The following is a 72,089-nucleotide window of genomic DNA, read 5'->3' as shown; positions in this document are numbered from 1 at the left end:
TATAACCTTTAGTAAGGATACTCTATTGGGTTCGGAGTCACGCATTCTTAACTTTCAATGGGAAACATTTTATAAAATAATATATTTACAACATTGACTTGATAGATCAGAGAGTAAATATCTGTTAATACATTGTGTAAGGTATCTACCGTAATAAAAAATATTATGGTTATATAATTACAGTATCTCATTTTGTCGTTGACAATATAGGCCTGTTACTAATACGTGACATCATTGATGGTGTACATTGTGTAATAATATGGCACAAATAAAGTACAAAGCTCCACTAAATACAGTAAACAGAAACCATTTACATATAAACCATAGAAACAAATAATTTTAAATATTAAAACAATAAAGAATTCCCATTTTATGTAAGTATTCACTGCTTGCAGAGAAACATTGACGTTTTCCCTAATATACTCAAAAAACACGCCACGGTGCGTTTAAGATACGAAACCAGCATTCACTTTCAAAGCAAGGAAATTCGAGAGAATTACTGTGTGATTGAGAGTATAAGAAAGATTTCAGTGATTTTATAGTAACAACTAAAATAAAATAAATGTAAATACAATGACAAAATATACAAAAATAAATCTCAACTAAACATGGGAAGTAAAATTTAAGTATGAAGGTAGTAAATAAGGAAAATATGAAAGTAAACTGTTTATAAAGGTACTTTAAGATTTTATAAATAAAAGCCACTGTACAAACAACGTTCACAACAAAATAAGCTAGCTTTTTTTTTTTTTTAAAAAAAGCTGAAAACCCATTGGTTGGCATTTATAAAGTATATTAACATGTTAAGTGAAAAAAAACATGTTTATAGCTTAGGCTTATTTATTTTAGAATTTCGAGGGCTATCTGCGCTAACCGTCCCTAAGCTGGCAGTGTAAGACCAAAAGGAAAGAAGCTAGTCATCACCATTCACCGACAACTCTTGGCCTTCTTCTTTGCCAACAGCAAATTCTTTGTGGTATGATCAGTTCTTGAAATGAAGTCGTCCAGAGGTCTTTCAGTAATTGTTTCAATACTGAGGGTCTATTGAAGATGTAAAACTGCCAAATGTTTGAGATTTTCTTGACCCATCGTTGTTCACAGATATATATATATATATTTAGTGTTCGTAGGCAAGTGAGCATCGCTCGGACTACATGTTGTTGCTGGAAATGTGTAGAATAATTTCAACAGAATCATTACTTAGGATATCTACCTTATTTCAAAAACTGTTTCTCGTCACTCAGCCATTTCAGCTTCTGCTTTATTGAACATTTACAAGAATCAAATATACCTTTGTATATGTGATGCAAATAGGTTTTGGGGTCACTAAATGAGTGCAAAGAGCTTTCTTTCTCAAATCATGTTGGTTGTTTACACATTATAGGACGTCTAAAATAGTTTAAACACAGAATTTCTACCTTTCCTACTGTTGTTTCCCAAAAGTGATCATATGACAAGTTAATGTGCATGTTGATTAGTGCCTCTTCCAACTTGGTAATTTTCTCCATAACGCTGGAAATGTTAGTGGAAAATAGGTTGAGAAAAGATGCAGTCGATATGAGAATCTACAGCACTTTGAGCAAAGTTCATTACAAGAGTTATTAACTTCGTCAAGAAAATTGCTGAGTAGTTACAGAGAGGTTGGTTGATTGTTCAGTGTTTATTGGCGCAAAGTAACTAGGCTATCTGCCTCAAACAAACTATAAAAATAAAAATAAAAGTAAAATTATTAAGATACGTAATATGCAAAAGTAATCATGTTGTAACAAAATAAAGTCCAATTTTCGAATTAAAAACCTTAATAGAGGTAAAAAGACCAATGGTTCTTAAACAATTAAAAAACAATTGAGGTGGACAGTGTCACCATCGCCAACGACACTGTTTAACGTCAAGGGTGAACACATGGTTAAAATATGTCTAAAATGGTGCCGTCACTCACGGTCGTAACTTCGGCACGACAGTAAGATGTGAGCTATTATGACTTGAGTGTCACACAGACCACACATTGGTGCATCAGGCCCAGATAAAAGATAATGATGAGTTAAAAACTGTGTCCAATTCGTAGCCTAGCCAGGACAACTTCCTCCTTCCAATCCTTACGGAAGCAAGATGGCCAAAAAGCAACATAAGGTTTGACCTGGAAAACCTTGTTATAACGTAACTCACTCCAAGGCAACTGCCAACTGGTGCAGAGATGAGTCTTGAATACAGTACAATCGTCCCTGTATAGGACAGGCATGGCCTTGATAGCAGCAGAGCAGATAGGCTTAGCTACAGTGTCACGAACTCATTCCAACGAATACCAACTTGGCAATGTGTCGAAAAAACTGAATAGAAATATATGATAAAAAGAAACTGGCCAGTTGGTTTGCAATATCGTTGAGAACAGATGAGAACAAAGGTGAAGCGATTCCAAGACCAGTAGAGAGCTAAGCAAATTGGTATAAATAGTACAGTTCCTGTACTGTATAGCTTATATGAGATCTAGGGCAAGAGAAATGTCATATAGTTCAGTAGTGAACACAAAAACTGTAGAGAAGATCCTGTGTGCAACCATCGAATCACAACAAACCATGAAAGAGCCCATAGAGTCACCTGATTTTAAACCTAGAAGGATAGTGTGAAAGAAATGCTCAGCAAAAAGAAGACAGCACTTCTAATCGGGAATATCCGCCTTCTTCAGATGGTTCGAAGAAAGATAATATTTGTGGATGGTAATAAACCATGGTTGGAATGGACTGATCAATGGAGACAGCAACGTCATCTAAGGACAGATCTAATTCAGCCAACTGCATCTGGATATGAAGGTCAAAAGTGACAGTGGCAAACCATCTGTTCTGAGAAAGCATGATCCACTAAGGAAACACAACCCCAAGTGGGATGCTGTGATAAGGAACAAAATCTTGCAGCATACAGTAAATACGTTTGCAAATGGCGGAGGTGTAAAGGAGGTTCATGAGACTAGGTGTACACATTTTGGACTGGAGAAGTACAAAAAGCACCTATGCAGAGCCTAAGTTCTTTAAAATCTTTAAAGCAGAGACCAATAGTCCAGTTTTGATCGAATGAGAGCACGATAGATTTTTAGTATAGAACATCGATCCATTTCCCAAGAAGTTAAAGAAAGGACAGGGAGGATGTTCAATGTCCTTGTACACTTGACACGTAGCAGCTTGATGTGTGGAATAAAGGTCAGCTAACTGTGAAGGACATACCCCAAGAACTTTGCCTCAGGGACCAGAGGAAGCACAACTTTTCTAAAACAGATATCAGGATGGTGGGGAGAATCCCATTGGCAGTAGAAGTGTATGCAAACGGTTTTAGAGTGAGAAAAGGTAAAACCATTTGCTGCAGTCCATTTCAGTAAATGATTGAGGGCAATCTGTAGCTGCTGCTCAATAAACCTCATGCTGGATGACTAACCCAGGATGTGGAAATTATTGACATAGAGATCATTTGCAACTGAAGGGGGAGTTACCCATTGATGGCATTAATCTTTACAATGAAAAGTGCGACACTCAAGACATAGCCCTGAGGGATTCCAACTTCCTGTAGGAAATAACGGGAAAATGTTGAACCCACACGAACTTGGAATCACTAGCCCATTAAAAATGTTTAATAAAAATGGGCAAATGGTCACGCAACCCGTATGAGTGTAGGTCTTGCAGGATGTAATACATCTATGTAGTATCATAAACCTTCCCAAGATAAAAATATAGAAATAAGATGTTGTCAAATGAGAAAGGCTTTTTAGATTGACGTTTCAAGTTGAACCAAGTGTTCTATGGTGGAATGTTGTCACTATGTGGGCGAGAAAAGGTTGTTCGATCCGAGGAAACAAAATGAGCATTAAACATCCTTTCTAAGGCCTTACAGAAACAGATGTCAATGCAATTGAACAGTAGTTTGAAGGAATCTTGGTATCCTTCCGAGGTTTAGAAAAAGGAAGGACAATAGCATTGTGTCAAGCATAAGGAATAGTATTCTTCTGCCAGATCCAGTTTAAAACAACCAGAAGAATAAAAAGAGAGGAAGGAGAGAGATGATGCAACATCTCGTAGTGAATATCATTAGGTCTGACTGATATACTGATGTACTGCCAGACAAATGGCTTACACACGATGGTAGGATGATGTTTTGAGATAGCAGTGAAAGAGGACCAATTGACTTGGTCCAGCTTCCACAATACTACACGGGTCGGGTAGCATCGACTACGGCCAGTCTCTCTCAGAATAATAAGAAAATAATCACTGCCTCTTGGGTCACTATCAACTTCCCAAGAGAAGTAAGAGAAGAGTGAAGGGGAAAAGAAAAAAGAGAGATCAATAGCAGAAAAAATGACTAGGTGCATGAAAATAAGCATATGAACCATTACTGAAGAGAGAAAGGTTATGATCCGAGAGCGTACACGCTGCAGGACGACTTCTCCAATCAATATCAACATCATTGCAGAGGAAATTATGTCCATTAAAGTCCCCCACAATTGAAAAGAGAAATTGTTACTGTTCAATGAGAACATCAAGGTTTGATTGAACATAGGTCTCTCCAAGAGACAGGTAGAGGGAACAAAAAGTGATGGTACCACCTAAGGAAACATGGATGGCTATGGCCTCCAAGGGTGTACTGAGTGACAAAGACAGGGTATGCACATGCTGATCGACCAGCAGTGCCACCTCTCCTTGCACTTCTCCATCACACAACCTGTCATTTCTGTACAAAGAAAACTGCCAAAGGATGACTGCATTGATAGATTTCAGACATGTTTTCTGTAAGGAAAACACACAGGATGGTAAGAATCAATCACCACTTTAAGGTCATCCAAATTAAAATGCAAACATCGACAGTTCCACTATATTAAAGTAACAATTTTTACCTATGTGAAGGAGAATTTGGCGGAGAGTCCTTTTGTTTTTGACCACGTCGTTTATCTTTATTAGAAGGTGTATTGGCCTCCATTAATCCTATCCTTGGTCAAATGGACAGGTCTCTGTCGGTAGATTAAAATTCTAGTGACTGATGATATGAATAAATAATTGTTCAACATTTTGGGGCAGAAGAAGATGAACCCGAGGATACTCCAGAAACTAGAGCAAAAGAAAGTGGATCTGAGGAGCCACTGGAAAAAGTGGTCAGGATAGAGATGGGTGTTGAAGTTGACTCGTCAACTCTCTTAACACTGGATGGAAACATTTCTTCATGTGGTTTAAAAATGACTCTGTTGGAGAGACGGAGAAATCTGTCTGCACTTCCACTGTTGCAGTGGAATGAAATGCACACCTCTGATGGTGGAGTTGTGGATAGTAACTTTCGAGCTTCAGGGTAGAAAATGTTGTGAACCATTTTCAAATGCTGTGCTTTTTTCTCCACCCATCTAAAACAAAATCGAAAGAAAGAGGGATTAGAGTTTCAAAATTTAACACAGAGGATCAATTTTGCACTCGTAGGCATCATGGTTTTTGCCAATGCAATGAGCACACGTCAAGGAACCATGACATGATTTCTTCGAGCTGACATTGAAACCATCTGAGAGGTTTGGAATATATGACCGTACCTTGCCACTCAGATAACCTGCCTTGATGGTAGCAGGTATATAAACATCAAAATTAGGGCATTGATCGGCATCATAAGTCCATTTTTGCTAATGGAGATACGCCTCACTGTAGAAACTCAATGGATGGAGAAACTAGCAAGGATTTCTGACTTAGGGGTGATCTTCAAATCCCTCTCAACAATAACTCCTCGTGACAAATTCAAAGTAGCATGGGGAGTAACCTAAATGGGTATATCCCCAATGCCCTTCGAATGCAAGCTGAATTTATTCTGTTTTGGAGTAGATTTTTCCATTACGTTGTCCCCAGAACGTAGATTGTTGACTAACTTAGGAGAGCCAGCAAACACTTCGTATCTCTTCTAAATAAGACATGGAGACATTTACCCTAAAAATTTGTCTGCTAAATAATGTAATATCAGAAATTGAGGTAGAGGTGTTAAAGAAGTTGAAGATTGCTCTTAAGAATATTTAAGACATGGTCGTTTACCTATGGCCTGTTTTTGTTATTTTATTTTTATTTTGAGTTAGGGTATCCATCATAAAGAAAGAATATTTTGGTGCTCACTGATCCCATCCACCATGGAGAACATGCCAAACTAAGACATTACAATAACACCAGGGTTTCGTGAGCACTGTATCCAAACACAAGTATCAGCCACAATGCCCATAACACCTGTTGAGAACGTTCAACACTGGTACTCGGTTGACTCTAGCGCAAGTGGACCAACTGATTGGCTTGGGGTGGGCCAACCCAAGGCCTCCCGTCTACAGGAATTCAAGTCCAAAGTGTTCTGTTAGGGTTATACTCCTCAATCACCAGGATTCTTTCCTTTCCTTCACGGGTCGTCACGCTCAGCAAACACATGGGTGGATGTTTAAATCCCAGAGGAAGTAAACTGAAAGAACAGAACTATATCTGGAAGATCCCCTCACCTCGTATAGGAAAACACATTGAGAGGAGTTACAGACAGACGATTTGATATTGCTGATACTCAGAGTCAAACTTGTCTGACAATTAGAAAACCACTGAATTTTGCCATACATTTTGGAAATTCCCTTGATGGCATTAATGAGATCCTTCATCATTGAAAATCAATCACTATATTCTGAAATATATTGTAAAGTACTCCAAGCAGTGATAATAAGGAAACTGACAGCACAATATACAAATCCTGCTCCAGGTTCTTGTTCTTTTTTCGGTCCTGCAGCAAAGTAAATTTGCAAAATACGATACTGACCCCGTCATAACACTGCTCGTGACAATCAGAAAGATGCACTTCAAATCCGATCAGCACATCTTCCTCAATTTTGAAAACAAAAGCAGCAACGGTTGTGCCAGTTTGGTAAAAACCCATAAACACTTTGTGAGTTTCCCAGCCTCCATAAGAAAAGAATCTTAAAGAAAAATTAGTTGTTATTTTCTATTTTTACCCCTCACATTGACGTAATACTTCATGGCCTTAATGTTTTCTAATATTATTTTATTTCTTTTATTTATTTAACATCATCATATCACAGTCATCTGTGTTCTGTACGATTAAGCTGTTGTCTTAATTTCTTCCTTCAGAACTGAATCACTGTGCTTGTGCTCATGCTGTTCTAGTTCTAGATAAGTTAGACAATAAGTGCTCGTGTTAATTTTACAGCACATTTCTCGCTGATTGACATGTTTTCTTATAATCGGCAGATATTAACACAGAAATTTGATGTTGCAAAGACATACATTATTAGAGCTTCGTTGTGAAAGGTTAATTTTTCGTGTAATGTAAAACCCATAGTATGTGTCTGCAGTCTTGGAATACAAATATAATAAAAGTTGTTCAGCTTATGCAGAAAATATTACCATTATTTATCTGAACAAAAAAACTTATTCTGGTTCGTTATTGCATTTCAACTATATAAACTTAATTACCACTTTCGAATGTTCTTTTTATTATTCTGCATATTGAAATAAAAGACTTTTCTGTTGTGTTTCTTTGGTTTGCAAAGAAGATTTGACTTTTGATTTTGTCTGTTTGGCTTTTTCGCCTTTTCTTTTCGTCTCTGTGTTGTGATTAACATTTTATCCAATTTTTATTGAGCATTGGGAAATTTAGAATCAATTAACGGATGGATGGATAACACTATGCAACAAAATTTTTACTTTTTCTTGTTCCTGGGCAGAAAGTGTTATTTCCCAATTGCTTATACGTAAGGTAATTGTAAAAGACCTATTTTTTTCATCAAACTTTGCATTTGTGAACTGGGTGATGAAATTTTCAAATTTACCCATTTTCCAGAACATTCCAGGTAGATTCAGTGTTGAGTAGTTGATAGAAAATTTTCTAGAACTCACAAGAATTTTCTAGAATGTTCTAGAACTTACGAGAATGTTCAAGAATCTTTTAGAATTTTCTAGAACTTTTCATAGTAATATATATACAGGGGCTCACCACTCACCACTTTAGTTTAGTTCTAACTCCCTAAGAGAACATATAGACCTATCTGATGTTATCAGAGATGGCATCAAGAAGCTGCAAGCATTCTTCAGACGCATTCTGCTATGTATGTGACCAATTTATCAAGACAAGAGCTAAAAAGTACCATGTAACAGCATCTGCTAAAATGTGTGAAGCCTACAAGGCATATTTTGGCATGCCTGTCGGGGATAAAGACAAATTCTGAGCACCTCATTTTACCTGCAAGCACTGCAAGAAAACTCTAGAAGGTAAGATAGACAGTGTTTGCTTGCTTTAATAGTAGGATTTTATATTATACAAATTTTAGACCTTTTAAAATTTAAATATCATTTTTTTAAGTTTCCAGTAGCATAAAAAATATCACATAAAATATTTTACATGAACCTCTTACACATTAGTTGTAGATGAAATAAATTTATTCTTCATAATAACAATTTTATTTTGATCTTTTGCAGGATGGTACAAAGGGGAAAGGAGAGACATGAAGTTCGCTATTTCAAGAATTTGGCGTGAACCCACTGACCACTCAAGCAATTGCTACCTCTGCATGGTGGACCCTTCCAAACGTCGGGCTGGCAATAATGCATCTGCTATCATGTATCCATCATCCATCGTCTCAGTGCCACACTGCCATGAGTTCCCTGTACCCACTCCGCCAGAGAGAAAGCAGCAAATCAGAAGAGGAGGTAGATGTTGAAGATCAGATTACAATTTCAGAGGGGCAGCTGGTGTGAGAAACCCATGCTACCCCAACCAAAGAGACCTCAATGACTTGATCAGAGATCTTGGTCTAACAAAGTCGGATGCCGAGACTATATTTGGGGGCTAATACGTGAAAGTGATTTACATTACAGTCGCAAATCTCGAAAACTACTCATTTCTAAACATTTTTATATAACTTTAGAATAAATACATGTAAATCTTGATTCATATGCTGTTTTATTCAGATATTATTTAAGTGAAAATGTGCAAATTTGCTTCTTTTTACGTAGAAAATAGGTTAATTTTTAAATTTCATTATCCAGGTCACAAAAGCAAAGTTTGAAGGGAATAATGGTTATTTTATGTACTTTTACAACATAAGCAATTAAGAAATAACACATACTATCCAGGATCAAAATTTGTGTTACATGGTGTAATCAAATAGTGCATCTATAGCTTGCAACGAAATTTTGGGATCAATTAAGTAACGTTTCTGTCGTAAGGTATTAAGTTAGTTGTATCTAACTTGTTGCTGGTATCAAATCAATTCTTATTGATTTACTTTCAGAGAAAAAACATGTATGAAAGGATGATCTTGACTGTGAAACGACACAGCTCGTCTGCTGTTACAATACCCTGCAATACATTAAAAAATCATATTGCTTGGATAGATAATGTAGTCATAAAAACACTATAGTCTTAATGCATATATCTTATGAAAAGTATAAGCGATTATAATCGCGATTCACCTTATGAGAAAAAGCGTTTATATAATAACAATATCGGAAGTGATTAATTAGAATTTTAATAGACAGTATGTACTGATCATCTCAATCGTTAACATTTGAACAAACAATACCAAACTTAGTATTGTACGAACTTATTTATTTAACATGATATTTTTTAATAGATTACAAGAAATATATCAAATGGACCACAGTTCAGCGTAGGTGTGTATTTCTTTTCTTTTTACCAGTAAAAACCAGTTTTAAGCTTTTGGTATCGAAATTACATGCTAATAGATACTATTTACAGTTGTGAAAAGTGCTCATTGCGTTGTCTAGAAAGTGTACATTTTCTCTGCTATCTCAGAATGAAACTTCTCTTAAAGACACTTAACCTGATATTCATTGGAAACAGAAATGAAGTTCCTTACACGCCAGATCGCCATTTGTGTACTTTGTAGTTTCTTTCTGTTTTATCTTTAGTTTGATTTGTAGTTTTTATCGAATGGACGGTGTCTGTTACACTAATAATATAGTGGATCCTTCTTTTCCTGTAAATTCACAAGCAATTCACATATGGTATTCGTACATAATAAGATTTTATAGAAGGTCTTTTCATTTTTTTTAGCTATTTCTAGGAAATCAAAATTAGGGTTTAGTTAATAATCTGGTATTCGAACAATAAGAATCCTATTTCTCTTTTGAATGTTGGTATCAATTCTGTAAGAAAAGTGAGAGCATAAAGTCACGAAACAATAGAATATTGTAGTCACAATATTGTTTAAGTTTCTTCTTTCATTTACGTGGTCAAGCTTTTGACACTCGGACATTACTGATAAACTTAATAATTAGCAGAGAGAGAAAACAACGTCATCATTAAATACAAAACTTTTAATATATTTAAATATAGTTATCATAAACATTAGTTACTATTATCACGTAGTCACATTTTGTTCTTAGATAAGTTTCTTTTTTTTTTCTAGCAAAATTCACAACAAGCCAATCACACTCCATTATTTTCTATCCAACACAGAAGTGTACTGTGCGATTGAAAGAGTACATATTTTAGTAACGAGATATCATTGTACGCTTCAGATTTTTTTATGATTTTTGATAGATAAAATTGGGCATAGAGTTCATTATCAAGTCACTTTATATTATAAACCTAAAAATTAAAATATTTTAACGTTGATCTAACAACTTTGCAGATGTTACAAATGGGCATATGTGACAATAATTATGTAACATCTAATGTGATAATAAATACTGAAGGATATAGTAAAATTCAGAAGTACAAGATGTATAGTCAGCTAGAGCTCTGAGCTGTGGGGTAGATTAGTGAGATGTCTGTTTACAATACTAACCAGTAAATTGAACTTGTAACTAAATAAGATGAATAAATGGCTAGTGAGATTTGTGTTTATACACTATCTCTTAATATGAGCATGTTACTAAATAAAATTGTAGTGCATTGACGTCATCGAGAATTTTGGGTAACAGTTGACTTTGTTTGTTTGTTTTGGAATTTCGCACAAAGCTACACGAGGGCTATCTGTGCTAGCCGTCCCTAATTTAGCAGTGTAAGACTAGAGGGAAGGCAGCTAGTCATCACCATCCACCGCCAACAGTTGACAACAAGCATTCAAGAAAACAATATTAAAATGTATTTAAAGGTTGATAAAAAATTTTAACATTTAGAAACGTCTAAAATTAATCGTCTATAAGGAAAAACAATAATACAATAACATTTATTTTTAAAAATAACATTAATAACCATATGCATAATAAAACAAGGAACATCTTTTACTCTAACTTGTTGTTCATATTATATACTGAAAGTCACTATTTAAATTACAGTCAAACTAAAATACGAAAAAAACCTTTAAAACAAACGTTTCAATATAATCCAAAACTCTTTGAAAATCACATAACAAGTGAATCTTTGAATATAAAATAGACCTTCCACAAAATTAAAGCACACAATAAAATAGCCCAGCTTATGTACCTAAAAATAATCAAATGTACGTATCTACATGCCTACCTACACACAGGGGATCTTTTAAATTAAATCTTTACTTAAAATAGAATAATATAATCCTGAATGTACAAATCATTTGAAATAGAATCAGATCTGATGAGAAACATATTAGGTGTGAAGTAAAGGTGCGCCCAAAAAAAACTGACTTTAAGGATTGTTTGTTTATTTGTTTTGGAATTTCGCGTAAAGCTGCTCAAGGACTATCTGCGCTAGCCGTCCCTAATTTAGCAGTTTTAGACTAGAGGGAAGGCAGCTAGTCATCACCACCCACCGTCAACTCTTAGGCTACTCTTTTATCAGAGAATAGTGGGATTGATCGTTACATTATAACGCCTCCACAGCTGAAAGGGCCAGAATGTTTGGTGCGACGAGGATTTGAACCCGCGATTCTCAGATTACGATTCGAACGTCTTAACCACCTGGCCGTGCCGGGCCTGACTTTAAGGAATGAATCCAAACCTGGTAACATTTATAGTAATGATAATAATTTGACAGTAAATATTCGATAGTTAGTCAGTTTGGACGTGTTTTTGTTCAAATTTAGGACACGATGGTGGGAAAAACAAAACACGTGGTCTAACTAATGTATGAATATTTACTGTGAAGTTTTGATTAATGCTATGGGTGTAGCTGCCAGGTTTGGGTTCATTCCTTTAAGTCGCACACTGTGACATTAGCTTTAGGATTGCAACGCTATTATTTTGAACAGACCCATACTTTATAGAACCAACTAGGTTCTTTAAAATACATGGTGGTAGTTTTCTTCTGTAAAACAATGGTAATAACTTCCTTTATAGTAACGTCATGGAATCTGGATTAATAACTCCTTGTCATTACCTGTATGTATTTGATACAGCCATATCAAGCATCATTATTTACGCAAATTGCTTAAGCTAATATCACGTGACAATAAATTCTCTTTAATTAGGTGAATTTCATAAAATAGTAAGTTTTAGCTTGAGAGCTGACAATGAATAATGAATAATAATTGTTGACTATATGATTATTTTGAAAACGTATCTAAAAACTGCTGATATAGTTTGTTCGGCCTAACCAATACTTCCATATTTGCATGTAACTTCAACGTATAGCTTTATTTCTCTAAATCAGTTGTCTTTAATCCGAATGACAAAATCTAAAAATGGTCCACTTTTACTCTTAGGTGAAACTGTATTGAAAATATTAGACCTGTTCTCACACGGCTATCACTCCTGTTCATAAAACACAGTGTCTCCTGCAGGTTGTTTTGTCTCTAGACAAACTACTGTGTGTCTTGATGCACACTCAGTACTTTTAGCCATAAGGCAAGAAACGAAACCCACGTTGGAACTGATACTAAAAAAATATACATATATATATCTAACAAGAAAGCAATACTTTTTAATAAGATATGTATATATTCATGTACACGAAATACATATTAAAAACGAAATACTAAATATAAAAGTATAAACATGTACGTGTATAAAAACTAAGTAAAAGAATCATTAATATATATGATATATCAATTTGAAATATATCCATATATAGAGAAATGAATAATAGATTGGACTTGATATTTGTTTTTAGCACCTTAAACAGCTTTTGTGCTGAATAGTTAACAAAAATAAATTATTAGCATCCGTTTTTCGAATCTTAGGGAAATACAATACAACTAAAGTCTACCATATACATAAACAAACTTTTTATTTACAGTTATATGTACAATACATTTATTTAGCAGGTTGTTTTTACTGACTATTGGGGTCAAAAGTTTTGTTTGTAGTTAAGCACAAACGTACCTAATAGATTATCTGTACACTGCCTGCCACGAGTATCGAAACCCAGTTCATAACGGTTTAAGTCGGCAGACAAACCATTTGTTAGTGGAGAACTGGAGTCCAAATGATTGACTTCTGACATATTGCCATAATTTAGATAAAATATTAAAAATTTTAAGACAATTCTGACCATTGTACTTTATAACGAACAAGTTGTTCTAACTGCCCCAAGTTTTAATGTCACTGTGTGTTGCGAATGGGCGAGAGTTTCTGAGAAATTTTTTGGTATTTAACAATTAAAATTTAGGATGCAGTACTATGAGCTACAATGTGTAGATGTATTATTCTTTGCCAACATAGCACCACTACATTACATCGTGTTTAATGTATTATGTATGATTTTGTTACTTATATAATTATACTAATTCTATAAACTCTTTTAGCAGTTTGTACTTATTTTATTTGTCGTGGATCTGTGTTATTACTTTTTAAATGTATTTGTAGACGTTAGATGTCAGGCTGGGATACACAAGACCTTATTCACAGCTGCAAACAGTGTATATAATAGTTCGGTATAATCGCTCATAAGATGGTGCTCAGAAAGAGAGGTATGAGATATAGATATATCTTATAGACAGTAAATTATTTAAATAAATGAGACACGCTAGGTTTTCTTATAACAATATATTAGGAACCTACTAAAGCAGATTTAATTAACAGTGAATTGCAATGCGATTGTGTGTGAAATATACAAACTGTACAATAATTTATGTTTAAGTCGTCTGTCTCGCGTCTGGTCTGTGACGTTTTACTGAAAAATGTTTTATTGCGTACTTTTTTCCTTTTGTTAGATCGAACTTTCGAAGCTTCAGGAGCAATATGGAGCTGAATATTTCAACCTCCGAACATAAATATATGTCTTTATAGCTTGGAACATTAAACACTGAGAGCTTCCCAAAACAATCGTGTGTTGAACGAATACAAAAATCAAAATTTGAGTTCAAAATCTGAGTTAGTGTTGGTGTGTTTCCTGGAGGTATACACTCTTCATCTTAATTTTCCTGAATTATGATAAATTTGTTTGTTTATTTAGAATTAAGCACAAAGCTATACAGCGGGCTATCTGTGCTCTGCTCCTCACGGATATCGAAACCCGGTTTTCGCGGTGCAAGTCTTCAGACATACTACTGGGGCGAATTATACTAGCATTAATTCTGAATTATGAAATATGCTTATTGGGCATTTTGTCTGTATATTATATTTATGGTTTTAGTTGTTATTTCAGTAAATACTCACTTGATTTTTCAGGGTATTAATAATATTTATTTTAAGGTTTTTCTTATATTCCATATCCGACCTTTTCAGCATAACTACAAGAAAACGCAAGTACTAGATTTTTAATAGTTGAGCGAAAAGTTAAAATTTTTCACATTCAGATATCTTAGGAAACGATAATTTAAGAAGTCATTCCATTTTCATTCATAATAACGTTTAGTATTGTCTGCAACACTTTCTTCTGCAAAGGTTCTGCAAAGCGGCACAGCGGTATGTCTGCAAACTCACACCGTCAAAACCGAGTTTCAATACCTCCGATGGGCAGAGCACAAATAGTCCTTTGTGTAGTTTTGTGGTTAATTCCAAACAAACAAATTAATCTAGTTTTCTATTTCAATTGACTTTAGCAAAAATAAATATGCAAACATTTTAAAACTTATAGTTTTTACATGTCTTATACTGTAATTAAGTTTCATTATTTTGATTAAAGGTATATCATTTTATGAAATATATTCTTTGTTGATGAACAATTGAAGTTCTCTATTCAAGAATGTGCATGACTAGCGTAAAGTATGGTGCATGAAATTTTGTTTTTATAGTTGTATCATTTTAATTATCATATAGGTCAGCTTGTTATGAATTTTATCGTTGATAAAGGTCGTAATTTAAAACAATATATGGAAGATTATGAAGCTAACATCCTTGGTTATTTTGGCAATGATAGATATAGTTATTATGAAATAAGTAGTAAAATAAAAACATTCTTTCTGTGATTTCTTGGAGTGAGTTATGCTGAATGTCTTGTAGACTGTAACTGCGGAATTATCTATTATCTTCTTAAGGAAGCTTAGAAATATCGAGCTGTCGTGTCTTCTGGTAGGTAGAGCTAATTGCCACGCTGAATAGGAAACTGATCAGAGATTACGTTAATAGTATCTTAAAGTTGTTTTTTTTTTTTTTTACATTTATGTACTTGTTTTGGAAAAGAATGATATACAAAACAGAACTTTCATAGGCATTCAACCTATTAATTCTACATGGAAACCTGATATTCTTAAATGATGTAACTTACTTCATACCGAAATGACTTTTAATCAGAAATGGTTACATATACATATATAATTGTATATATACATGTATACACACACACATATATATACACAGGGTGTCTCAGAAGTTTTGATCCATAGGGAAAACAGAGATTATATTCTTAAAGTTAAACAAACACATTTCTAATGTCAGTTGTACCTATTTCAGGAAATAAAATACGTTGATGGAATACACAACAATAATTGCTATATGTATGACTGTTAATGACATGAAATTTGAATAATAAATCAATTAATAATAAATTGGGTCGAGGTTTCTGAGACACCCTGTATATGTGTATAGATAGTTTTATTACGTTCGAAGCATTTGTTTTATTGTACAGTATTAGCCAAAATGTTTGTATTTTCTGTAACAAATAAGATTATTTGTTGCAATAAAAAGATGCAATAAAAATACATTTAGTGTTGTTAAACTGATAAATGCATGTTATATTAAACATTTACCAATGTGATTTGAATATTAAAACAGGTTCTATGAACGTCATGAATGATTTATCATAAGAGTAAATAATTTTCAGACGCCTATCAAAAGATGTTTCATTCAGCGTTTGATCTATCACAACAAAACTTACCATAATCTTACCATGAGCTTTAACAAGTCGGAAACAGGACTCATCTGAAACGATGATTTGTCGCCAGTGTCTCAGCTGTAAGTTCGCATGTTGTCTTGTTCAAGTAACATGGTGACGGCAGTGAATTCTGGTTAATATCGGTTTGCAAGTAACCTTTCTTGCAAAATAACCTTGTTTAGTCAGTTTGCTATTCACTCTTCTTACGAATTCTCTGAAATAAACGTGTTTGTGTCATTCCTGTCGTAAGGTGTTGCAAGACGTTGAAGTGTTAACCTGATGAAAACAAGATGATCTTGTGTTGTAGTTTTTCGGTATCTATCAGTAAACATTCCTGGAACAATGTTTAGTGCAATCCGAAGACATTTCATGACTCTGGATGCAGTACACTTGGGGTACCTGCTGTTATGGCAATGTTGCAGTACACTTGGGGTACCTGCTGTTATGGCAATGTTGCAGTACACTTGGGGTACCTGCTGTTATGGCAATGTCAGTTTGCTTAATACCACTTCTGGAAAGTCGATCAATTTGATGCCCTGTAACTTTTGGCATGACTCTACAAAAAGTACAAAGAAATTTTCTTAACAAAACTTTGGTCTGTTTGGAAAAATATGTTACCGAAAGCACATCATTTTACACAGAACAGGCATGTCAATGTGTTTCGACTAACAAAATTTCAAAAGAACTTATACAGACCAGAATAACAACTCGTACGTGTTTGTTTAATCATACGCTACCTTCTCGGGCATTTACTCAACAACTACTCTACGTACGTGGACAATAACATCAATATAGAACAGTATGGAAACATTTGGGCAAGACTGTATTCCACCATTTATGTGCACATGTAATATACACAACATTCATCAACATATCGCTTAGTATTACGCGAAAGAACAAATGCAGTAGTTACATAAAAGAGCGGTCATTAAGAAGTTCAAAACACTGAGATTGATTCACTGTGTTGGTTTAAATTAAAGTATATTCTGTTATATTTATCTGGAGTATAAAAGTAATTTTTTCTTTAAGTTTTATCAAAGCTTGTAAATCCATCCAATATGCACTACATGTTTAATGATTAAAGTAAATTAATATACTCGACCTTTGTTTACCTTTTTTCATTGCTCCTCAGTGTATGTCTGCGGACTCACATCGCTACAAACTGGGTTTCGATACCCATGGTAGACAGAACAAGGATAGCCCATTGTGTAACTTTGTGCTTAATTCCAAACAAACAAACAAACAAACAAATCCTCTCCGGAAGAAGTGAACTTTTAATGGTGTGAGGGTAGCCAAAGTACGAAATCGTTTAGGAGGACAACCGAACTAATTAACTTAAGCATGGTGGGTGACAATATTAACTCAGAATTGATTTGCTCATCGTGGACCTGGATCGTTGATAAAATATTCAGTTCTAGACCGGATATCAGAATTAGTATTGTTTGAAAGTTTGTGGAACCATTGTATATAAACTATCATTTGCAATAGCTGTTAGTAATAACCATTATTGTAAATTGTATTGTGTTTTTGTGTTTATATATATTAAAATATATTTGTGTTAAAAAAAAGAAATTGTGTTTATCAATCATGTTGGTAAATAACATAAAGTTAATACTTATTAACATGTAGTTAACTACTAAGCTCAAATTCAAATTTCCGGAAATTTAAGACAGTAATACGTAATGTGCATGACGTAAAAATAATAGTACGTAACACTATACAAAAGGTATTTAAGTTTTTCAACAAAAACACCAACGTTTAACCCTGAATTTTAATAGTAAGGATAATATTTTGCTTTGCAGCAAAATTACATAAGTTAGTTCGTGGTAAGCCATAATTGGTTTAATATTCGTGATAAAGGTGTTGTCCCCCCCCCCTTCAAGTGGCACTGTGGTCTTTCTGCGGATGTAGAACACAAGAAACCGGTTTTCTGTCTCCGTGGAAGGCAGCGCAGACATAGCCCAACGTGCAGTTTTGTGCTTCACTACAAACAAATTCAAACAAAAAAGATAAATATAAGGCAAGTTTTAAAACCTCCAGTTATCTCATAAAATAACACGAAAACATAATATTTATAGGTAATTTCTTTTTGATGTATAATACAATTTGCAAGAATACAGATGTATTTCGTGAAAGCAAAAGCTTTCATAATTAATAATAAAGTTATCTTCTCGGAAATTTAAGGAGTTACGTTTGATATGGTATTAACAGAGGCAGTCCATCTGAAATAAGGTATATGTGAAGGTGGTAACTTTTGGTATAAACTAAGTCAGTGTTTGGTAAACTGTTATTGTTGTTGTTTTCTTTCACATCAAAATTCAATCCACCTGAATATTTAAAAAGATAATGGTTCTTTGATAACCCATTACTAAATTAATGATTTGGTGAATATATCGCAAAGCTGTTGTTAAAATACCTTTCAATTTTTAATAATAAAATGATTTTATTAGTTATTAATTACGGTAAATGACAAGTTGGTCAATTTATTTTCGTTGAACATTAATGCTCAACGTTTTCATAAAATGCTAGACTTCTTTTATATATGCCACAATTGAGGTAATCTATTTGGCAAAATAGTGGTACATGCGAGGGCAACTGTAACCTCCAATGCGTTATACCTTGGATTATACTTGGATAGTGATGATTTTATAAGCCAGAAGATGGATTGGCTTTCGAATATTCGTTAACACAAACCAGCAAATCTATTAAGAACTCGACTAGCTGGAATACCCCTTTCCTGGATGGAAGTTAAGGAAATTCGTGATTAATAAAAGGTTATCTTAGAACACGAAAAGTAGCTTCCCTTATATTTAACTGTAAAAAATGCCCACAAAACATAAAGTGAGAAACCACAAGTTTCCATGGATTTTAACAAACATTCATGCTGAATTTGGTGAAACTCTATCAACAAAGGGTGAAATGGTGATAAAAAAAAGTTCATAAAACACGATAACTCTTTGAATGCAAAGAAATAGCCATCTTTCTCTCAAAACAATGAGGCGTATGAGACAGCATGGAGCTATCTATAAGATACTTTAAACTATTTATTATTACCTGATTGAGTATAAAATGGCTAATTATCTATTTCTTAATGTCACATGTTATTATAAAATCAGCACGAGTCAGTAGACCCGGCATGGCCAGATGGTTAAGGCACTCGAGTCGTAATTTGAGGGTTGCGGATTCGAATCTCCGTCGCACCAAACATGTTCGCCCTATCAGCCGTGCGGGCGTTATATATGTGACGGTCAATCCCACTATTCGTTGGTAAAAGAGTAGCTCAAGATTGGCAGTGGACGATAATGACTAGCTACCTTCGCTCTAGTCTTACACTGCTAAATTAGGGACGGCTAGCGCAGATAGCCCTCGTGTAGCTTTGCATGAAATTCAAAAACAAACAAACAACGAGTCTATAATAAGCCTCAGCGGGGTTACAGTTTAAACCGTGCTATTATCACAAACCTTGTTAGTCAGAGTGGCGTGAAGGAAAACAAATTAATTTGTAAACACTTACTGCTCTTCGTGTTAGCGGTAGCTGAAGGGTTGACTGAAAGAGAATTTATAAATCAAAGCTTGGAATATTCAACAAAGGTGCTTATTAAATTTTGTTGAGAAAATAGATCACTAAAACAAACAAAGTAGAAGACGAACAAGGTGAAAAGAAGTAACATCTAAAACAATGGTGCAACATATGAATCTATTTAGTTAGCGAGATAGACAACTTTCAGCTCCTGAAACTACAGAACAGACTTCTCCCCATAACAAATTTTGTGTCCGTTAAACACTTTAAAGATTCTTTCAATCTGGCAAACAAGAGTTAATTAATTGTGAAAAGTATTACTTTGGTCAGCATATAAAGCAAGAAGGAGTGAAAGGTAGTATTGTGGAATGAGGAAGCAAAGTTTGGAGCAAATCAGATTAATGATTTCTACAGAATTAATGAGACAACGTGCAAGGAAGAAATATTATAGTATTTATCAAAGACATACAGCACGTTCTGATATTTCACCTACTGGTGAAAGGCTCACCTTCAAGAAAAATGACCCTAAACATTCATCTAAATCATACAGAATTATGGAAGGCACGGAATCTCAGACTATTTTTTTCATGATAAAATGAATGATTTAAGATAATGTAAAACGATTATGGCAATACTTTAACATATCTAGAAATTTAATAACACCATAGTATCTTGACAAATTAATCTACAATGTCTAAACAGTTTATCACTACTTCATCTATTCAGTAATGTATTTAAAACGTTCATATTACTTGTGTATTAATATTATGAGTACTTTAGCCAAAGTGGATAATTTATAATTGTAATATGCAGTAACGTTATTGATTATGTAAACAGGAACTTCAAAATTATTGTTTTATTGACTACAATATAGTTTATTAATAAATATCACGATCTATTTTATTCAGGTTGTTCATCCACTTGAATGTTATCTACGTCAGGCATCATAATTATGGTTTCCTACTTTGCCGTGTAAGACATCATAGATCGTTATAAGCATACGTGTAATACCTAGTCTTAAAGCGTAGTTTTATTTTCTTTGGAAGAAAGAGGAATTAGAAGATATCTGATTGAATCTTTTAAGATTCTAAGGGAAATTAATAGTGTTGATACATTACTTTTTCAAATAATTAGTAGCGGGAATAGAAGGACTATTTTCCTAAAAGGATGGTTGGTCTCTGAAATGTATTGCCTTCGGATATTGTGAAGGCAGTAAATTTAAGTGAGGTAAGAGAAAGCTTGATAAGTATATGAATGATATGGGCTAATTTAAGATTTTCTTCAATAATTTTAGTTTAGTTTAGAGGATTAGACAGCCCAGATGAATCAATAGGTCACTTGTATGCTATACTGTAAGTAACTGTTTATCTCACACCACATTGTAGCATGTGGATTCATTACGTTAGAAAAACATCTATTATTTTTTAATTGTGGGAACACATCGCTCAAATGCACATGTATATTTATAAAGGACTTAGTATTGTTTGATTGTTTGTTTTTGAATTTCGCGCAAAGCTACTCGAGAGCTATCTACGCTAGCCGTTCCCAATTTAGCAGTGTAAGACTAGAGGGAAGGCAGCTAGTCATCACCACCCACCGCCAACTCTTGGGCTACTCTTTTACCAACGAATAGCGGGATTGACGGTCACAATATAAGGCCCCCACGGCTGAAAAGGCAAGCATGTTTGGTGTGACGGGGATTTGAACCCGCGACCATCAGATTACGAGTCGAACGCTATAACCACCTGGCCATGCCAGACCTTGTAGTAAGGAAAGAGAAGTTATAAGAACTAGAATGATTGAGCGAGAAGTGATATCTGTGGTAGAGATAGAGGTAGTGAAGCTCAGCGAGGCAGTAGAGACAGAGCTAGTTGTACAGTTAGTAACACAACTTCAGTTTCCTGGGATTTTGAAGAAAATAAAGTGGATCAAAATTATGGCCGTGAGGAAGAAGAGAACTCCAACATCTTTCTATTGATAAAAATTAGGATAAATTAGAATTAATAAAAAAATATAATAATAACGACTACGTTATTATTAGGTAGTGTTGTCTAACCAAGCTGGTAGAATCGTATTAGATCAAGAAATATTACACTATTGATTGTTTTGGACAAATACAGTAAATTCTCCCAGAAACGTAAAGCTTATCTTTACGTATTTTAGTCTTTTCGCTCTGACGCTCCTCTGTGGCACAGAGCTATGTCTGCGGGAGTTATACCACTAGAAACCGGGTTTTCATAATCGTGGTGAGCACAGCACAGATATTCCATTATGTAGCTTCGTTGCTGACTACAAACAAACTTTAAGCTCTTCACACAAAGTGAACCACTGAAAGATAAAACAAACTTTTACTTCAGACAAAATCAACCACTGAACGATAAAACAAGATCTTACTTTAAACAAAATGTGTTTCTAAAAGCTCAACATCTAAAGTATATTTTTGTTCTAAAAATTTGAAGTTGACAGAAACGTGTGAGACTTTGTTAATATGTTAATATTATCAGAATGTTTAATTCAAGGTTCTCCAGACAAACTCATGATTACAATAATTTACTTTTATTTAGAATATAAATAACTGTTACAAATGAGCATTGTGAAACACTGTTCATAACATGCTGTTCTTCCTTAGTTTCATTCATGTCAGACAGCTCAACCTAAATACTTACTGCTATTTTTTACTTCAGTTCAGCTTTTAAACATATTAAGAATAGTTGTGCATATCTGTATCTTAGCCTTAATATTTCTCAACCACAATAGTAATCCTCTACTTAATAAGTAATGTGCCTTCAAACTGTTTTTGATAATGAATGACACCACGGGCAGGACATTATAGTTTAGACAAAATCTGTTAGTTGTGTTGATTTTCACTCAAACGTATTTGGGAATTATCTTTGCTGGCAGTCGTAACTTTGAAGTATAAGCAAGAAAAGCTGGATAACATCACTCACTCTCAAGTTTTGGGCTACTCTTTACCAACCAATAGTAGGATTGATCGTCACATTATCATGTCCCAACAGCTGGAAAGGTCAACATTTTTGGTGAAGAACTTCGATCCCCAAATCAGCAGGCTGCGAAAAGAGCATCCTGATCATCAGTGTATAGAGAAAATATAGTTTGTTTTTCCATGCCCTGGTGAATACATAAATGTAGTCGTGTTACAAATCAATGTTCGATCTCTCTGAGAATCTTTTCAATCTGATCATTTTAAATATCCCCAAAAGGTACCAACATAAATTGTGGTGTAACGTAATTTTTCAGTTACATGCATATAGAAATCTACAGCTTGTTTAACACTCTACTTTCAATATCGGTAAAGCCCGACATGGCCAGGTGGTTAAGTCACTCGAGTCGTAATCTGAGGGTCGCAGGTTCGAATCCCCATCCCACCAACATGCTCGCCCTTTCAGTTTTGAGGGCGTTATAATGTGACGGTCATTCTCACTGTTCGTTGGTAAAAGAGTAGTCCAAGAGTTGGCGATGGATGGTAATAACTAGCTGCCTTCCCTCTAATCTTACACTGCAAAATTAGGGACTGCTAGCGCAGATAGCCCTCGTGTATCTTTGCGCGAAATTCAAGCCAATATCGGTAAGGATGTGAAAAGTTCCAGCTTTCCCACTTTTTTGTTTATTACCATTATTTAGCATAAGTAAGTGATATAAACACTTTTTGATGGCAGTATATGTACATATATGTATCATCACTTCCATCGTGTACTGTGGCTTTTTTATTAATATGAACGGTCGTATGTTTGGTGGCATACTGAATTATATTTAAAGTGAGTCGTTCGTTTAAAATTATTTACAAATCTCAGAGAAACTGGACATTTTAATAAGGAAAACTAACTCATCGTATGTAAGAAAACAATATTTTTGCTTTTAAGTAAACTGTTTGCTGATAGGTAGTGTTGTCTAAAATAAAATATTTCCTAGGGGGCTGTCACCTAGAGATCTAAATTATTAAAGTGAACGATGCAACTTTTAAAGTATCTATAGAAAGTGGTAGCACATTAAAAGTTTTCAAAAGCTTGATATTTTTACATGTTATCGATCATTCAAAAGCGTATACTAATATAAAGAAATCATAATAGGTTGGTTGACTGTATTAATCGCAAAAGTACTCAATGCGGGTATAGAAACCGTATTTTTAACGGTATAAATTCTCAAAAACAAATCAGTTTGATTAGTCACAGACGAAGTAACAATCGCCATACTGCTAACACTGTTATGAGTACTGACGTCAGTCATCTACTTCGTACTAAAAACTTTGTGTTTGTAACTAAATTAATTAGGTTAAGTTACAAATACATTATATTTTAAAAGATAAAAAATGTTGATTCTATCGTCACATAAAAGCTCTGAAAGAAGAGGTTTAATGTTTTAAATGATTTATGTTAATAAGTATATTATTCACTTGCTGTGTTTATGTAAAGTTTGTTTCTTTTCTCTTCAAACTTTTTATAAAAAATAGCTCTTAGAATTCGGGAAGTTCGAAGTTTCTTTCAGTCTTCGAAGTTAAAAGTTATTCAGGCTAATGAAAACTAATATATTGAATAATAATTTAAACTCTAAGCACACCAAAGTTGTAAGGTAGATGTGACAGAATGTTTTTAAAATATAAAACAAATAATAGCATTATAACATTCAGAATACAGAAAGGGGTTTTAAAGTTTTTTATATATTATTTGCTTGTGTCTGCAATGGGTATAATTTTTATACCCTTAAGAGCTCCCCCTCTCTCCCTAAGTGGCACAACGTTACGAAACCCGTGATATGGTGCCACGTTGACCTGCAACACGTTATACCTCGGATGTTGTAAACAAAGTGCAGTGTTTTGTAACTGTTGAGAATCCACAAATACAACTGTCAGTGGCTAACGCCATTGTTAAGTAGGATCTTCACCCGTAAAAGAGACACAAGTCACATGAACTCAAGTTTCATCCATGACATATCCATTCAATCATCGCATATCTCAAGCAACTGATGAATAAAATGGATATTCATGCTAATGATGCTAAGATATACCAGTTAAGCCAATAGACGCAACACCTGCATTTTTGATTGATTTGGTCGTTGAAATGAGAATTGTGAATATATTACTCTAGTATAGTAAATGGTTTAATGAAAGCATGCATGGAGGAATAACATGATTTGAATATGATAGCCATAGAATGGTTTCTTTTGTAATGGAAATTTTAAATCATCTGTGTTTTGTACCTGAGTTTCTGATTTACACATTCAAAATTATTTTAATATGGCGTTCTCAACTCTTTGTGGAGCTCACTAAAAACTGTAGCAGAATTACAATAAGTGATGCGTCTTCTACAGGATATATGGATCATATAATACTTCCTATTCTATATCTAATGTTTACGTAATTGTATGAACTTTCATGTTTCTGTATATATTTCTTGAATTGTAAAGACTGAATTTTTGTAGCTATTCCAAAACATGCAATGTATTTGTTCTATGTTCGCTTAATGGTTGACGGTAGTTATCGCAAACCTCAGTTTTGTCATCAAAATTCTTGGAATTGATGCACTGCAGAGCTTATTGGTAATTATTACCTGTGTAATAAGAGAGCTGATATCCCACAGCAGTTTTATCCAGTACCAAACACAGGGACCCAAGAAACATAGACTGCATGAGTGTAATGTGAGAAAGGAAATCACAATACTTTTATATATGCAAGTGGTATTTCGTATTTTCCTGAGGACAATGTATAGTGCTACCATCCTAGGTTTAGCAGATGAGCATACACCACAGTTTACACATTGCTGTCGTGGGAGAGCAATAAAATAATGTTTTACTGTTCAAATAATGCCAACCAATGGTAGGTCAAATATCCTGTTTCTTAAATATTCATGAGCCGCAACTTAAACGACCCATAGTTCATTTTATTTATGATTTAGTTTTTAAACGAATTCGTTCTCACATTTATGTATGTATATGCAGTAGTATGTAAGTGTTAGGACTAAGTAAAAAAAATTCAGGCTACTTTCAAATAACAGTGGCAGGTCAACCACAAATGAAACATCAACATTTATTAATATTCATATTTAGTACAACAGAACCTTAGCAGGAGTGCTTGAGCTCAGCAAACAATTCATATTTTGTGTGTCAGGCATTGTTGTAACATGTTTGATGAAAATGCCCTTTGGTCTTTTGCTCAAATGTCTCTAATACACTTTCATAAAGTTTCTTTGGAAGTAAGTTTTGATTTGTGAAGTTCCTGTTCTATCAAATCCCAGATCTGCTAAATTGGGTTAAAATCAGGGCTCTGTAGGGACCAGTGCATTATTTGATTTTCTTCAGGTGCTTCCTTCTTGATTAAGTAATTTCGGCATAAGTTGGGTGAGAATTTTGGGTCATTATCTTCTTGGTAGTAGAAAACTTCGCCAATAATATGCAAACCATTGGGTATACCACGACGGATCAGTATCTGATGGTACTTGTGCTCATCCATTATTCCATCTATTTTACAAATATCTCCTGTCGTCTCAACAGAAAAAAACATCCCCAAACTGTACTACGTCCCTATACTTCGAGGTCGGTGCTATGCTTTGAGATAAGTATCTATCATCTTTATCCCGCAGATGCACAACTTGCAATTTGAACCAGATATTTCAAACTCGGATTCATCCGTCTATAACACCCTTTTACAGTCAACGCAGTCCAGTTTTGTGCTTTTTAAAAAAATTCTGTCTTTTGACAAAATTTGGAGATCAAAGTATAGGTTTGAAACTGCTACACCAGGGCTATCTGCGCTTGCTGTCCCTAATTTAGCAGTGTTAATACTAGAGGAAAGGCAGCTAGTCAGTCATCATCATCCACTGCTATCTCTTGGCCTACTGTTTTACCAAATAATAACGCCTCCACGGTTAAAAGGGCGAGCATGTTTGGTGCGACGGGAATTCAAACCTGCGGTCCTCAGATTACGAGTAGATCGCCTTAACCACTTTGGCATGCCGGACTTATCTGTCTCGGTATCACGATCAGGAGTGTATTTGATAGTATTTGGTGAGTATTTCAATCCTGCAACATTTTGTCAAAGAGTCCAACTAGCATCACCTGAAGCTTCCATGCAAATTCTCTGCTTTACTGAGAATTGTCCAAGCTGTTTGGGCCATGACATAACAATAAAACTTAATATATAGTGTTAAACACTGTTTTTATCAAGGTGTATTTGCAGAGTGCTACCAAATTGATTTCTTCTAGCATATACCAATAACAACATGCTAGCTTCTTTTTATATAGCTAAAATAGTGCATGGGGTACAAAGACAGTTATTTCAGACCCTAAATGTAATGAACAAGTTCATTCAAACAGAGCCCTTATGACATGCCCTTGGTACAAGTATATTGCAATTCTAAAGAATGGCAAGCATTTTCACTCTGTTTCATTCAGTTATCAACAGGTAATGGCACGGAAAAATCAGCCTCTGTTGGCTAATATAGACGAGCTTCCAATTTATTATGTTGCACATTACGATTTCAAATATCCTAAGATCGAGTTAAATTTGCATTTAGAAGTTAATTAAATGTCAAGATGTATCAAATTTGTGATATTTGCCAAGAAGATTGGTACTCACAATTTTATTTCTTAATAGTAATGTATTTTAACATACAAACAATAACACAATTTAAAATAATTGTTATTACAAATAGTTATTGCAAATAATGATTTATATATTTTACAAACTTACAAACAATATTGAGTCTTCAATCTGGTGTTGAACTGAATATTTTATACACAGCTCACGATGAGCGAATTAATTTTGAGTTAAAATAGGTACATTTCACTTAGTAAAGAGCTAGCTAACAGTTCGCTGATCACATGTTAATATTTTCACCACTGAAGTTATATATCTTCGTAAAAATAATAACGTTCGATGTTAATCAGCTGAAGTTAAACGGTTTGTAGTGTTCAAATCTATAAATATTCTTGGTCAAATATCTGTAGCATCTCAATTAATAAGCGGTAATCATAATTATAGCTTTCGAGGATTATAGGATACCAATTGTAGTAAATCGACAATATATACTGTCTCTTGGTGTGTGAGGCTGGTTTACAAGCTTAAGAAGAGAGTTTCTAGACATTTTATCTGAGACAAAAATGCTAATATTTACATACATATATACATTGTTCATTCTTACACTCGAGAATCTTGTACAAATTTAATGAATAGGCGGGAATTTTGCAATACACATTTAACAGTTCTATTTCAAGTTATATACTTAACTGAAACAGACGTTGACATTAAAATTAATATATGATAGTAAATCCGTCACACTCCATAAAATGGAAAGAATGAGAAAATACGTTTTGTCCAAACACTTTTACACAGCACTGTATACTGGTTGAGTGATGACACAACAAAATGTCATATATAATCCTTGACTTATGGCAAGACAAAATGTTATAAATATTGATTGAATGATGACAAGAAAACATATCATATATACAAGAGCACTAGACAATAGTTCTGTCTGGAAGTTTGAATGATACCTTTAATTTAAACTGTTTATAGAAGATTATATGTATATTCACAATTAGAAAAAATAATGATCCCTCTTACTCATGAAGATACTCTACCAGCACAAGACCCTCTACAATGCCTATAACTACTTACGAAAAATTAGCATATCATTGATGAATACCATTCATAAGTTTGCAAAAAATATCAAAATTATCTCTTCAATGAAACCTACAGCTTTACGTGAGTGCTTGGGTTTCGATGATCCACTGAGAAACTTCGAAAAATAGAATAAATCTGTAACATAGACATACATACACTAATTACGAATGTTGAATTTGTGAAGGTAAGTTTACAAAATAAGTCCTTTCTATGTGATGATAGGAGAACGTTAGCATTGGTTTATTAACTCTTCCCCACTGAAACAAAAAGGTATCGTGTGATAAATAGCAGTAAAGTATTTGGTTTGAAACATACTGTCAATAAACATCAACAGGTGATTAGTCAAATACTGTTACTGTTAAAATGAAGTACCTGCAAAGACAGTTAGAGAGCAAGTTTGTAATTAGGAATAAATCGATGAAAGAATGGATATCTCTGTCCAAAACAGCAGTTTTCACTGGTAATGAAATTATCCAAGGAAATTGCTCCAATTAATATAAAATATTTTGAAGCTGAAAGTGTAGATATCATTGAGATATTTGAAAATAGCTGTTACATAATACTCAAAACATGTAGTGAAATATGAATAGAGTCTCATACGTAAGAATTGATAAATGAAAACTTACAGAACTTATGTGACAGTTTGTTGATATTTTTGATGATCTATATCTTTGATTATCAGGGGTTAATGTTAGAAGTAACGTAATAGTATCAACGCTGTTTCTTGGCAGATGTTCATCGTTAAAATAATTATCTTTTAAAGTGACAGTTCTAGGAACTACTCTGGACCACCCTAGAAACCACCAATTTAGAACTAGACATATACTGGCTAGAGGAATGCATTATTTTTCAATCGGTACGTGGCCTTTTACAATCGTAATATTTAAAAATATGAAAGACGTATTTATATATTTTAATAAGTTCAGAAGTAAGTTTAGCACTATTACTAAACTTACTTATTTTATTCTAACTTACATATGCCTGTTCCCGAATACTCTTCCTGAAGTAGCTTCTTTCAACTAATATGGATAATGAGAGATTGACTGAAATTATTGTCACCTCAAGTGATAATTTATGTACACTTATGGATGATATTAATAACACTATGTAACACAAATTTTATTCCTTGATAGTATGTGTTATTTCTTAATTGCTTACGTTGTAAAGGTACAGAAAATGGCCATTATTCCCTTCAAACTTCGCTTTTGTGACCTGGATAATGAAATTTAGAAATTAACCTATTTTCTGTGTAAAAATGGGAAAATTTGCACATTTTCATTTACAAAAGGTGTGAATAAGACAACATATGAATGAAGATTTACATGTATTTATACTAAAGTTACACAAAAAGTAACAAAAATGTTTAGAAGTGAGTAGTTTTTCGAGATTTGCGATTGTAATGTAAATCACTTTCACGTATCAGCCCCAAAATATAGTCTCCCATCATGTTTTTGTTATACGCTCCAAGGTTACAAAAGGAAAGATTGAAAAGAAAGATAAGTCTTTGCCATTTACTTTAGGCATAAGCAATTGGGAAATAACACTTTCTGCCCAGGAAAGAGAAAAAGTAAAAATTTTGTTAAATAGTGCAATATCCCAAAAAAAATGTTTGATGTTAATAGATGATGTACTAATTTTCGGCAAACAATTGTATACAACCTAAGATAATATGAGAAACAAGCTAAAATTTACTCAACAAAAAAAAACAATAAAAAAGGCTGTTATTAGCAGAGCAATATTTATGACCCAAACAGTACTATAAGTAACCCCTATAAGTACTGTTTTAACTAAATAAAACTACCATTATATAAAGGAAAAGAGGACATGCTGATGTTTATAACTTAATAGCTTTGTGTTTTATTATAGGAGATTAAGGATGTTGGTTTTGCCAAATTAAGGTTCAAAAGCTACTTCGCTCTAATTGTTTGATTGTTCCTGTAGAAGGTCACATAAAAATAAGATATAAATATATCCATTAGTTTGAAAACTTCTATGCATAATGAAAACATGAAAATGTTTACAAAGACAATTCCAAAAATCTGGGAACAAAGTGCCAGCAGGAACAATAAAACACGTACAAATACAACAAGAAGCTTAAGAAGGACAACACGGTAGAAATGGAGGTGAAAACCACTCTCCTTCCTACGTTCCTGAAGACTCACTTTATTTGCGCATGTAAATTAGATGGTTTATGTGACGTGTCATGTGACTGCTTGATCACTATAAAATATAAATGCAGAACATCATCAGTAGTCTGCAGTACAATAAAGTAAGCAAGACTTTTTATTTATTTATTTCGGGAACATTATGATAAAGAACAGTTTATTTCAATGTTTGTTCACAGATATTTGCTGTTTAGTATTTAGAAACTGTGATAATTGAAACGGAATCACATGTCATTAGGTAAACACCTACTTTTCTATTTCTTCAACCTAACTTAGAAAGCCATTATTAAAATTATTTTAAAAATAAAGACGGCTGAAAACCTTTTTATTTTGGATACAAAAGAAGAAAAACAAGGTTCTTTGGTTCTTATACAACAAACTTTGAGCAACCAGTTAATGGAATCCTGTGTTACGATAGAATAGATCAAGAAAGAAGCCACAAGAGCCATCTAAGTTTGTTTCTTCTTCTTGTTGTTCCGACAATAAACAAGAGGGAGGGAGGGAGGGAGGTTAAGATATGAAGGAATATTTTCGTGAGTAACTTTGATTATATTAAATAGGGGAGCAACATTCACCTGAATAATTTCGCTGATCCTGATGGACAAGGAGAATTTTATGCAGATATTATAACAGTTCACTATGCTTACTTCGAAGGAATTGGTTTAAAAAGCTAGTACAATAAATTTCTATCGTCACCTAATAAAGTAAAATAATACGTTGAGCATATTTGTTGGACAAACTTTATCTGTTTCTGATGCCTGTGACATCAAGTTAAGTGTCTTCAGAACGTCGTCAGTCAACATATGTACGATCAGTATCAATGTCATTGCAACATACGCGAATATAAACACCCACACATACATTTATAAGTACGTATCCCTTCATACTTACCTATGAAGCCATCCTTTGTGGATAATAGTTTGCATCAAAAGTCACGTTAATGGGGGACTCACAACACCTACGCCCCCATTATTGATGTTATTGAGTTTATTATCTTTGATGAAAGCTAACTTTAACTATAATCATATGTAGAGCCACATTACTACCTATATCGAAAACGTTATTATATTTCTGCCCTCCAGTGGGACAGTGGTAAGTGTTCGGATCTACAATACCAAAATCATAAGCTTAATTTCCCCCTGTGGACACAGCAGATAGCTCGATCTAGTTTTACTATGAAAAAACACACGTACGCACATTAATGTTTCTATAACAAAACAGACACATAGTGGGGAAGAGCACACAAACACGTCTTATGTATCTTAGAGAGTGCATTAACTTCACAACTACAGTAACTCATAAACTCAGGTGAAGTTGGTACGACAACAACCACTGTCACACTGACATGAAGAGCCGTTCACTTAGTTACACACACTTCCTACTTTAACCCGTAACCTTACGAAGTTATGCCGTAAGAGAGTTCTGTGGCTAACAACCTGTCAGTTAATTAACAACATGATACAGTGTGGGAAGACGTAAATTAGTGGGTGTTGAATGTGTGAAATTGTGTGAAAATTAGGATTTTTATGTTATTTATTACAGCATTTATTCCCACATTTTCTTAAGTTCGTAATCCGGACAAATGAGGGAGAGAATAGAAAGCATAACTTGTTTAGTTTGTTTTTATGGTATTTCGCGCAAAGCTACACGAAGGCTATCTGTGCTAGCAGTCTCTAATATTTCAGTGTAAGACTAGAGGGAAGGCAATTAGTCATTACCACCCACCGCCAACTCTTGAACTACTCTTTTACCAACGAATGTCTGGCTGTCTTTCTTTAGTTTATCACTGCTAAATCATGTACGGTTAGCACAAATGGCTCTCGAGTCACTTTGGGCAATATTAAAAACGTGCAAAAACAAACTCAAAATAGACAAAAAATGAGGCAGCTACGCATACACCAAATAAACATTTACCCAAGTGAATATAACTGAAGTCTGCCTCGAGGAGAGATTCAGTCTGAAACATTCACAAAACGAAGTAAAAAACAATCAGCGTATAACCAGTCACAAAAAAAAACAAGAGCAGGAAATGGAAAAATACAACTGTATTAAAATTTAAACGAAAGGAATACTTGTTTTCACTGTAAAGACAGCTTCTCTTAGGTATAGGAGCACATGGTTTTTCAATGTAACTATTGCTCTTCTTTCAGCATACGTAATCAAGAGCTGTTGTGTCTGACATTTATTAGTAGATGAGAGTAAAACCTAAGCGGCTTTAAAAAAATACAACATACAGGGAATTCTCCTTTAAAAGTTTATCTCTACAAAGGTTCGTTAAAGCCTATAAAAAAACTATTGCGTAAGAGCCATTAACTGACATAAGACATTTCTGTGGCTAACGACCGTCAATTAATTTATAACGTAATATGATGTGGGAGGACATTAAGAGGTGGGTGTTGAAAGCGAGTAAGGGAAAGCACCCCTATCGTCACTACTTTAGCTGCAAATTCTTCGTACAAAATCACTCTGCTATAACACAATGTATACCATGTTTTAGATATATACAAAATGAGTTATTAAAGGTTATACAAAATCTTTGGTAAGGTCATAATGATTACTGTATTACTGTGTTATGTTATAAATAAATTGTGTGAAAATTAGGATTTTGCGTTATTTATTATAGCATATACTCTCCACATTTTAAATTTTTTTATTTGAATTCATAACCCGGGCAGACATGCCCAAATGAAAATCAATATTACTGCACCACTCGAAAGGATCTCATGGTACAGAATATGATATGGAATATAAAATGTAACCTAGGTTGTGGAGATGACTGACTTAGTAGAACCCACATTGCGGTGGGGGTGCACCATACCTGTAGGCAGTAAAGGGTGATATAGATGTGGGACGGTGTAAGCTCAAACACCGACATCTCGCTCTTCTAATTTTTATTTAGATTTCTTTCATTATTTTTATTATTTATTTATTCTTTATCTGAGACTGGCGAATAGATCAGGTTAAAACTGATAGAGGGTAGTCAACTCAAATACAAATTAAAATGAGATAAGACATGATACAATTCTATAAAATAACACTATGTAAAATAAATTTTGTTCTTGGATAGTATGTACTATTTCTTAATTGCTTATGTTGTAAAAGTACAGAAAATTGTCATTATTCCTTTCAAACTTTTTTTGTGATTTGGATAATGAAATTTAGAAATAAACCTATTTTCTATATAAAAACAGGCAAATTTGCACATTCCCATTTCATAAGGTCTGAGTAAAACAACATATGAATCAAGATTTACATGTATTTATACTGAAGTTATACAAAAATGAATAAAAATGTTCAGAAGTGGGTAGTTTTTCAAGATTTCCGACTGTAATGTAAATCACTTTCACGTATCAGCCCTGAAATATAGATTCCCATCATGTTTTCGTTATACGCTCCTTGGTAACGGCGTTCAAAGCTCAGTATATCTTGGTAGAAGCACTTGCCTTGCTCCTCTACGTATGCTCTCATGTTCTACTTGAATTTATTAAGAGGAGCGTCAAGGATATGGACTTCAGGGACATCTTGCACCCATTTTGCCGTAGTTCTTCACCAGAGCCTCAACCAGTCCCACATAATTTTTGACCTTGTGGTTGCCCAAGAAGCCCCTAATCACTAGAAGTAAGCTTCCCCAAGCTTTTTTACCATCCTCTTGAGATTTTGAAGGGAATACTGTGCACTCAAAGATCTTCTTTGTGTTCCAACAAAGACACCAACTTTGGCCTTTGCCTCAAACAGCTTAGGGAGGAAGTCTCAAAGGTACTTGAAGGTTGCAGACTCCTAATTAAGAGTTGTGAAAAATTGTTTCATGAAACCCAATTTTATGTACAATGGCAAAGAACTCGGTCCATTGTAACGAGTGCTTCCTGTTGTAGTACGCTGCGGTGTCTCTGCGACAGTGAAAGTTTTTTCACGTAGTGTAATGTTTAAAAATCAGCAGTAGGTGAATATACGGGCCCAGCATGGCAAAGCATGTTAAGGCGTTCGACTCGTAATCCGAGGGTCGCGGGTTCGAATCCCGGTCGCACCAAACATGCTCGCTCTTTCAGCCGTGGGTGCATTATAATGTGACAATCAATCCCACTATTCGTTGGTAAAAGAGTAGCCCAAGAGTTGGCGGTGGGTGGTGATGACGAGCTGCCTTCCCTCTAGTCCCACTGCTAAATTAGGGGCGGCTAGCGCAGATAGCCCTCGAGTAGCTTTGTGCGAAATTCAAAAGAAACAAACAAACAGCTGAATATGCGCAAACAACACATAAAACAATTTATACGTGATAAAATGAGAACTGTGGTTCAACCTAAATGTTTGATTTTTAACTTCGATCGTGAATTTTTAGAAATAATAGATTTTAAAACAAAAGTATCTGGCACTTTTACAACACTTTTAGTTTTCATAATGATTTTTGTATACAAAGAACAAAAACTGGGTGACTATCTCTTTGCTCCTAGGTCACAATCTCAATTACAGTTTGTGGGACGATAGTATAAGCAAGGGACACGTTTATGAGAGTTCAAAATCCTCCCTTCCTCATTATTACTATTACTCAGCATTTAATATGTTAACCACATTCATAGATAGCGTCAAGTATTGGTTTTGTATGTGTTTGTTTTTCTTATAGTAAAGCCAATCGGCCTATGTACTAGCGGGGAAGGGGGCGCTTGTTTTGTAATTAAGCCTAAAGCTACATAATGGGCTATTCGTGATTTGCGCACAACGGGTATCGAACCCCAGTTTCTAGGTTTTTAATCCGCAGACACATTGCTGTGCCACTGAGGGAGGGGCAGCGTCATCTCCTTACGCTGATAGAAAAACTATTAAATAAACATTTAATATATGTATATGCTTCTATGTGTGTGTATATAAGTATATATAGAAAATAAATAAAAATGTACGTCTGTTTGTTCCTTATCTAACTACTCTTAGGTTGCTGGACCAATTTCAATCAAACTTTGTGGGCTTATAGTTTGATAAAACTAGTCATTACCACCCACCGCCAACTCTTGGGCTACTCTTTTACCAATGAATAGTAGAATTAACAGTCACATTATAACGCCTCTACGTCTAAGAGGGAGATCACGTTTGGTGTGACGAGGATTCAAACTCGCGCCTCTCAGATTACGAGCCGAGTACCTTAACCACCTGGCCATGCCAGGCCGACATAGTACTTTGAGCATCTACTAAATATATTAAACCCACGTTTTTTCAACTATATTCTCTTCTATGCAAGTTTTTTTCCTTAAACATGACTCACACATTAGATTTTTAAGTTAAAGAATGACACAGTTTATTTTAATATGCTCAATGCTGTGCTGGAAACCATGTTTGAAACACAGTGGAACTGTTAATGACTGAGCTCTATTTCATCAGCTGAAAGTTTCCCACGACAAGTTACAGCAAAAGTAAGATAACTTCAGTGTTTTCAGCGTAAAAGCTATGGCTGTACGTAAACAAAGTACAATAATATGAAATTATAAACACTTCTTATTACAGTAGAATTTACAATGAAATTTTACTAGCAAAACTTTTTTGACGTTACTGGTCCCATAATTCTCAAGTACTTATTACATACAAAATTAGCTAAGTACAGAAGAGATCTGGTTAGAGTATCTAAAGTGTCACTGCAAGTTGCATAATTTGACTAACCAGTACCAAAGAAATAATTACTCAATCTTAAAATTGGAAATAAGCCCAAAATTCTGGTCAGAATCTATAAATTATTACATACAAACTTCAAATTATACTGTCATTCACCTAGGAAGTCTCTCCCATAACACTGAAAGCGCTAAATTATATACACATAAATAGGTAGATTTGAAATTATGGTGAACAACAAAATTGGATTGAGAACTTATGTCAAGCTTTAATTTCTAAATAAGATACTCCTAATATTCTCTATGATTATGAAATGAATAATCTTATTTCTTCTCCGACTTCTTTTCGCACCCTCTCCTAGTCCGAGCGTTGCCTAGTTGTTAGTGTGCTGTACTGTGAATTAGAGGGTGCTTATTTCACATCTCGTTGTCACAGAAATCTCACAACACACCTGCAAGTGCGTTAAAAAGAGTTTTGATCAAATTCAAGCATTCGAGTTGTTTACTAATATAAATGTGAATTAGGGATGAGTAGCATGGAGAGCCCATCTATAGTTTTACACTAATATCAAAACAAATTTTCCTTCTCCATATTTGCTTCCTAATGGTTCAACAGTAAGCTTGATAGATCACACTGCTTCAGTATGATGTACTTAACCTATACTAAAACTGAATAACTATAAGTAGTATAAAAGAGACAAGCAGCTGGATGTTTTGACTAAAAGTTTTTATTTGAAGTTTGTAAGTTAAGCACAAAGCTACACAAGGGTCTATCTATGGTCTATTTACCACGGCTATTGAAATCCGGTTTCTAGGAGTGTGAGTCCACAGACATACCGCTGTGCCACTGGAGGGATCATCCTAAGTGGAAGGAAATTATGGCTATTCATCTCTATACAATATTGTTCAAATCCAGCTATAGTTGTGTACTTCTTTGGTTCCATTTAAACTTGAGAACAATTAAAGGTTGGACACAAAATTCTATGTATGACCTATCTTTTTGACTACTAGTAGTGATATAGTTTGCATTTCTATATATCTGAGTTGTGACATGAGATTGCATTATAAAACATACCATGCGTTTCTACCTTCTTATGTTATCAGAATATTATTCCACTTTTTTCAGTTATTTTAGAGTATGTCCAGTTTTGACATAACACTTTGTAAAAAAAAAAACAGTAAGTTGATTTTATTCTAGTTACATTTGTTCCTTTTCATTGTATTGATCTTAAACTTGTTCTGCTCATTGGAAGCACGGCTATAATGCTGCATTATGTGCAAGTATATACACCACTATTTTTTAATAGTAAGTCCGGTGGTATTTCGATATTATGGCCTTCCTCATACTTGAATTGGAATGACCAAACACGTGAATAACACTTGTTGGTCTGGGTATGTCCAATACAATCAACGAAGTAAGTAACGTTGAATTTAAACAGTTTGATAAGTGATTTCAACTTAATAAATTCATAAGTGTTACTTAATCCTACACAAGCGACATTTCCATAGTTGTTAAAGCATGTATAAACAGTGTATTTGTGTTACATCTGTTATAATAAAAACTATTTTCAGTCTCTTTATTTCATTACTACGAAGTCAGTTACTTAGAATTCAGTACTACTTCGTAATGAACATCTTGTTGAACCTCCTGTTATTAAGCGGACCTACCTCATTGCTCTAAGGCTAACTCAGTTTTACCTGAATATGCGATAAAATAAGCACATTTTTTTGATAAGTATATAATTCGAGGATTCAAAAAATTGAGATTACAACTGTGCTTGTTATATTATACCCGTGTTTCTTAGGAAACCAAATTAAAATGTTGATATTACAAATAATTCTTGTAGATCCAGAAATTCTATGTAGGATTTTTTGTGCGTTGTAAATACTGTTCGTTAAATCACTTTTGGCTGAAAAACACAACATTCAAAGATAATTGCTTTGCAATAGAACGTAAAGTTGCGTATGGTCAGAGTAACAGATTACTTAGTTTCCCTTAAAAAAACATCCAGTTGAAAGAAAAATTGAATGAGATCTAGAGAAGCAAAACGCACGTCATACTTTACACCTATTGGAATTATTATAAGTATAAATTAACTATATTTATTACCAATAAAAAAAATGGGTCTCAAGTCCTGCTATCTTGAGGGACTACATTAGATGATAAGAGAACAAGGTGCAAAGTTCTGAACTTTGGTGTTTAAAAAGGTTAAACTCCTACAGTGAAGGGTACATGTATATACTCTTAATTAAATTATATGTCAATAATAAATATGAATTGAAATTGTATACACTTTTATTATAAATGTTCGTAACAATCCTAACGCATACACAACTAAAACACAAAGATTATTTTATATAAAACCATATGCACTATTCTCTAAAAGTTCAGTTGTTAATCACGATTGTTTACTTGAAATAATATGATAATCATTTTTTTTTGTTAAATATAAATATAGTTTCGACTCTAATGTATCTCGAGCTGAAAAAAGAATGAATCTCAATATTTCAATAACAGCATTAAAAACATTATAATTTGTGAAGTGCATGATCTTTTTTAATTTTCGTGAACATGTTACAATACTAGTTACATAATATTTTGGAAAATTTTCTAAACATCCTCACATGCAAATACAAGGAGACTAATAGCAAGTCACCCCTTCCTATGTTAAAAAAATTCCACTATCATGCTTACGCAGTCTTACAAGCAAGAATGAGTACGCAGAAGCTTGCACTGCCTTCCTATTGGTTGAATGAAAGTGTCAATATAAATATATTTTTAGCGTTTGGTAAGCTTGTATCTGGGTTTGAAATATCCGGAGCAAGACATAGGATAAAAGGACACGGTTCTTCAAGTCAGAAAATTATACCAAGTTTTGTAACTAAAATGTACAGTAAAGTAATGGTTTTATCTCTTCTCTTGTTTGGTAAGTTTTATTCTATCTTCATGTGTTAGGCTCTTAGTAATTATAAACTTTTAGCTGTTACAAAAGTATTTCAATGTAAAAAATAGCTTTGATGAATCTGTTAGTATTTTATGTATTAATGGCAATATACCAGTTCTAAGATATACAATTAGTTCATATGTCTGTCAAGTAAAAATGAAACTTATATCGTCAAATTTGATAATAACGGAAATCTGTCATTTAATTACATTTGTAAGTGACTAATTAATGAAACAAAAAGGTAGGGATATTTTATCGGATCATTTTATTATTTCGAGAAACCTCCGACAGGAATTCTTACAGTCAAATTTATTATGTAAAATAGTTTTCAATATTATAAAGTAAAATTTATTTACTATTAAACTGTCATCAGCTTTGGGAAATTAATATGTATTATTCAAACTAAGTGTTACCCGTCATGGTTTTAGCGCCTACGCATCTTATTTCCTCTATATTCTTTATACACATTGTTAAAATTAGTTCATTGCGATGTCAAAATAACCAACGCAGTTCCATTATACTTTTGAACATTACCTAAAATTTTATAGCCATTAGTCTGTTAGTTAATTTATACAATGCAATTTCTTGAATCATATTAAAGCTTATCAAAATACTAAAACTATCATAATAAAATGCATCGCAGCATTTTAAGGTTTTTGGTACAAAGCAAAATGTACCAAGTTTCAACTACAGGTTTCACACATATCGAAAAAGGCGAACAGTAGAACGAACTTGCACTTCCCATCATAGAGTAGAGAGACACAAGTTATACTCCTCGAAGCGCCTGTCAACAGTGAACAGATGTGAAAAACCTGAAGGTCAACAAAATCAGGGAAGCTCTATGATGAACCCCTTGGATCGTAAGATGTTAAATAGGGCCTAACGGAAACTAGAGCCAAGGTTAAACTATTAAATAACTCTAATAATCTTAATTTCATATTCACTAACATGGTAAACTCAAGTGAAATTACCATGATGTAAATATATTAATAATGATTTTAGATTACAATAAACAAGAGCTTCACGATGATCTGTTTTACATAAAATTTTAATATAAATATTAATGTTTATTCACTTGGTGCTATACTGCATGAAGACCATAAGGAAACTGAATACTCCATCTTTCACACTTTTTAAATGAGCGTGTACATTTTTAAAGCTTTTTCTCGCTCATTCTTAATGTGCAAAATGTTTCATTTAAAGATAACTTAAATTTTGCACAAAGGTAGACGAGGGCTGTCTGCGTTAGCCGCCCCTAATTTAGCATTGTAAGACTAGAGGAAAGGCAGTTAGTCATCACCACCCACCACGAACTCTTGGGCTATTCTTTTACCAACGAATAGTGGGATTGACCGTAACATTATAGTGCCCCCACAGAAGGGCGAGCATGTTTTGTGTGACGGGGATTCGAGCCCGCGACCGTAGATTACGAGTCTAACGCTTTAATCCACCCGGCCATGTCGGGCCTCTTTAATGAGGCACGCTAGCTAAAAACTACATAGAAAAGAAGTGATTTTCAATATTACAAATAGAAACCAGACACACACTTGTATGCGTGCACGCATGCGTGTCTGTGTGACCACTATAACTTCAAGACGAAAGAACTTAAACCTAATGTTTGCCTCCATTCTAAGGTGACTCTGTTAGTGTGCATCTTGGTATTATTTATCCACTTACATACGCGCATGCGCAATCTCTTTTTGTTCCCTAAGCGAGGCATGCTAGTGAGGAACCACATAGAAAAGAAGTGGTTCCTTATATTACAAAAAGAAATCACAAAGACAGACATGTACGCGCGTGTTTTGTGTATGTATGTATGTGAATATTATGTCATGTTGCTTAGTAACAAAAGTACATCGGTTTTATTTTAAGCTAAAATGGGTTTAGAATACACACTATCAAAGTGATAACCAGAGTGAATCTGTTACTGTCGCTATTAAAGAATAAATTTGAAAAACAAAGAGAAAAATATTTTAGCATTTTCGTTTTTACAGAGAGAGAGAGAGTGTGTAAAACGTTTTTGAGTAGTTTTAGTTTATTAAAGATAGAATTATAATTTTATTGTTACAAACACAACATTCGGTATCAATACCATATCTGATTTCTGTGTTTTGAAGATACCACATCTACAAGTCTGAGGAGGATATTTGAGTCAAGTTCCCTCCGGTTAGTTTGGCTTCTCACATTATTAAAACTATTGCATTATAACGAAACCTATAGAAACCTGATTTATTACATACTTAACTTTGTGCCCTCTTTGAAAACATAAAAAGTCTGTATAATTACAAAAACAAATAATTTATTTATTCATATAAAAGTCCTGATCCGGTGTGTTTCAGAAGTCATAAGGAACTTTGGACTTCATTTTTACTTTTGATTCACTAATAAATCTGTGAAGCTGTCAGTTTTGAGCATAAAACAGCACATTAGCCTCTCCGTGCTCTACCCATCGTAAGTATCGAAACCCAGTTTTTAACCTTAACTCATTAAGTTTACAGCTGAACCACAGAGGGAGGGAGGGAGGTAATTATCGCCTGTTTTCGTGCCATATGGTAGGTAAGATCTTTATCCAGCACTGCCTTGCTGCGCTTGGAACAACTGAATATAAAAAATCTGGTACGATAGACTGTTTTGTTCCTCAATTTCCTTATCGTTTCTTAACATACTCATCAGCAAACAAGAAAGACAAATAACCACAACTATATACAGAAAACCCACCCATCCAGTCCTATCATCCAACCTCGATAAAACGTGGTATAATCCAATGCCTAAGCAAGAGAGCAGAAAAAATTTGCGATAAGACATCCATCGAAGCAGAACGCTAAAAGATCGTGGAAAGTTTTAAACAGAATGGTTAGACTTTCTTCTTTATCAAAAACTCCTTGAAGAAGACCACAACAGAAAGAAAAGACTAGAAAGTTACCACTACTACTACCATTTATCTACCACACCTACAACATTTCAGTGAAAAACTGAAACGCATAGCCAAAATTTTCAACACAGAAGTTCAGTGGAAACCCTTCGATACCTTGAGGTTCATTTTGGTAAGAAAAAACAATAAACAACGACCTACCAAAGAGAATCTAAAAAACGTCATTTATGAAATTTCGTATTCCTGTAACGATACATACATTGGAGAAACGGGAAGAAAACTCGCGACAAGAATAAAAAACATCAAGTTAGTACAAGATTCATGAAAGCACAAAATTCAGCCATTGCAGAGCACGCCACGTCAACTAGACACAGAGTAACCTGGGAGAAACCTAGAATCATCAACACAGACAAATTCTGAAAGACGAGAAAAATTAAAGAATCATTTTACATTAACGTTATTAAACCTTCACTGAAAAGAGATTCTGGATTAGAGGTGAGTAACCTGCGGCTCCCATTGGTGAATCTACAAGAAATTTATCCTCCAATCAGAAACAGTGATAGCACTCTCTCCATAATCCGTCAGGACACTATAAAAGAACGACAATACCTACGCATACACACTGCCTTAAAGATGGAAGACTTTCGAAACGTCGTCTTCTACACTTGTCTCAATAACAGGCATTTGCCGCCCATTTTACAAAGTTTTAACAGAAGATAAAGATATTCTGTTCTTTAAATGTCCAGCTCGTTTCTCATTCACACTATTTATATTGCAGTTTATGGTAAAATTAGAATAAGCGTTTAAGCGTGAATTAGAGAAGTATATTATAATTAAAATATTATTATTATTAAGCCTCTCGATTCCATGAAGGAACATAGGGCCGCAATCGCTTGCGGATTCATTAACAGGCTAGTTTTTTAAGTGAGTAGATTGTTAGCCTACCGCACAATCCCCAACCAAGAGGAGAAACCTTAGCCGTCCCTAATTTTGCAGTGAAAGGCTGAAAGGGCAAGGATGTTTAGCGCGACTAGGATGCGAACCCGCGACCCTCGGATTACGAGTCGCACGCCTAACGCGCTCGGCCATGCCATGCACATAATTAAAATAACAGTTGGCATATTTCTTGCATCTTGATGTAGAATATGGTTTTGCTTAAAAGCAAAATTCAATATTATTATAAAATTTAATACATTAAATGTACAAAGTTCAGAAAATAGAAATCTTAACCACATCTCTACTGTTAAATGGGCTGCTTTAAACAAGAAATGACGCAACAATTTTCATGGAGATGGAACGCTACTGAAAATTCCCACAGGGATTTTACTCGTTCTTAGCCAATCTGTGCGTGGTTTTTGCGTTGTTAAGAGAAACGAAATGGAGGCGTGCAATCTTTTTCGAAATAACTTAAATTTTCAACGATAAGATATTTTAAAATAGTTTCAAAAAGAAAGTCCAGAGTTCATTTGTACTGGTAGAACTTCATCTATCTGCGAACTTTCATCAAAGGCAGAGCTAGGTATGCAATTTGCCTTTCAAATATTATTTAAATTGCACGCTTACTAAACTGACTGTGCCAATGTCATTATTGGTTATTAAAGCACCATACTGTAGTTAGATCGTTATTACGAAATGCTGTGGATTAGAGAACTCACTTTTGTCATTTTTCATTAGTTTGTCTCTTAATTTCAGGTATGTATAAAAAAAATTACTCGGTATGAAAATGAGAAGGATAGGAGATATAATTTTGACATCCTTACCACTGTATCAATCCGAATTAAATCTGCTAATATAATGTCAGATGGAACCAAGTTTTTAGTGCTCGCTCATTTATTTGTGTAATTTGTTGGCTTTCGACGCTTAAAATTTGTGTTTTTACAACATGTTTCAAACATAGTTTGAGCTTACACGTTTTTCTTTCTTTTGTTTGTTTTGACTTTCCTCTGGTTCAATAACTCTTTGCTAGCGTGTTAATGTAACATATAAGGCTTCCACCTATTTAGGAGCAGATAGGACTATCTAGATACCGCGTTGTACAGCTATTAAGAATGAAGATAAGAGGTAAAAACACATAAATGATTCATGTATCTTTTACCAATGATCCACTATGTAAGTAAGATTTAATTTATGCAAGGAATCTATTACGAACTGTGTCGGTAAACCAGGGATACCGTCATGAATGATCATGCCATATTTTTCTTCATACACCGCAATTATAAACACGAAGTTGAAGCAGTCTCTGTAATTAACCTTTCAATTCTTAAAGATTTAGTCTCCTCAGGTTGTTGCCTTTACAAAATTTATGAATTCAGCCTAAGAGATTGTTTGTTTTTGAATTTTGCACAAAGCTACTCGAGGGCTATCTGTGCTAGCCGTTCCTAATTTAGCAGTGTAAGACTAGAGGGAAGGCAGCTAGTCATCACCATCCACCGCCAACTCTTGGGCTACTCTTTTACCAACGAATAGTGAGATTGACCGTCACATTATAACGCCCCCACGGCTGGGAGGGCAAGCATGTTTGGCGCGACCGGGATGCGAACCCGCGACCCTCAGATTACGAGTCGCACGCCTTAACACGCTTGGCCATGCCGGACTACCAGCCTAAGGGAGCTCGCTTATTAGGATTTACTCGCAACAGCTCTCTCTCTCCAATTTTGAGAATCGTAAATCAAAGTTGTGGATAAGCTGTAATTGAAAAGCTAAACATATTTCAGATTTTCTCCATATTTTTAAATAAATAAACTACAGATTAAAAATAAAACTATAGTAACGTTATCTTTTTAGAATTTTACTCCTACCAAAAGCTAGTTTTGATCCAGATGTCAACAGAAACTAAAGTTTTGAAGACGAAGCACATTTTGAAACAAATGTGAAGTATGACGACGGAAACAGCTCATTTGACCTACACCAAAGAAACATATAGCCGTTGTTAATTACTGGAAAAATTGTTGTATATGGACTTTTAACTGGTAATACGTTGTCTGAAAATTTAACACTCGTTTGTTACTAAGTACAGAACTACACAATGGACTCAGTGCTGTACCATACCAAGATTGAAATTCCGAATCTGGTGTTATAAGCCATTATGTTTAACGCTGAGACACTGAAGAAGAATGATTTGATATTTTAATTATTTTCTGGGTTAAAATGCATAAGAAACTACTCCTTCAAAACATTTAAAGTCGCAATATATAACATTATAGTTTCTGAAATATCTATTAACGTTGTTTAAATATTTATTTTCAAAATTATATTTATATCGCTAAAATAGGATATTCGATTCTCCTCTATGAATATAGTGGAGATAACCCACTGTACAATTTTGAGATGAAACACAAAATAAATATATATATATATTAAGCGACAGAAACAACGCAGATAACACACTGTTCAAATGTTAATTAATACACACAATAAATCTGTACCATGACAACGGACACAGCGCAGATGACATACTCTGAAGTTTTCAGTAAATACACAAAACAAGCGTATATGCTATTTTTGATAACCAAAACTCCATTATTACATGAATTAACTAAGGATCTTCTTGCAATTAATATGATCAAGTTACAGTATGTTAAAACTTATTTTATCTACTAAATTGTGTATTGATTTAAATTTGTATCGGTGGAAAATCTTCCCAATTAATGTAGATTTTTCCTGGCTAATAGATCCTCCAATGTCATTGCTAAATAGTTCTTAGTCATACGATGCTGTATGGCTGAACTATTTTAATAGTTCAGTGTTTTCAATGACGCTTTGACATTGTTTAACATCGATACCACCAAAAATTAGTAGCATTTTGGAAGGGTGTGTAACAGTCTTTTCCGATCCAAAATATTCGTACATTCAGATCGTAAATATATATTCAGATTGGTATTTAAAATGTCCGACACAGAATAGCATTGGAAATCAAGGAAATGTAGATCAAATTGGGAAAACAGAAGCACCATAAAAAAAGCCTGTAACAATTCGTACCCCAGATATGATGAACAATATATGGCGTCTTGTAACAGTTTGAGATTCCTTAAACAAAGAGGTAATTGTTGTTTCAAGCAACAGTACACCACGTGAACAAGAAAGATCTCTATCCCGAACACGTCAGACACAGATTACGTTTATACAACTTGTGTGCAAGCATATTTGTTCAACTGTCGCATACCTCAAACAGCAGAAGAATGAAACGGGTGATGAGAAACCATCATGCTTGTATACTATATATATAAAAGCCTACAGAGAGAAGTTTTGTGTTTTAGACACAACAGCTTTACAATGGAGCCTTTTCCTATTGAAACTATGATGCAGGGCTATTCCGAAGAAGAACATCAGATAGAGCATGACCGAATTTGCTGTATTTACTGTAATGTCGTGATGAGTCTCGCAAATTTTATTATAAAATAGTCAATTTTTGTACACACACATCCTTCGTTTGTGTTTTGTTTTGTTTTTTATATAACAGAAACTTTGACTCGCTGAAATATCTCTGTATGACTATAAAATCATGTTAATATAACAGGAAAAACATTAAGTATCGTTTCTCTTTTCACATGATAGACGTAAGGTTGAAAATATTTGGTTAGTGTAAAAAAATCTAAGCTCGTTTCAATTTTTCGTATACACACTCTTCATTTTTAAATTCTAAGAACGTTTATCGTGGAATTACTTATTCAATACGACTCGCAATCACTTTTAGATAAAACAAAAACGTAATGTGACACTAATCAATTACTTATAATCTGGTGTGTGAAAAAAGTAGGTGAGAAGAGAAACAGAAGTTTCTGTGCGCCTTCGGTTGACTCCTGAAGTTTCTTGAAACTTCGTGAGATCTTCACTGAAATACCTGCCAAGATTTTTGCTGTTTGCAATGTGGAAAAATAATAAAAACAAATAATACATGAAAGAGGATAACTTGTTTCGTTTGTTTCCTAAGTACTATAGTATTATTGGGACTTGCCTTCGAAATTTTGCAAACGGATGAAAAACAGTACGAAAAAATAGTGTTTAAAACACTTTCTGTGGATTTTGTTTCGTCTCGTGAGTCAACTACGAGTTCAAACTAGCGGACATTTACTGATTAAACTAACCCATCAATGTATTTTAATAGCTAGAATATTTTTACCAAACCTGTTCTTATCTGCGTTTTATGGCCCAGGAACACACAATCAAACTGCACCACTAACCATTGTATTTTTTTCTGTATTTATTCCCTAATTTTATTTTTCTAAAAGTTCTAAACGTTTAAACATATTATGTAGGAACTATATTAAGTAGGAACTAAATAAAGAAGTGTATTTATTAAGTAACATCTAAAGCAAGTCTGTTTTGAAATACCTTACATTTTCACTCAATATCTGTTTCGCAGTGGCACAGCGGAATGTCTGTGGGTTCAATCTGTCAAAAATCGGGCTTTGATATCAGTGATGGGCAGAGCAAAGATAGCCCATTATATAGCTCAATTCTAAACAAACAAAATATGTATTGACTTTTAATGAAGAATTACATTAGATTTAAAAATTCAAGATGCACAACCTCAATTCCCATTTCTCAAAGAATGTCTTGTCATTTAGGATTATTTTATTACACAAGTGAACATTTTCATTATTGGTTTAAGAGTTAGAACAACATAAGAAGCGTTTTTTTGCTTCTTCGAACCGAACTTTACAAGACATCACTGTGTAAGTAATACTGGCCGAGACATTTTTCTGCCATAATTAATCCACAAAGTCAAATGAACGTAAATCTTCTACGTTTTAAGTACCTGGTTGATAGAGGATCTTGTAATCTTGTATTGCTGTTATTCAAACACTTTACGTTCATGTGAATACCAAGTATTAACACTTGATACAAAGAAAACAGTATTTTGAATTTTTAAATTATTTAGAATTTTCGAACCACATTCTTGCTGTATAACAAATACTAGTTACCTGGTATCACGATCTACCATTTCGCGTCAAATCAACCTTTTTTTTTTTTCAAAGTTTACTCAGCACGTGAAACATATTGCATCCTGTCATTGTCACGTAAAATGATTTATTAGCATTTCAAAGATCAGAAACGTTATGAAGAAAGAAAACGGAGTTTGGTTGTTGCTTTTGGTACGCGCGATGGGCAATCTATGTTATGCTTACAACTGGTATTAAAACCCTCTTGTAGAGAAATGTATATGTAAGGACATCACTGATTATTATTTCATCATGGTATTAAAACCCTATTTTAAGTATTTTAAGCCTTCAGACTTACCTCTGAACCAGTGGGGGGGATCTTTAATTGTTGCACACTTTCCTATCATTGAATGTTAAACGTGTTTGTCTTTTTCCAGTCAGAGGCTAGGGTTTTCAGCGCCCGGGGACAAAGTTTTCGCGCACCCTCGTTACACAATTTTCCTAATTATGTAACATCAATTTGGCGCTAACCCCCTAGCTACACCACTGTTTCCAGTATATGATTTCACGCTCTAGACTTTTAAGTTGTTTCTTAATTCGTTTATCATGGAAATATAAACGTAATAAGTCATGTAATGTAGCTCACACGTTTTTCCTTCCTTGTACCAAGATTCACCATCAGCAAAATAAAATCGTCTTGTAAAATATAATAAGCGAACCACAATTTTTATGTCGGTAATGTTTATTATAATTTTAATAGCCATACGCATTGGATCAGTTTTTCTTTCTAAATGTATGTCTTTCTGCAGAATTTAGTTGTGATACCTACATACATCTGTCCAATTTTTTAGGACGTGAAAAGTTTAGTTATCATAAGTAAATAAATAGCTTTATGTAAATAGGTTTGATAAATGTGACAACATTACATCTAGATAAAGCAAATTATCTCAGAAAGCTAGACTTTCCACCTAAGGTTTGAAACAAACTACAGAATGTAATCAGTGATGACGAGAAACCCACTTGTAGAGAAAAATATATATGTAAAAACGGCTGGTTTGGGTTGAAAAAAATTTATGTAAAGGAGCGAACAACGTTTTGACCTTCTTCACAAACCTGACGATAACCGAAGAAGGTCGAAACGTTGTTCGCTCCTCTACATAAAAATTTTCTCAACCCAAACCAGGCGTTTTTACACGTGTATTGAACCATAAGATGCTAAACAAATTTCTTTTGGATAAGATATTTCCCATCCTGTATCTTGTTGCGTAGTTGATTATCAGTGAGAGCAAATAAACAGCGTATCCTCGTCACAAGGGTGACACTCAATGCTTAAAGAATGTTGTGTCACTTACATGCAGCAGTTTTTCCAATACACGAGTGTTGTGTATAGTGCTTGATATATGGTTAATGTTGACTGACGTATGTGGGCGTTTTCCAAACAGTTGGCCTTAAATGGTCATATAAATTCTTGAAAACAATAATCGAAGCTGAACCGGTTTGTTGTACATCAGTTTTTATTATAAATATTAAACATTAAATGTGGTATTGTAGAAATAGGTACAGTTAAAAGATAATATATCTTAAGTCTTTAGATTTTTTCGCGATCATTATTACAAAGATAGTATAATTTGAGGACTTAGCTATATCATAATGCCACCTGTTGCACATTTATTAAACACTATGTAATGAGATAAGTTAAAGACTCCTCTGTCTTAACGTAGGGTTTGACTGAGAATTATTCTATTTAACACTGCGAGCAGCGTGTTGTTAAGATGTTATCTGATTAATACAATTTATTTTTATCTGCTTTATAAATAAATATATGTATCAAGTGACTAGGGGAACCGCATCGAAAAGGGTGTTAAGATAAGTTGGTAGAAAAAAAAATCAAATGTTGCTTAGTCTACATTTCCCGAGTTGTTTCAGGATACAATGGGAACATTCAACAGCAGTCTTCTAATGGTGACAGGAAACTTTAAAGAAAGTACGTAAAGGACCAGTTAGAAATCGTACATGAAAGTACTTGAGGCTTAAGAATAAAATGAATCCCACTGTTGCTCAACTGTGGTTCAGAAACACTAGAAGTGTGTGAAACTTTAAGGTAAAGAACATTGATGGTGCTAAAAATATCTAAATATGAATATTATGTTTAAATAGTTTCACACCCTACTATTTTATTAAATGTAAAACTTAAACACCATGGACGCTCTTGACAAAGAGGTGTTTACCAGTTAAGATCAATGGTGAAACTGGACAAAGTGACAACAATGTATCACTTATCAGAAGCTTAAAAGTACAAAAGAATGTTGCCTAGAGCAACAAACCCGATTTTTTAAACACAAAAGCAGTTAATTCACAATAAAAAGACCAACCATATAATAATGTAATATAAAAGAATTAGCGAAGTTGTACAGAAGAAACACCCCAAACCCTGCTGAACTGTGATGAAGTTATACAAATATTTGGGGAATATTTTACCACATTTTACATCCGTGTTCTGCTAATTTAATTACAAATACTTATGTGGGTGTGGAAAATGGACCGTAATTCACGTTTAAGAACTATTCAAAACATATTCGTAAAATTATTACCACACATACTATAGTTCTTAAATACTAGTTTCGCTTAATAACAACTAAAATTTGTTTCGTATCAGTCCTTTTCTGCTTATTTATATTTTTTCTATTTTTCAATATTTAGTTATCTCACTCTAAAACAGATACGAAGTTGCAGTTTTTAATGTGATGTAAAAACGTTTAGACCTGATCAGAAACATAGCAGCAATGACATTCCAGCACTTAGAACAGTTGTGGCAATATCCCAAATTTAGCCAAAATTATATTTCTTGTATATTGAGTCACGCCAGTGTACTACAGGTAAATCCACCCTCCACTCCGGCTCTAGATTTAATTTAAAAATTCACTTAAAATTAGTTTCACTCAAAAATGAATGTTGATATTATAAAAACGTAGCTTTTCGCGAAATTCAAAAACAAACAGAGCAGGAGCTGTTTCCTTCAAATAAAAGAACAATCAAAGGTGGCTGTTTGCAAAGTTAAGTTGATCTATTTCTGCTATTGTCGCAAATAATATTTTTTTTACCTATAAACACAAGTCTTATTTTTATTTGATTCACGATTTTGATCTTTGGCTTTTATGACTTATCTGCTTCACATATTATTTGTTGCTACTGGTGCTCAACTTAAGAATACCTAGTTACGTAGACAGCTACTTATACCCTGGATATTTTTAGTATCCGGAGTGTTTTACTGGCTGTAAATACTTGTTAAAATTGAGTATACATTTAGAAACACTTTGCCTAGGTACTCAGGTTTCACTCTACTATACGTAAAAGTGCATTCATTAGTAACAAATGTTTTTTATTAACTCTTTATTTGTATAAAATCTCTAGAATATATTGAAAATATTGAATATTACGCTACACTGACTCTTTTCTTACTATAATTTTCAGTTAGATTTACCTTTCTTTATACATTCAAAGTTATATATCATTAATGCATATATCTACACATTAAATTTTGAAAGTAACTTCCTAAGTTTCCAAATCATAATATAAACGAAAGAGTCTTAATAGAAAGTGATTTTGCGATACTTAAGAAATGACTTGGTAACTATTCACCAATAACAGAACTGGTGGCATTTTTAAGGTAGACACCGACTCGGAGAACTTTTTGAAATCGTACACTATTTTGAAGGCACGTTCTCCCATTCTTTAATAGACATAATAGTTGTATACCAGCGTAATTTTAGTTTAGTTTTTATATATTCCATAATTAAACTTGCTATTTCAAATGTAAGGCTCATCGACGCCTTGCACTCATGCAAAAGCCCCTGCGGATAAATCTTTACATTTCGAAAACTAACAACCTTTTGTTATCCTAAAGTTCTGACATCCGTCACATTATAATTTTGAGGGTAAGAGATATTCCCACATTTGTTCTCGTGATTGAATTTGAATAGTTACAACAATTTCTCACTTATTTCAAAAACCCGAGAATTTTGGAATCGCACGATATTGTCTTACCATAAATAAACTGCTATTACATTTAAACTAACTTAAATGTTTAATTAACCTGCCTTCGTTGCTTTTAACAGCAGTTTTATCCATATATAACCTTCGAATTTTAAAAAATGAAATGAAATTATTTGTTTCACTTGAAACATATCAATATTTCATTTGAACTTGGAACAAAAAGTTATATCTAATACAACATAATTGTTACTTTGAACGAGTTGCCTACTAAACTTGGATTTCTGTAATGCTTAACAACTCGTTACTCTTACAACAACTTGGTACTCTGAATTAGGATATTTCTTTATTCTGTTTAAGTAACATCAATTTAATGTGTATACATTACCAGTTGACCGCTTACTGATATATCTTTACACACACAGGTGTACTTAGATTTATATTATATAATAATCTAAATAACCACCATGTTTATTTGCTTTTATTCTAAGGGTAAAGCTACACAATGACTGTGCTCACTGCATTAGTTTAGTTTCAGATTTTGATGTTATAAGAAAATCCAGCTGTTATATATAATTTTTATTTTTATTTTTCAGGCACATTTATTACTTATTTATTCCATTTTCCTCAATTAACAAAATAACCTATTTTTAAATGCCATGAAACTTATGGTAGATGAAAAAAAAAGGGAAACTCGACTTAAGAGAAATGATACCAACAACAACGTTTCGGTTTTCGTCTTTATTTAGCACGATTTCAGAAGGCAACAACAACGTATGAAGCAGATGTAAATAAATGCGTATACTACATAATTGGGTAAAACACGATTTTTAACAACAGAGAACACAAAACTGAAATGTTAAAATAGTAGTTCTAAATTGTTAAGCAACAATGCAATACAACAATATATAATAAATGTCATAAGGTTATTATTCCGTCAACTGATGAGGTTCTGAGCTGAAGCTTCTGATCGTCATATACTTAGACCATGCTGCTCTGGTTAATCAGTCTTTTAAGCCATTCATATAGCGTAGTAGGACATATAGGATTTTAAGTTTATATCTGTAAAAATATTGAACATAATTCCAAAGAGTTTCTTTGACAGAGAACGTGATTTAGATGGGCAAAACTTTTGACATGTTATTGTTGGAACGTGTTCAGAGAACGAGAACTAAAATTATACCTGGAATAGAAAAGTTATCGTAGAAAGTCAGATTAATTATTGCTTGATGGCTTGAAAAGAGAAGATTTATAGTTAACCTGATTGCAGAGTTTAAGATTGTTGAAACAAGTTAGGGAGTTCATTTATAATCTTTTCTTCACATTTAAAAGTGAGATCTAAGGGATAGAAATATAAATCTTGACACGGGATGACTGTTCTTGAGCTCAGGAAGTTTATTTTTCTAACAAAGCAATTGGTTTGTGGAATGGATTGCATTCAGATGTAGCGGAATTTAAGTGAGTGTAGGGGACGGTTTGATAAACATTTGACTGACAAGGGCTGGCCTTAAGTTTATGTGTGTGTGTGTGTGTGTGTAATATAATATAAAAAGAAAATTTGAGTCCATTCTTTATGGGCTTGTACTGTAACAGATTAATTTTCAATATACAACTATAAAAACCATAGAATATTTTTTTTTGAAAAGTAACATAACTAAGTTTAAATATTATATAAAATCAACAAATTTTGTTTTTTAATTTAAATACTCTTCATTTTTCAATCTTACATTTTTAATTATTTTATAAATAAAAAAATTCAGGTTACAAAATAAGTTATATTATTATTATTAACGCTTCAGATCAGAGTCTAATGAAATTAAATTAAATTAAAATTAAAATATTTTATTAACGTTAAAATTACTATAAAATAATATCCAAACTAATGCTATTATTTTCGAAAATGGTTTGCATAATTTGTCAAATTACCTTAAAGTTTCTTTGGAGTTATCCACAGTATATAAGATGCCCGTGAAACCTCTTCGCCTATATTTATTAAACACGTCACCGCCTAACGGAGTTTAATTAAAATGAAAAGCGTTAAACGTTCAGTACAATATTTTTCAAAATATTAATTTTTTTTCACTAGGATTCTAAAATGAAAATTTTAGAACGAAAGTGAAAAAAGTGTACCATTAAAAAGTTAAGATTAAACAATATATTTGTGTATATGTGTGAAGGAGAAAGTTTAGAGGATGAGATGCCCTAAGTACAATGTAAACACCAAACATGCTCGCCCTTTCTGCAGTGAGGGCGTTATAATGTGACGGTCAATCCCTCTATTTGTTGGTAAAAGAGTAGCCCAAGAGTTGGCGGTGGGTGGCGATGACTAGCTGCCTTCCCTCTAGCCTTACACTGCTAAATTAGGGATGATTAGCGCAGATAGCACTCGTGTAGCTGTGTGCGAAATTCCAAAACAAACAAACTATATAATAATATATATGGCTGTTTTTTTCTGAAAAACTTTAGACAGTTACTATAGTTATATACCGACACATCTTGCACATCCAGCTACGTGTGTGTATGAAACCGTCTTGTTAAGTAAACATTGTAAAACGTAAGGAAAAATGTGTTGAAAGCACACATGGAAATGGTAATTATTTTGTGATCCACTACTTTATTCCTGGAATTGTGTTGATTTCATTAAGAGCAACAAAGGATCTCTAATAATTTGTTGATGTTAAAAGGGTACGAGAAAAACGGATTCTCTACGTTTCTCTTGCGAATCCTGTATTAAAATTCGTGAAGAACTACAACAAACTTGTGTGTCGTGAAATGTTCCATTAATAAATTAATTGATTGTTCGTAATTAAGTTCGAAGTAACACAATGGGCTGTACTCTGTTCACCACAGGTATCAAAACCCGGTTTATAGTGGTGTAAGTCGTTAGACACACCGCTGTGCCACTGGGAACTCTATCAATAAAACATGTAAAGATACAGAGATATATACTGTTCCACAACTTTTTCAATGTATTACGATTTACCAAAAAAGAAATAAAAAGCTATATATACAGGTTAGTGAATGATAAAAAAAGTAATTTATGGTGAGACAGCTATAAGTTAAGACTTACAACGTTAAAGTTCGAGGTGGACCTTCCGCTAAAACAAAATCACCCTGATTACTGAAATAAAATGAAAAACTTTTGAATACTCATAACATGTGTTGAAGGGTTACCTGCACAGGACATGGTGTTTCATCTTATTAATTTACCTCTCGCACTTGTGGCAATGGTTTATTATATTTTGATATTTTTATTTATTTTAACCACTAGGTGTCAGGACATATGCTTCTCAGCATGACTGGGGTTATCATGGAGAAAATTGTAAGTTCATAATTTATTAAATATTGAAAGTTTACATTACAATACAAATCTGGCATGGTAGTTCAAAGTGCTTCATAGCAAAAAAAAAAAAAAAGAGAGAGAGGAATACTCGGAAGTAATTTCTTCAGGCTTTTCTGAGTAATATTTTTTTCAAGAAATAATACACGTACTATTAGCCAGTAGTTGTAGAACAAGAGATTATAGACAGCAATATAATTAAGGTTAAAAACTAGTTAATGTGTTATACCTTTGTATTTGGACGAGTTCTTTTAAGTAGCTCTTATATCGCGTTATTATTTGAATAAAAAAAATGTTGTTAGTAAGTTTTTAACCTGAATGATAACATTTAATCTTTCTTTTTCCATTTAGCTTAGAATTCTGAATCGTAATAATTAGCAAACAAAGAGACCTATCAGTACATACTTCTCCCTTAGAGATGATTTTTGTGATAATCTTAAAGAAATAATTAAAAACACCATTGAATAAATCCTTCCCTTTTGACGATTACAATACGAAATGAAGTAAAACAAATTGCAGGAACTGAGAACCACCTAATATGAACAGTTGGACCAAACTAAGCTAAACTAAAACATCCATTTAGAAGACTTTTGCAAAACGTTCTTGAAGTTGTTATTATTTTCTTCTATGTTTTGCAATGCTTATTCCAAACCTCTTGCAAAATGTTCTTGAAGTTGTTATTATTTTTCTTCTTTTTTTTTGCATCGCTTATTCCACTGTGGGTTTAATAGTCTTTATGTTGGCAAAACACGCTTATTACTGTTACTTTTGGAATGATTAATTTCAGTTAAGTTTTTGAAGCAAAGAAAAGATTGTATTTTATACTATGTTAATATATTGTACTATGTGATAAATATAATTGAGGAACATCCATGAAGTGTGAGAAGCGATAGAAAGGTTTTTATTATAACATACTAAAACAAATGTTTCAAAAAGAAACACATTTTTCATATCATATACTTTCTTTACGGTTAAGCAAGCTTACTATTAAATAGGGGAGGGAAATAACTGCTCTCAATCCTTTTAGTATGGAACATAAAAACACAGTTGTTTTCTGGAAGCGCACACAGAAATATATTAAACTATAAAGGGAGCGCAATTTCGAATAGAACATTCAGTGTTCTCCATAAAAACTTAGGATAATGCGTGAAGATATGGTTAGGAAAGAGAACCATCAGATCCATAAAATACACTCCGACGAAACTGAACATATCTATTAATACCGATAAGAAGACATTAAACAATAATTTAATTTTCATAAGCTAAACATTTCCAATCTTCCAGCCATATTTGGAAGTCAACGACTGGTTTTGTCAGAGACTGACTGTAAATACAGAAAACTCGTTCGACTACATGCTTATTTAGGCGTCCATGACCTTGGAGAGGGTAGAATAGAAAATGTTGTCTACAGTGGATGATAGTATAAGCTAACTGATGTGGATTCAGAAATTAAAACGCCCAACTTGCAGTAAAACTTCCCTTCCCAAGTTTTCAAATAAAATTAAAATTCTGTTCGTATACACTTTTCCTCTGATACCTCATATGTGTGTCAAGTAGAATAACGTGTAGAATTTAACTAATAACAAATGTAAAGAATCTTTAACTTTAGATTCAAAGCATATTTGGTTTCAACTAGATAGTGAAGACTACGGAGTTGTCTTTGTTAATTTAATGATAATGTAGAAACATACAGACAGTTATCTCCCATACATTTCGCCGTAAATGCAACAATAAAAGCAACAATGTTTTGTTAACCGTTCCACTCATATTTAAGTATTTCATTACCAGAAGTGATTAAAATGTACCAAATATTTACATAGTTAGATAATCAAATAAATTGTAAAAATGTTTGGGGATTCAGCTTTTATCCTTGTGGGGAGAGGGCAGTGGGGTTCTTGTGGTAGCCACCATACAGTGATATGAATTTACACAAAAGGTAATGTAGTCAAACACATTTGTCCCACCCAACTTTCTTGGAGATAAAAAAACGATTTTTTTTGACACTGCTCTGGGTGAACTAACATAGGTGGGCTACACTGAGATTTTTGGTCTGTCGCAACATTTCCCTAGCATTGGTCCTAAGTTGTAAATAATGTATTTATGTCATGAGGTAGGGAACACATTTAAGTCGGATCTTGAATTACCTGGAAATGAATAGTATTCTTCAAGCTTCTTTTCCATATGAAGTTAAAGATGGTAAAAAAGTACCTTCCTTTCTTATATAACAGATATTTAGTCCTTATTAAAGTGGCTGAGTTGTTTTAACATGCAGAGTTTGTCGACTAACTTTACATCATTAATTACTCTTTTTCATTTGTCTTTGTTCATGTATAACCCTAGATGGCGTCAGACTATGTATAATTACTGATACACGTCCAGTAGTTTAAAATATGTTTATGAAGCTAAGATTAATTTAACATATCTAACTTTTTGGGAAATAGAAAATGTAGAGTGAATGTAGAGGGAACATTTTCTGAGTACTTTACTCCAGAAGCTGATGTCTCTCAGGGAGGGGTGGTTAGCCCTATACTCTTCATCATGTATGTAAACTATATGCCATTGAAGGATCCTAATCATGGATTCTCTTCACAGTTCGCTGATGATGTGGCTGATGATGTTGGCAACACCAACAATAGCAGCCACAAACATCCAACCGCAACTAAATAGAATCAGTGAATACTGTTAAAAGTATAGAACAGAAATAAACGCAGCAAAACACAACTCGTAGTCTTTACGAAATTGAAAAACACAAAAAACTACAAACAGAAATATATATGAATGGTACGCTACTTCAAACTGCCACAAGGGCAAAATTTTTAGGCCTAACCTATGATTCAAAATTAACTTGGATTAACCATGTAAACGAAATTAAAACAAAGCCTGGCGAAGAATCAACTATGCTAGGAGTCTAACTGGCAAGAACAGTGGAGCATCTACAGAAACAAAACAAAAAATTTACGAAACGTATATTAGACCAGTAACAGACTGCGCAGCTCTAGTATGGATAACTGTAAGCGACAAAATAATTAATACCAAACTACAAACAATCCAAAATACACTCCTCACAACAGCATACAGAGTTCCAAGAACTATATCATCCCAATTCATATACAAATATTCGAACATACCAACGATGTCAGATAGACTCTTACATAGTACGATAATGCACTTCGATAAAAATTGGATGAAAACCGAATTACTATGCGAACTAGATAGGTACCTCATACATGATGAAGTTAGTCCTAAACATCTCTCCCCGGTCAATATATATTTTAAACAGAAAATAAATAAATAAATAATAAGAAATGTGTATATATATATATACATATAATGAATTTTAAAAAAATGTAAAAAGTGCCAGTAACAAAACTGAAGTAGCTATCATTATCAACTACTGCAAGACCACATAAATACAAGGAGGAGAAAGAGGTCAAAGAGAACCTGACCCTCCAGGGTACGAACATTTCATACCCAAACACCGAGAGAGAGAGATTGATTTAACTTCATTCTCTTCCCTTTTGGTTATCAAGATTCCGTTGATTACTCACCACGAGAAACTTCCTTTTCACTAGTTATAGTTGTTCAGGCTCACTTACTGTATCTATAACTATGGTTACAACCTGTGCAGAAGTAAAGGCTTATAGGGTTGGTGCTGAAGTTTTAGCTTTTACTTATTTCTGTGGTCTGTAAACCAAGAAATCTCGTATGTTGTTAATATTTATTGAAACAATTTCGATAGAATTAAATCACTAAACTTTTATTGATCTTTGTCTATTTTTGTGTATTAACTGATCAGCACCTGACCACTGGTCTGCTGTCTCTGAGATATGTGTATTAAAAAAGCAGTCGCCCGTCAACATTGACAAAAGCAAGGCAAAAATGAATAGTCAACTGGGAAAAATCTCTTTCATGGGGTATGACAGACCACTGCAAGGCGCCACCATTAAAAACAACGGACACACTGGTAAGTTTTTTGTGTGTGCATGTACGTGTATGTCAGAGTTCGTTATAAAGAAATGTGTAGTATATAAATGCAATTTACAATTTTTTATATTGTATCATCCGACCTCTGAAATAGTTCGTTTGATTTGTTTATAAAGATTTTCACGCGATATTAAATATTTTCAGTAAATTTAACATAAGTATGTAAATATACACCTTGCGTTTTGTCTGTGTAGTGCAAATATAGAATAAAAAACACTTGTTGTAGAGTGGGAATACCCAGTTTTGGGATAGACTTCTTCAAGTGCCTATCAGATTTAACTTTTACTTGTTCGTCTCACATATTGTTAAACTATAACTCAGGAGAAGGTTTGGTTTGTTTTGAATTTCGCGCAACACTACACGAGGGCTATGTTCGCTAGCCGTCCCTAATTTAGCAGTGCAAGACTAGAGGGAAGGCAGCTAGTCATCACCATCCAACGCCAGCTCTTGGGCTACTCTTTTACTAACGAATAGTAGGATTGACCGTCACTTTATAACGCCCCATGACTGAAATGGCGAGCATCTTTGATGTGACGGGGAAACTCAGGAGACCGATGGCTCAACGTATAATAACTACCATTTACTACTTTCCGTTAGCTTTCAGAAAGTAGTTACTCCAATAAGTCGTGAAAATATAAACAGTATTTATTACTGAAAATAAACCCCTTGAGCTAATCAGCAAAATCTCCATTTGAACTTAATATTACACCATCATAATGATTAAACAAAATCTTAAATAACAATAATAAAATTAACCAACATAGTACAGCACCCAACATGCACCATTATAAACAAATTACTATGAAGTATATATAGTATTACGTTTCCTTTCTTTTATAATAGCCCCTAGTGGCTCAGTGCTATGTCTGCGGACTTCCATGCTAAAAACCGGGTTTCGATACCCGTGGTGGGCAGAGCACAGATAGCCCATTGTGTAGCTTTATGTTTAATTTAAAATAGGGCCCGGCATGGCCAAGCGTGTTAAGGCGAGCGACTCGTAATCTGATGGTCGCGGGTTCGCATTCCCGTCGCGCCAAACATGCTCGCCATTTCAGCCGTGGGGGCGTTATAATGTGACGGTCAACCCCATTATTCGTTAGTAGAAGAGTAGCCCAAGAGTTGGCGGTGGGTGGTGATGACTAGCTGCCTTCCTTCTAGTCTTACACTACTAAATTAGGGACGGCTTGCACAGATAGTCCTCGAGTATCTTTGTGCGAAATTCAAAAACAAACAAAAAAACAATCTTTTATAATTCCATGTAAAAACAGTAAGTTTTGTTTCATGCTTTAAGTCTGTCATTTTGTTGGCCAGGCATGGCCAAGTGGGTTAAGGCGTTCGATTCGTAATCTGAGGGTCGCGGGTTCGAATCCGGGTCGTACCAAATATGCGCGTCCTTTCAGCCGTGGGAGCGTTATAAAGTGATGGTCAATCCCACTATTCGTTGGTAAAGGAGTAGCCCAACAGTTGGCAGTGGCTGGTGAATGACAAACTGCTTTCACTCTAGTATTATACTGCTAAATTAGGGCCTGCTAGCGCTGATAGCCCTGGTGTAGCTTTGCGCGAAGTTCAAAAAAGACAAAGTCTTTTTGTTGTATTTTGAGTAATTATTTTTCATAAAACAGTTTTTAGAATGTTTGCAAATAAGGCATTTTTCATGAAAGGTTATTAATCTTTGTTGAACATCACTACACGTTTTGACAGCACAACTTAGTGTACATGATGGTGAAAGTCCATCAATTAAAGCTGGAGGCCTGGGGAATATGTACAAGTTTCTTCAGCTTCACTTCCACTGGGGCAAAAGTGATGATATGGGATCAGAACACACTGTGGATGGGAAACGGTATCCTTTAGAGGTAAGTGTAACCTGTAGTTTAATGTCGACGTTTAGGTGTCTTGTTAAAATAAAATCTAAAAACACGTTATTTAAATTTTATAAGGTGTCGTGATGCAGAAGCAACATGTAGAAAGAAACACATAAGTAAATGATATAATGTAAGCCTTTTAATTTGCATATATGACTGTTTTAAGGTCAATAAACGAAGAGAAATTTACTCTTCTTTTGAGAAAATGATTGAAATACGACTTTTGGCAAAATTGTAACATTGAATTGCACATAAGAATAAATTGCGTATGTTACTACTATAGTGTTTCGCTGGAAATATGAGCAGCAGAATGTTTTAGGTAACATGTTTGTTTTACGGCGAATTATTGGCCTTTTGTATATATATACTACTGGAAGAATATGTCACAACCCTTTCCAGTGAAGAATATTCGTATAACAAAATTCTTCAACGATGTAGAGCCAAAGTACATAACATTTAAAATAAGAAGCCTCCAGCGTTCTTAGTGGAAGTGAAATAACACGCATAGTAGTGTATAGCAAGTAACAGACTCTAAAATAATACCTTATGCAAATGTGGTAAAACCTGACCATAGTTATGGTTACGTAACGAAGAATACCCATCCCTCTGAAAAACCATTGTGAGGAAGCTACACATGTACCATAGTACCACTAGTAAAGTGATAAAGAAAACCTAAGGTGATAAAGGCCTTCAGGTCACACCTTTGAATTAAAATCTCTCTTTTCATAAGAAAGATAGCTGAAGACACTAGAATCACTGTAATCCCATGCGACAACACTCTTGTCGGGCTTCAGTTCATCTGTTACAATTTTAGTCCTGTTACGTATTATAATTTATCTCGGGCAAGTATCTGATTATATTATGTTACCTGCGTTACGTATTACGATTTCAAATAATCGAAAATTTTAATTCAGAAGTTAATTAAATGTTAATATGTATGAAATATTATATTTGACAAAACTGATACACACAATTTTCCTTCTTGACACAAATTTATTTTAACATACAAAAAGTACAGTTTACAATACCAGTTATTATAAATATTGATTACAAATAATTGTTTTATATACAAAATATTTTACACATTCACAAACAACATTTAGTCTTGTATCTGGTATCGAAAGAATTTTATCGATGGTCCTGGTCCAAGACGAGCAAATTAATTTTATGTTGACTCGCAGATACTCTTCACTTGACGAGAATGCTAGCTACTTCTATTCTTGTTTGACCTATCGCGATTTACAAGCTTACTTTTCACAATGAGAGATAGATATCTTTTGCTCTCGTAGAAATACTAACGTTCGAAGCTAATTCTCTGAAGTTGAACAACTCAATGTTCGAAATCTATCCATGTCCCTGATCAAACATCTGTATTTTTTTCCGATTAATAAGCGTTTGTCACCATTAAAGTTCCCGAAGCTTCTAGTATATTGAATGCAGTGATCAAACAATATTCTATAACTGAATCTTAGCATCTTGAGACGGCTAGCTTTTATACTCAGGCGAGATTCTCGAGAGTTCACCAATATTTAAAAATACGCTAGTGTTTTCGTAAAACATGCATTGTTGACTCTTACGCAGTACACATTTAACAAATATGTTACAGGTATTAAAGTGAAACAAACGGATATTAAAACAAATGTCTAACGTTAAATACGTTGCAGTCCATCGTCTTGAAAATCGATGTTTGCATCCAGCGGAGGAGTGACAGGTCTGTAGAATGTTTGTAAATGTGTGTATTCTTGGACTAACCTTGCTGTGATGTCAGATAATAGTGTACAAATTTCATCAGATTCGGTACAATCGACGAACTACTTTTAAGACTAGCACGAAAAATGGAACAGTGTGAGATTAAACTTCTGTATAATGCGCCCAGTATTAAAAATGACGTTCAATTTGACAGAGAACGAGAGTCTATTCTATAATTATATTAAAATTTTATCTTAGAATTTGGTTGGTACTACGGGAGCAAAATATTAAAATAGTTGTCATTCTTATATTAAAATAACGTGAACTTAATCTGTTTAGTCTAAACGTGTAGAATTGACATACAAATGTAGTAGGAATATGTTTTATTTAATTGTATCTCCACAGATTACGTAAATTAATATTCAATAAGCTTGTTATATTCATTAAACTTTGGAGCTGTTATGTCGATACTCTTAGTAACGCCATGAGTGTATGAACAGTGTCTAATTGCACCAAAAATAAAAATTAAATAAGCATGTTGTGACATTTTCGCATGCTAAGCAATACATAATAATTCAGTTCAAAATATTAGGCTTATTTTGAGCTCAAGTTCTAATTTTACAATGACCAGGTTGTTTTTCATTACGTGTTTGTATTTTGCAGATGCATCTGGTGCACTACAACAGTAAGTACGATTCTTCAGATGCTATCAACCATCCAGATGGATTGGCTGTTCTTGGAGTCCTCTTTATGGTAAGGATGTGGCTCTAAGAGGTTATACTTATAACTTAAATATTATAAACTATCATAACCTTTTCGACTGCAATAATTATTTGAAAATATTTAGAATGTTTGACAACGTTTATACATGTTAAAATACGTTCCTGTTGTATATAAAATCTCAAGTTATCATTTTGATCATCTTCTATGAATCTAACCACAAAATTGAGTTAATTACATATGTCGTCTTCCCTTACGATATCAACAAGTTGACCAAGATAAATGATAAAGTAATATCTTATCTTATCTTATCTCCCTATAATAGCTCTCAGAAAAGCAAAACTCCTACATTTTTTAAGTGTCTAATTGTATCTAAGGAATATTAACATATGCAAATCAAAAAGCTGAAATATTACTCTTTTTATAGTTTTCAATATAACTTCATTCCGCTATGTTAAAACATTTCACGACTTGTGTACATATTCAAAATTGTGAGGTCTTTCTATTGCGATTTAATAAAAGCACAACGACTGGCTAATTAATTAGAAACCTTACCTAGTATTGAACAAAACGATTTTTATTGCAATAATAGCTTGGATTCAGCGTGTAAAAGATCTGTAATGTGTTTAATATAACTTATCCAACAGCATAGGCAGAAATTAGTTCATAGGTGTAAGAACAGGAAATGTAGGAGAATGTGACATTGGAGTTTCTTCCAAAATTGTTCAGTTGAATTGTTATCCAGTGACTTTATGAGTTAAAGAATGGATTATTTGATGTAATGTTCTTTAAAGAGGTCTTTGACAGCACAACAATTATGGATCGTTTCAATAACACCTTTTAAAAACAGGGTTGTAATCTAGTATTGCAGGATGGAACTGATCGATAACAACGTTCAGAAACATTGAATTTGTTTACACTTCCAAAGAAAGAGAATAACAGTTTCTGTGTCATAAACATATTTCCCTACAGCACTACAGGATTATGAATTGTTGAAAAGATATAAATTTCCACAGTTTTTCACTACTGTTTTTACTGAAATCTCACAATCGACATTTGTTACTCCAAACACCATCTAATTTAACTGAGTTATTTTCATCAAGAGTTTATATGTTACAAAATCCTGTCACGATTAAACATAATTTAATCCTTATTACTTTTGATTAAACTTATTAACTAGGTGACAATTTGATGCAAATTAATTGTAATATGGCCAAATTTCTCTACTGAAAATACTCACTGTCATGTGATCAATCCCTCTTACTTATACAAAGATGCGAGTGTTTGTTACATGTCATAAAATAATATTCTGTCGCTATTAGCCAGAACTTAATACCTGTTCTATTTGGATTTCTAAGTGGGATGTCCACTCCTTTTTTGTGAACGCTGGAATAGAGTCCTATTATTTTTTGGCAGTTCAACGTAAAACCTGTAGAAGCGGTATCATTAACTTATGAAAAGTTTTATTTTATACGCTACGAGACTATAGATCCTAGCAACGATTGAGAACTTTTTCTTTTTGAAGGACATTTCACAACTGCGAATAACTGCAGGACATCCTTAAGTCCAGACAGTACATTTAATAATATTCCTGAGGTATTCTACATTTCTCAAAGCGCGAACGTTTTCCTTTTACAGCTTTCAATCAAGTTTCATGAAAATATTAAGAATATTTCAGGTGTCACGTATATGTCAAAAAAATAAAAAAATTCCTTCTGCAGTGTGAGAAACGTTTAGATTTTTTATTGATATAGTACGGATCTAAAACTCTCAACTTGTGGGTCGATTTCCTTCCATTATGATATAATTGTCCTATAAAATAAACGTAAAAATCAGTGAAAAGTATCGTTCGCAATACGGTTGCTTATTTAACTGTTGTAAATAATTACGCAATGTGGTTGCTTATTTAACTGTTATAAATAATGTACGCAATGTGGTTGCTTATTTAACTGTTATAGATAATGGCAGCATTTACTTGCGAGTAACGAAATAACGTCATTAAGTAATTAAATTAGTAAATCCACCACAGTTAATTGTGTCTATTAAACAAATGTTTCAAATTGCCTGTGTTTTCATTACAATTTCAAGGTGATTAGAAAATTTATAATGTAATCATAAATATTTACAAATATGTTATACTTCACTATCAGTATATAAATAAATGGTGTTTGTTCGTTGTTAAATACAAAGCTGCACAATGGGTATTCTCATCCATATATTCTTTTCTACTGTTAAACAACATGCTATTTTTAAAATGCTTCAAATAGGTTTTTAATTAAGTTAATATTAAAGTACCCTTCATAAAAATAAATTAATGAAATATTTAGAATAAACGATATCCTAACATTTGTAAGAACACGTATTTAAAATTATTGTCTGCAAGCTATTTGTATTGTTTTAAGCCTGTAATTATGTTTTTCAGGGATAAGTGTGTTTTATAAATTGGGCTACATAAGAAATTTTAAATAATTTTCTCTCTTAATTTTTCCAAAAGGTTTCTGATGACGATAATCCAAACTTTTCAACTATTATTGACAAGTTGTCAGCCATTCAGTACAAAGACTCTGAAGTAAATTTTGATAAAGAACTAAAGCTGGAGTCTTTACTTCCGAAAACATTCCCTTACTTCCGGTACTCAGGTTCTCTCACCACACCCCCTTGCAGCGAGGTGGTTACGTGGACTGTGTTTGTTGATACTGTTCGAATTAGCAGGTCCCAGGTAAGAAACTAGACAATTAGAATTTGTTTTATAGTTTATTATGTTGTTTACTGTGGTGCTATTATAGAAAAGTTAAATTTTATACAGATATGTATTTTATTTTTATTTTTTAGTTGGAACAGTTTCGTAATATGAAGGAAGGCATGGCGGGTAAGGACTCGATGTCACTTGTAGACAATTTCCGTCCAATTCAGGCACTCAATCAGCGTTCAGTGCAGATTGCTACCGAGTCTGGCGCGCACGATGTCAAACATGGCAGCAGTAAGAAGGGCAATAACGCAGGGACTTATCACCTTTCTTCTGTTTTTGCTACTTTAGTAACATGTTCCGTAACATTATTATATACATTGAAGTAGATCATGGTTACGTTTAGATGTATCGCACTTTCTCGCAAATAGCTGTAGCAGTCTTTGTTACAAATTAACGTAAATATTTCGCTAATCGAATCTGGGTATGTTGTAGTATGTTTCCCCATACTGTAGGTTATGGTTTTGATCCGCCTTTATTAAAACTTACTGTGGACATGCGCTGTATAGAAATATTAACAGTAACAGCCTGCCAGTGACATGGCGATATCTCTGTGTACTTTAAAAAATGGAAACTGGTTTCTAAGCTATCCTAATGAACAAATAATTTATTCCACGTATGTACTTTAGGGGAAAATTGCAAAAAAACAACAACAACAAAACAAAAAGAATTCGTTGTTAATATATATATTTTCTTTCTACAGGTGTTCTTTTCTAACAGGTAAAATAAGAATGCCCCCTATAGTTCAGTTATATATTAGGCATATTTTAAAATTATATCTGATTGAGAAAAATAAGTTTTATCACTTATTGATACCTACTACGCATGTTCTCAGTAAGTGCGCAGTTCTCGCTTTTGTTGTTTATGCTTACAATGTCAACACTTATTCCTATAATTTTGTTACCAAATATTGCATCCGTAAGTAGTTTTATCTATTTCAATTAGTGTAACATTTTAACTCTCTAACGCCATGCATATACAAAGTATTTTGTCGCAAAACTCGCAAAAACTGGTTTTAAAATTTAAGTATAGAAACATTTCCTCTTCTATAATTTAGATAAAGTATGTACAGCCTTTTAACCAAGAAAGATTACAGTAAATTATGCTAAGCCTACTTTTATTGGTTCGAAAGATGTAGTGGCATTTATAGATAGTTACAAAGTTAGGACTTTCTAAACATTTTAAATATATAATATACTACAGATGATTCTATAGTATATTTTAATCGGTGATAGATATATAAGTAGAATATCAAATAACCACGATATATAAAATAGTAACTAAAGTTCTATTGTATGATAAATGATATGATATATGTAACTTGATCAAGTATTTAAAGTATTTGCTAACTATGTCTGAATAGAAGAAATGTATTTGTTTTTATTTGTAAATTATGTAATTAACTAAACGAAAAGTAATATTAGCTGTGTTAATTCAGATTTTTTTTAGTTTAATACACTTACAGTTTTATATTATCATCATTATTTTGGTTTAAGTTTCGCAACGCAATATGGCATTTCTCCTGTGTTGTTCATTTTGTATCGCATATTTTAAATTTTAGGTTTCGTTACACAAGTCGCAGAGAAGTGTGGAGAATAAAACGTTTTAGTTGTAGTCATTTATGAAATTATTATTGAGTTTTACGATCAAAGAATGCTATCATTGAATGATCATGTTTATTTACAAATAAAACTAACGAGGTATTTTATAACCTATGAATAATAACTGTCTGTACTTAAGATTTATTTTTTAGTTCTATTGTAAGTTGGAAACATGTCTTAAAAACATGTCTACGATCGAACAAACAACAGTTTAATACTTCTGTGTTTGCGTCTTAACCCTGAAAGTTTTATCTATTTATCTTTCATTTTGTACTAGCCCAGTTCTAATTACTTAAAGTAAATTGAATGTATTAAGTTTTTCCTTTTTTAAATATTTGTTTTTATATTTTCTAACAGAGACGTCTAAAATAAACAAGTCTGTTATAATTTCAAGATATAATGATTTTCTCAACATATCCAAAAGTGAATTATTGCAACTTCTGACAATACCTTGCGTTGTTAATAATCGTATATTTATTCGTTTTTTTAGAAGCTACATTAACTTAAAAATGGATATTTGTAAAGTGTTTATCATTAAGGTGTATTAGCAACACTATTATTAATTGTATTTATCATAAAATAAATTTTTTACGGACAAATTGATAGCGGTTTTTTTTATTTCGCTGAGCTGCATCTAATGTTTTATTTACCTTATTCAAAATGCAGAAACCAGTCTTCAAAAAGAAGAACTTTTCACTTGATTCTCTGCCTGAACTATTTCACAAATTATGAATTAAAGTATTTTACCACAGGCACAAGAAAAAGTAAACATTTTGTTACATAGTGTAATCTGCTCAAAAAGTGTTATTTCCCTATTGCTTATGCCTAAAGTAAATGGAAAAGATTAATTTTTCTTTTCAAACTTTAGTTTTGTGACCTGGGAGCGTATAACGAAAACATGATGGGAGACTATATTTAGGGGCTGATACGTGAAAATGATTTACATTACAGTCGCAAATCTCGAAAATCTACTCTCTTCTAAATATATTTGTTCATTTTTGTGTAACTTTAGTATAAATACATGTAAATCTTGATTCATATGTTGTTTTATTCAGACCTTAATGTAAATGAAAATGTGGAAATTTGCCCGTTTTTACATATAAAATAGGTTAATTTCTAAATTTCATTATCCAGGTCACAAAAGCAAAGTTTGAAGGGAATAATGTCTATTTTCTGTGCTTTTACAACATAAGCAATTAAGAAATAACACATAGTATCTAGGAACAAAATTTGTATTACATAGTGTTATTAGTCGGCATCGTACAAAACAGCGATAAATATTCTCAGTATGTAAATGAATATGTATTTGTTAGTTAGCACAAAACTACATAATGTGCCAATAATGCTCTTTCCACCGGGGTCATCGACACCTGGTTTTTAACTTCAAGTCTTCAGAGTTTCTACTGAGCTGCTGGGAGGTGTGTGATACAATGAAATGAAATATCGTTTTTAATCAGTAAATTTAACACCACGTTAATGTGGGTAGAAGTAAATGGGTTAACAAGTATGTTTCAGAGAACTGAAGATGGCCACTTCCCTCACTGAGATTTGCTTCCATTAGAAGGTGGCTTATGTGTGGCTTAATAGTTAGCATATCAGATTTAGAATCTGAAGGTATCGGTTTCTATTTGTGATCTCACTAAACGCGCTTTGCACTCTCAGATGGGGTTGAGTTATAAATGTGACAGTCAATCTCATTATTCAATCAAGAGAAGCCACTTCTGGTGGACTGCTATTGATTGCGCAACTTCCTCTGGCATACAATTCATTAAAAGAAAATAGGCCTTCTTTGATCAGTCGTAAAGGTGTTGTGTTACACCAGGATAATGCACGACCCCATACATCAAGGATCACATCTGCAAAGATGAAAGAGCTAGACTGGGATAAACTTCCACATTCTTCTTATTTTTCTTGCCTTACCCCATCTGATTATCATCTATTCCGAAATTTGCAGAACTATCGTGATGGAAAAGAGCTTGAAACACATGAAGATGTCAAAACTACCCTCTTTACATTCTTTTTCCCCAAACCTCAAGAATTTTATAGAAGTGACATTCAGAAGCTTGTGAATCGTTGGCAGGAAGTAATTAATAATAATGAAACATACGTTATTAATTAAATAACATTAAAATCTTAATAAAACCTAAAATCGGACATTACTTAAGGGATGACCTGATATATTCGAGTATTAAATTTCATCACTTCACTTATTCTTTCACTAATAAACACACACACACACAAAAGAGGAGGCTCGAGCGAGAAAAACGTATTTATTAAAAAGGATCCTGGATAACAAAAGTTTAAGGAATGCTATATTAGAATTTATGAAACCTGTGAACAAAATTTGAACGTTATAGAGCATGTTGAAGTTATATAAACATTTTTATTGTAAAAATGAAACGTCATTAGGGCAGTCCAAATATGACCCTAAGGCTGACCTGAGCTTTAAACGTCATCATCCTAGAATGAATTTCAGTGTTAACATCACGCGCTATATTAATTCTTACTCAAGCACGGTAGGAAGTTTATGTTTTTTTTTGTTTTTTATTTACATTTTTTCCAAACTAGACACCAACAATTAACGTTTCTTAAGCTTATTTATAATATCAACCGACGTTACAATTGAACCAGGGGCGGTGCCATCCTCTTCCTGGGGAAGAGACTGGGGTGGGCTACTTAAAAAAAAAATGAAATAATTGACTCTACATTTTGCGAGTACAAATATAATAACCTAGACAATTAACACGTGAGCATTGTTTGTTGGTTGCAGGGGTTGAATGGGAGGCTAAACCACGTTTTAGGGTATCTTTAACCCTAGCAAACCTGATTCCATTTAGCGTCTTCGCTACAGTTCGCTATCAGCAGAATTAACAAAAATGGTTCAATGTAACAGTGATCTCAAATGCGTGTAAATTATTATTTTACCTCATGAATATAAATTCCATTCGTAAAACGATTCACTTTTTTTCAAACTTTTATTTTACACTACAGAAAGCATATACTATATAATACATACGGCCGTATTTTTTTATTTTTTTGCTGTACTATGTTAACATTATCATAATTGCGTGTCCTACAAGCCTCTGCCCACTAAGATTTCCGTTCAGTGTTAAACTTCTTCAGTTGGGCTACAAGATAACAGAAACTTGTTTTTCTTCTTTTCGTGTTATTTCGTTTCTTTGAAGTCTCGATAAAAGAAAGGGTTGGTTGGCCAGCAGGGGGTTGTTGCGTCCTCTTATAGGCGAAAAGAAATATTCAAGTTTTAGGAAACTGGTGGTACGAATTAGTACTTTATAGATATTGTTTTAATGAACATATTAGGCCTAGTAATTTTCTAATGTTTCTTTGGCTTTTGGTTTTAAATCATGACTTTAAAATTTTGTACTGTTTATAGAAATAGTGTATCATAAAGTGTCTACTACTCATTCAATGTAACTGATAAGGTCTGTTATGAAACAAGTAGTTCGTTTATTAGTGACTTGGGAGAAATAAAAGACAAATCTAAAATGCTACTGTTTTTAGCACTGATTTTGAGCTAGAACTGACGAATTAAAAAATGAGGAAAACACACATACTTAACTTGCTTTTATAAAACTGGTTTGGTTTATTTTGAATTTCACGCAAAGCTACACGAGGTTATCTACGCTAGCTGTCCCTAATTTAGCAGTGTAAGATTGGAGGAAAGACATTTAGTCATTACCACCCAACCGCCAACTCTTGGGCTACTCATTTACTAACGAATACTCGATTTACCGTCATATTATAACGTCCCCACGGCTGAAAGGGCAAGCATGTTTGGTGTGACGGGAATTCGAAATCTCAACCCTCGGAATACGAATCAAGTGCCTTCACCATCTGGCCAGGCCAGGCCATTGTAACAACTATTAGACTTACTTGTTTACTAATATATTCCTGCATTTTGACGTTTAAATTTTGATAAGTTATTTTACTTATCTATTTCGTTCGAGGGCGATAAACGTAATGATAATATTGAATAAGTTAGTACGTGAGTCATGTTTGATTCTTCAAAGTAGTTTGCCGTATCGTACAGTACTTTTAAACGTAGTAAGGCTTACCTGATGCATTGAAAGAAATACATTGTAATACAAACACGTTTTGAAAAACGTAAAAAGAAACTGTTTGAAGTAAAGAAACTATAAAAAATTCCACAGATCTGTGGTTTTAGCCCTAAATTTATTTTCACCAAATATATCTTATCACTATGAAAAACATAAATTTTTCCTCACGCCCCCATAACTGATCTGTATTGATGTACATGGTTAACAATACATTCTATTCTAAGGTATTTTAAATTTACCTTAAGTTACGTACGAAGTTTATCTTTACTAGTAAGTGTTCACA

At 33.6% G+C, this 72,089-nt stretch overlaps 1 protein-coding gene and 1 long non-coding RNA gene across 3 annotated transcripts; one reads left to right on the top strand and one right to left on the bottom strand.

Moving 5' to 3' along the window:
* Positions 1–8,097: 8,097 nt before the first annotated feature.
* On the bottom strand, positions 8,098–16,314 carry LOC143225949 (uncharacterized). Its single transcript, XR_013014210.1, has 3 exons — positions 16,192–16,314; positions 12,674–12,810; positions 8,098–9,348 (listed from the first exon to the last, which is right to left on the bottom strand). It is a non-coding gene; the product is annotated as an uncharacterized LOC143225949 (long non-coding RNA).
* Positions 16,315–38,868: 22,554 nt separating this feature from the next.
* Positions 38,869–68,326, top strand: LOC143225938 (carbonic anhydrase 1-like). Of its 2 annotated transcripts, XM_076456199.1 has the most exons (8): positions 38,869–39,023; positions 55,057–55,107; positions 58,922–59,089; positions 60,811–60,962; positions 63,324–63,413; positions 65,875–66,099; positions 66,213–66,360; positions 67,688–68,326. In XM_076456199.1, exons 1-8 carry the CDS (start codon positions 38,984–38,986, stop codon positions 67,723–67,725), a joined length of 912 nt encoding a protein of 303 aa, XP_076312314.1. In that variant the 5' UTR covers positions 38,869–38,983; the 3' UTR covers positions 67,726–68,326. The 2 variants fall into 2 exon arrangements, with proteins under 2 accessions (XP_076312314.1, XP_076312308.1); XM_076456193.1 differs by having other exon boundaries at positions 38,893–39,023; positions 66,213–68,326.
* Positions 68,327–72,089: the final 3,763 nt, after the last annotated feature.

This window comes from Tachypleus tridentatus, chromosome 1 (assembly GCF_004210375.1).
Source record: "Tachypleus tridentatus isolate NWPU-2018 chromosome 1, ASM421037v1, whole genome shotgun sequence".
NCBI lineage: Eukaryota > Metazoa > Arthropoda > Merostomata > Xiphosura > Limulidae > Tachypleus > Tachypleus tridentatus.
The sequence above is the reverse complement of the archived record's forward strand: the minus strand, read 5'-3'. Positions and strand labels throughout refer to the sequence as shown.

Coding starts and splice junctions, on each gene's coding strand:
- LOC143225938 (XM_076456193.1), top strand. CDS start 38,984: ATGTACAGTAAAGTAATGGTTTTATCTCTTCTCTTGTTTG. Junction 55,108..58,921: donor GGGTTATCATGGAGAAAATT/GTAAGTTCATAA, acceptor TTAACTGATCAG/CACCTGACCACTGGTCTGCT. Junction 59,090..60,810: donor TAAAAACAACGGACACACTG/GTAAGTTTTTTG, acceptor ACGTTTTGACAG/CACAACTTAGTGTACATGAT.